This window comes from Lycium barbarum, chromosome 10 (genome assembly GCF_019175385.1).
Source record: "Lycium barbarum isolate Lr01 chromosome 10, ASM1917538v2, whole genome shotgun sequence".
NCBI lineage: Eukaryota > Viridiplantae > Streptophyta > Magnoliopsida > Solanales > Solanaceae > Lycium > Lycium barbarum.
The window spans coordinates 56,460,891-56,532,979 of record NC_083346.1 but is presented as its reverse complement, the minus strand read 5'-3'; the positions used below and the strand labels follow the sequence as shown (position 1 = coordinate 56,532,979).

Below are 72,089 nucleotides of genomic sequence, written 5' to 3'. Positions count from 1 at the left end.
CAAGATCAGAGAGAAGATGGGTTCCACGGCCGATTATACGGTCCGTATAATGGTCCGCAGAATTGTCACAGTGAAGTCCCTCACATGTGAGATTATACGGTCACTTATACGGACCGTATAAATTTATACGGCCCGTATAATGGGCACAGAATCGAGTAGTTAAAGGGGCGATTTCGCGGTCACTTATACGGACCGTATAAGTGTCCATATAATTTCCAGACATATTAGATTTTCACGATATTAAAAAGGGACCAAGTCATTATTTCATTTCATTTTTCATCCAACACTTCAAGAACTCTCTAGAAACCCTCTCCACTCTTCATCCATAAGAACACAAGAGAAATTTATGATCAACTTCATCAAACAAGGCAAACCAAGTGTAAGAAACTCATTAAAGATCATCCAAGCCAAGAAATTTCAGTGGAGATGAACTAGGATTTTGGCTCAAGTGAAGTATTTACATCCAAAGCTTATTCCTACAACATCTAAGGTAAGTTTTATGATCTTTCCATGTTATTTAAGGTATTGAGAAGTTGAAACACTTGGATTGTAGAAGGAGATAGAAAATGGGTCATGAATGTGGGAATAGTGTCATTTTTTAGTAATAGCTTGGGTTGAGTAATGATTCTTGATATGTTATGAATATAATCATGTTATAAATGATATTGAGAATATGGGATAGACATTGTATATGAGCGAAGTTAATAGTGTGCTATGACCATGGATATGGATGACTTGAAGTGAATTGAGGAATATGGATAATGTAGTTAAATAAAGACTATTGTTATGATATTGTGAATGTTGTTATTGATGTTTGGGAGTTGACATATGATATGGAGGAAGCCGTATAAATAAAAAATATGCTATCCAATTTTCTCTAGCTTTAGTCATGTATGCTAGCTATCGACTTTCTAATAATAATATAACTTTAATGAAGGTAGAAACGTGAGCATTAAAGGAGAACGTGCAAGTGATAGAATAGTTGAACGGAAAGGTATACAAGGCTAACCCTTCTTTGATAAGGCATGGTTCTTTGGCAAAATATCTAATCTTATATATGCCCATGATGTCCTCCAAATGATGCTATCTTCAAAAGCTACGAAGCTCATGATTCTTGATATGTTACGATTGTACTAAATTCCCATAAGATGAGTAATCCTATAAGGATAGATGTAATGAACGACGATAATAGTGATACAACAATGATGACAACGATAATGATGATGATGATAATGAAGACGATGATAATAGTGATGACGCTAAAGATGTTTATGGGCTCTTATGTATATGCGCCTAAGTATGGCTATTATGGAACCTCGAGCTTATATGGCCGGGTAGAAAATATAATATATATATATATATATATATATATATATATAATACGCGCGCACCACTGCAGTTGGGTACGGATAACCCTGAGCCTTGGTAGGGCTAGGTATGTGTAACCTTGAGCCTTAGTAGGGCCAGATAAATATAATCACCGAGCCTAGACATGGTCGGGTACGCGAAACACCAAACCTTCTTGGTCGGTTTTGCTATGTAAATGATATAAATATGAATATGTATATGAATATGACTATGTATACGATATGTGAATGAGTACGATTATGAATACGGATACGGATATGGATGTATGTACACAATTACGCATTATAAATGGAAAGTCCCTATGAGAAGCAAGTAAGTGCTTATGACGATGATACTACTATCTCTCATCCTATGCTATTTATATGTTGTCTACTATGCTTTCATAATGATATTGATCATGCTTTACATACTCAGTACATTCTTCGTACTAACGTCCTTTTATTTGTGGGTGTTGCGTCATGCCCGCAGGTGGCCAGGGAGAAAGACTTGATCCATAACCTTATTACTCAGGGACTACATGGCGGAGCTCCATTTCCTTCGGAACTAAAGCTTTTGGTTCTTATTCTTTTGTGTATATATTTATGGGCATAGCGGGGTCCTGTCCCGCCTATATGATATGACAAACTCTCCTTAGAGGCTCGTAGACATGTGTATATGGTTAGATGTGTTTGGCCTTGTCATCCTATATTGTTGATGTCATTTTGTTAGCCACGTCGGCTTATGTACTTCTATACAGGCATTGTTATTAATAAAGATATATATGTATTGTTGCCCAATGGAATTAGTATGAATAATGGATGAAAGTATGATTTAGCTATGTGGCTCACCTAGATGTAAATGTGATAGTATGATAAGAGGTGCCCAGGTGGGTTAGCACCGGGTGCCCGTCGCGGCCCTCCGGTGGGGTCGTGACAAAAGTGGTATCAGAGTCAGGTTCTGTCCTAGGGCGTGTCGACGAGCCGTGTCCAGTAGAGTCTTGGTTATTGGTGTGTTGCGCGTCACTTATAAACAAGAGGTTGCGGGAATTTTAGGAATGAAATACCTTCTTTCTTCATAAGATCGTGCGATAGAGCTATGGCATAAGAACGTCTTTCTCCTTAACCGTGTATTATGTATTTCAAAGATGTTTGTAGAGAGAAAGGCAACGGCAGCCCAAAAGGGCAAGACAGAGACAGAAATGTGGGCTGAAAGAGCACCGCCAACAGTTGTAGAGGAAAGTGAGTCCCAGAATGCGGCTCAATCTCAGTCCTCCCAGTCAGTGCCTATTTCTGAGGAGCATGAGGGAGCCTCAGCCCCAGCTCTAGCACCTCCGGCTCCTCCACCGGATGCTTCAGGCCAAGATGTAAAAGAGGCCATTCATTTGCATACTTAATTAGTTGCTACCCAGACTCAGCGGAAAAGAACAGGGCAAGGTGATAGGGCTGTTAGTGCAAGGGTCCGTGATTTCATTAGCTTGAACCCTCCGAAATTCTTTGGATCAAAGCCGGATGAAGACCCTCAGAATTTTATTGATGGAATGTTAAGGACGCTTCGTTTGATACATGTTTCGTACACTGAATCGGTGGAGTTAGCATCCTATAGATTGAGGGATGTCGTGATCCATTGGTACACGATTTGGATGGATTCACGGGGAGCCAATGCGCCTCCCCCGGTATGGCAAGAATTTGTAGATGCTTTCCTCCGACATTATTTTCCTCCAGAAGTTCAGAGAGCTAGAGCCGATAAGTTGTTCAATTTGAGGCAAGGAAGAATGAGTGCTTTAGAGTATAGTCTCCGCTTCAATTCTTTGGCTAGGTATGCTTCTTCCATGGTAGCAGATATGGGTGACCGAGTTCACCGATTTGTGAAAGGCCTAAGGCCACATTTGATAGATAGGTGCTTGACTGCGTCCTTTCAGGACAATATGGATATTTCGCGCATTCAGGCCCACGCTCAAAATTTAGAAGAAAGCCTACAACAACAAAGAAGTGCACGTGAGCATGATAGAGGGTATAAAAAGAGGGCTAGATCTTCGGGTCCGATGAGTGAGTATAAAGGAGGGCACAGACAGCAGTTCTCGAGGCATTCAGGACATTCTATGACTAGTGTGCCTCCACGGTTTCCAAGCCAGATATTTGATAGATCTACTCATTCCGGGCCGAGTCAGAGTTTTTTCGGTTCGCAGTTCAGGGGTGATTCGGGTCAGGTGAGGCACCCGTGGCATGATGTTCCCAGTGCGGGAAGTTACATTGGGGTCAGTGCCGATTGGGTTCAGAGGCTTGCTATTCACGTGGTCGTCCAGGCCATATTATGCGTGATTGCCCCTCGGTTGGTGGCAGAGGTAGGACCCAGCCTTCAGGGTCGGTAGTCGGGTCTTCATCATCTATACACCCTATGGGGCTAGGTTCACATGCGCCAGTCAGCCATGGTAGAGGCAGTGGGAGAGTCCCCAGTTCTAGCGGTCCTCAGTACCGTATTTATGCTTTGGCTGGACGCCAAGATCTTGAGTCTTCTCCTAATGTTGTCACAGGTATATTATCGGTATTTTCTCATAATTCATATGCTTTGATAGATTCGGCTCCACATTGTCATATGTTACTCCGTATATTGCAGGTCGGTTTAGAGTCAAACCGGAGTCGATCAAACCTTTTGAGGTGTCTACACCCGTTGGGGAATCGGTAATAGCTAGCCGAGTATATAGAAACTGTATAGTTGTGATTTGTGACCGTCGTACTATGATTGACTTGCATGAGTTAAAAATGGTGGATTTTGATGTTATTATGGGCATGGATTGGTTGGCTTCTTGCTATGCCAATGTTAATTGTAGAATGAAAATGGTTCGTTTCTAATTTCCGGGAGAACCAGTCTTGGAATGGAAAGGGAATACTGCGTCACCAAAAGGTAGGTTTATTTCCTATCTAAAGGCAAGGAAAATGATCACAAAAGGTTGTATTTATCATCTAGTTCGGGTTCAAGATGTAGAAGCTGAACCGCCGACTCTTCAGTCAGTTCCTGTAGTGAATGAGTTTCCGGATGTATTCCCGGAAGAGCTTCCAGGCCTCCCTCCTGAGCGGGAGATTGATTTTGCTATTGCTGTGTTGCCAGACACCAAGCCTATATCTATTCCTCCCTATAGAATGGCTCCCGCAGAAGTGAAAGAGTTGAAGGAGCAATTAAAAGACTTGCTTGAGAAAGGCTTTATTAGGCCTAGTTCATCCCCGTGGAGAGCACCCGTATTGTTTGTCCGAAAGAAAGATGGCACCTTGCGAATGTGCATTGACTATCGACAATTGAATAAAGTGGCGATTAAGAATAAAAATTCTCTTTCGAGGATTGATGACTTGTTTGATCAATTACAAGGTGCCAAATGGTTTTCAAAGATAGATTTGAGGTCCGGGTATTATCAAGTGAGAGTTAGGGAGAAAGATATCCCTAAGACAGCCTTCAGAACAAGGTATGGCCATATTGAGTTCCGGGTAATGTCATTTGGGCTAACTAGCAGTATTTATGGATTTGATGAACAATGTGTTCAGGCCCTTCCTAGATCTATTTGTGATTGTATTCATCGACGATATCTTGGTGTATTCTAGATCCAAGGTAGAACATGCGGATCATTTTCGTACTGTCCTTAGAGTTCTTGAAACTCGAGAGTTGTTTGCCAAATTTTCTAAGTGTGAGTTTTGGTTGAACTCGGTGACATTTTTGGGGTACATTGTTGCAGCCGATGGTATTCGGGTAGTTAGCCAAAAGATTGAGGTCGTGAAAACTTGGCCAAGGCCCACAACTCCTACAGAGGTTCGTAGCTTTCTGGGTTTAGCAGGTTATTACAGGAGATTTATTGAAGGTTTTTCTTCTATTTCTGTACCACTCACAAAGCTGGCCCAGAAATTAGCAAAGTTTCAATGGGCAGATGCTTGTGAACATAGTTTCTAAGAGCTGAAAGATAGGTTGACTTCTGCCCCAGTCCTGACACTTCCATAGGGATTAGAAGGTTATGTTGTTTATTGCGATGCTTCAGGCATTGGGCTAGGCTGTGTGTTGATGCAACATGGTAAGGTGATTGCGTATGCTTCAAGACAATTACGGAAACATGAGAAGAATTATCCAACCCATGATCTAGAATTGGCTTCAGTGATTCGTGCATTAAAGATGTGGAGACATTATTTATATGGTGCCCATGTGGATATTTATATAGATCATAAGAGCCTTCAGTATATCTTCAAGCAGAAAGAGTTGAATTTGTGGAAACGACGATGGTTGGAATTGCTAAAAGATTATGATGTTGGTATCCTATATCACCCTGGAAAGGCAAATGTTGTGGCTGATGCTCTTAGCCGTAGATCCATGGGAAGTTTGTGTGATGTACGAACAGAGAAAAGAGAAATGGCTCATGAGCTCCAGCAGTTAGCTAGCCTAGGAGTTCGAGTAGTGGACTCAGGTAGCAGGGGAACTACCATTCAGAATTCAGCAGTCTCGTCGCTAATAGTGGAAGTGAAAGAGCGACAATACGAAGATCCCATGCTAATTCATTACAGAGATACACTCCCTCAGAAGGAGAAGTCATCATTTGAGATTTCTGGAGATGGAGTTCTCTGATGCCGAGGTAGGTTATGTGTTCCTGATGTTGTAGGATTACGCCACAAAATATTGACAGAAGCCCATTGTTCCCGTTATTCTGTTCACCGAGGAGCAACGAAAATGTACCATGATCTTAAATCTATATGTTGGTGGAATGGGATGAAGAAAGATATAGCGGAATTCGTAGCTCGATGTCCCAACTGTCAAAAAGTGAAAATTGAGCACCAAAAGTCGGGCAGATTGTTGCAAGCTATAGAAATTCCAATTTGGAAGTGGGAAGTAATTAACATGGACTTCATTACAGGCTTACCCCGTTCTCGACGTAAGTATGAATCTATATGGGTGATTGTGGATAGACTCACAAAGTCAACTCATTTCTTACCAGTCAGAACTACATATATGGCAGAAGATTATGCAAAGCTTTATGTTGCGACTCCATGGTATTCCAGTATCTATTATCTCTGATAGAGGAACTTAGTTTACAGCTAATTTTTGGAGGTCCTTCCAAGAGGGATTGGGGACTCAAGTGAGCCTTAGCACGGCATTTCACCCGCAAACTGATGGACAAGTTGAACGTACCATTCAGACTCTCGAGGATATGTTACGGGCATGTATGATAGATTTCGGAGGTAATTGGGATGATCACTTGCCACTCATTGAATTTGCCTATAACAATAGTTATCATTCTAGCATCCAAATGGCACCGTATAAGGCTTTATATGGGTGAAAGTGTAGATCCCCAATTGGGTGGTTCGAGGTAGGGGAGACTAAATTGATAGGGCCAGACTTGGTCCAGCAAGCCATAGAGAAAGTTAAGCTCATACAAGATCGGTTATTAGCAGCCCAAAGTCATCAAAATTCCTATGCGGATAATTGTCGAAGGGACTTAGAGTTCCAAGTGAAAGATTGGGTATTCTTAAAAGTGTCACCAATGAAGGGTGTAATGAGATTTGGCAAAAAGGGGAAGCTTAGTCCCCAGTACATTGGGCCTTATGAGATTATGCGCAAGGTAGGAAAAGTGGCTTATGAATTAGATCTACCTCCTGAATTAGAGTCAGTTCACCCAGTTTTCCATGTCTCGATGCTTCGTAAATGTGTCGGAGATCCTACGAGGATCGTGCCTGTAAATGAGGTTCAAGTGACAGAAAAGTTGACTTATGAGGAGGTACCCATTGCCATATTAGATAGGCAAGTACGGAGGCTTAGAAACAAAGAAATGGCCTCAGTTAAGGTTTTATAAAGAAACAATAACTGAGAAGAAATGACATGGGAAGCGGAAGAAAATATGAAATCCAAGTACCCGCACTTATTTCAGCCCTAGAAGAGATCCAAGATGAGACAACAAGATCATAAGGTATGTATGTTTTCCTTTTTTATGCATTTGGGTCGTGTGTGGCCAAACTCTATTGCTATTATGTTATGGCCCTGTGAGGCATTGTTATTATGGGATGTTGTGACAGGAAGGTAGTTCCATATTACAGAGGAAACTCTAGCGAAATATTTATAGAATTCCCGAGAACATAACATTCGAGGACGAATGTTCTTAAGGGGGGAAGAATGTTACACCTCGAAAAATTCCCCGTCGATGCACAATGAATAGACTAATGAGGAGCACGAGTATACGGTATTTCAATAAGTAAGAAATGACATTTGATGACCCTAGTTAAGATTTCAAAGACATTCGGAGTAAGAGGAGGAAGTTTGCCAAGAGAGGGCAAGGCATACGATGTGTATCGAAAAGGATTTACGAGTAATAAGTTAATGATGATTTACTAGAATCTTGGAGAAGAATTATAATCTCCCTTAGATCGTTAATGAGGCGTTAAACAAGTATCAAGAAGGTTTCGTAAGGATTGGAGATCAAACCAAGTGACAAGAACAAGATCAGAGAGAAGATGGGTTCCACGGCCGATTATACGGTCCGTATAATGTTATACGGTCCGTATAATGGTCCGCAGAATTGTCACAATGAAGTCCCTCACTGGTGAGATTATACGGTCACTTATACGGACCGTATAAAGTTATACAGCCCGTATAATGTGTCGTATAATGGGAACAGAATCGAGTGGTTAAAGGGGCGATTTCACGATCACTTATACGGACCGTATAAGTTTATACGGGCCGCATAAGTGCCCGTATAATTTCCCGACAGATCAGATTTTAACGATATTAAAAAGGGACCAAGTCATTATTTCATTTCATTTTTCATCCAACACTTCAAGAACTCTTTAGAAACCCTCTCCTCTCTTCATCCATAAGAACACAAGAGAAATTTATGATCAACTTCATCAAACTAAGCAAACCAAGTGTAAGAAACTCATTAAAGATCATCCAAGCCATGAAATTTCATTGGAGATGAACTAAGGTTTTGGCTCAAGTGAAGTATTTCCATCCAAAGCTTATTCCTACAACATCTAAGGTAAGTTTTATGATCTTTCCATGTTATTTAAGGTATTGAGAAGTTGAAACACTTGGATTGTAGAAGGAGATAGAAAATGGGTCATGAATGTGGGAATAGTGTCATTTTTGAGTAATAACTTGGGTTGAGTAATGATTCTTGATATGTTATGAATATAATCATGTTATAAATGATATTGAGAATATGGGATAGACATTGTATATGAGCGAAGGTAATAGTATGCTATGACCATGGATATGGATGACTTGAAATGAATTGAGGAATATGGATAATATAGTTAAATAAAGACTATTGTTATGATATTGTGAATGTTGTTATTGATGTTTGGGAGTTGATATATGATATGGAGGAAGTCGTATAAATAAAGGAGATGCTGTCCAATTTTCTCTAGCTTTAGTCATGTATGCTAGCTATCGATCTTTCTAATAATAGTATAACTCTAATGAAGGTAGAAACGTGAGCATTGAAGGAGAACGTGCAAGTGATAGAATAGTTGAACGGAAAGGTATGTAAAGCTAACCCTTCTTTCATAAGGCATGGTTCTTTGGCCAAATATCTAATCTTCTATAAGCCCATGATGTCCTCCAAATGATGCTATCTTCAAAAGCTACTAAGCTCATGATTCTTGATATGTTACGATTGTACTAAATTCCCATATGACGAGTAATCCTATAAGGATAGATGTAATGAACGACGATAATAGTGATACGACAATGATGACAACGATAATGGTGATGATGATAATGAATAAGATGATAATAGTGATGACGCTAAAGATGTTTATGGGCTCTTATGTATATGTGCCTAAGTATGGCTATTATGGAACCCCGAGCTTATATGACCGGGTAAAAAATATAATATATATATATATATATATATAATGCGCGCGCACCACTGCAGTTGGGTACGGATAACCCTGAGCCTTGGTAGGGCCAGGTATGTGTAACCCTGAGCCTTGGTAGGGCCAGATATATATAATCACCGAGCCTAGCCATGGTCGGGTACGCGAAACACCAAACCTTCGTGGTCGGGTACGCTATGTAAATGATATAAATATGAATATGTATATGAATATGACTATGGATATGATATGTGAATGAGTACGATTATGAATACGGATACGAATATGGATGTATGTACACAATTACGCGTTAGAAATGGAAAGTCCCTTTGAGAAGCAAGTAAGTGCTTATGACGATGATACTACTATCTCTCATCCTATGCTATTTCTATGTTGTCTATTATGCTTTCATAATGATATTGATCATGCTTTACATACTCAGTACATTCTTCATACTGACGTCCTTTTGTTTGTGGACGCTGCGTCATGCCCGCAGGTGGCCAGGGAGACAGACTTGATCCATAGCCGTATTACTCAGGGACTACATAGCGGAGCTCCATTTCCTTCGGAGCTAAAGCTTTTCGTACTTATTCTTTTGTGTATATATTTATGGGCATAGCGAGGTCCTGTCCCGCCTATATGATATGACATACTCTCCTTAGAGGCTCGTAGACATGTGTATATGATTAGATGTGTTTGGCCTTGTCGGCCTATATGTTGGATATCATTTTGTTATCCTCGTTGGCTTATGTACTCCTATACATGCATTGTTATTAATGAAGATATATATGTATTGTTGCCCAATGGAATTAGTATGAATAATGGATGAAAGTATGATTTAGCTATGTGGCTCACCTAGATGTAAATGTGATAGTATGATAAGAGGTGCCCGGGTGGGTTAGCACCGGGTGCCCGTCGCGGCCCTCCGGTGGGGTCGTGACATAAGCAAAACCAAAAGTACACAAGTGTTAAGAACTGCCATTATTGTGTACTTGTTGAATGTAAAATCTGTCGGAATAGGCAGAACTTCTGTTTATAAACGGACAAAATATGCCGGTGGAGGCAAACTTTCTTTTTCGAACGAAAACAAAACAATAGGGTGAAGGACGTGGGTGTACAGTTTTAAAATGAGAGGGGCGTATGTATAGTGGGAGTAGTAACTGACAAATTTATTATTGTATAAGATTTGACTAGAAATGGACAAACTTCAAACTCTACCTGGTAAGGTAAACATACACTAGAGGGTTTGAGGCATAACTTGAATCATGTGCACGCACTTCTATATGCGCATACAAATACACTAGGGGGTTTGGGAAAATTATGCCTTAAACGTGGATAGAAAACAAAATCCAAGCTCTACCGGTTAAGGCAAACTACAATAGAGAAATTTTGAAAAAGTTATGCCTTAAGGCATAGGTTGAATCACCTGCTTGAAACTTCATTATATGTATAGAAATGAAAAACCAATATACATCATTGGAAAAGGGGAAAACATAATAACATAACACTTGCCTTAATAAAAAAACACAAATAGGTGTGCAATATTATGGTATTTATAACACAAAAAATCAAAAAAACAACAAACAAAAAAACAATTCACTTTCCTAACTCTTCTGCAGTACAGTATATATCAGTCCCAGAACTCAACCGTTTCTCAACTGGAGTATCTTCCGGAGTAATCAAATTCCAACAAGGAAAACCATCATCATCTTTGTTTCCATCTTCGCATCTCTGACGTTTTCTAGAAACTTCACCAGCTGCTGCTACTTCATTTAGATTTTTTGATGCTTCATTAGAACTAGGTGTCTTCACCATATACTGTTACACCTCGTAAATTTTCCCGTGAACGTACAACGAATAAACTAACGAAGAATACGAGTATATGGTGTTTTAATAAGAAGGGAACGACGTTTGATGACCCTCAGTAAGATTTCAAAGGTAATTGCAATAAGAGATAAGGTTATGCTCCACAATGACTAATTATAGGTTCCGAAGACGTGAAAGTTGCAGATTTGCACTTTGGCCCAGTCGGTCGTAAAATGAAATACGTACCGTAAAGTAGTATACGGCCTGTAAACCACCATGTCGTAGTCTAACTTACAAAACTTCAACTTTCTATCAAATGTTCAAATGGTTAAATACGACTTGGAATACGGACCGTAAATTGAAATACGGCCCGTAAACCGTGATCGTAAATCACCATGATACTCAACATACCTTTCTGGTTTTGACATGCTTAAATACGACCACGAAATACGGTCCGTAAACTAGAATACGGACCGTAAACTGGGTTTACGACCACTGTGCATTTCAACTACTGTTCATTCCAGGTCAGATTTTAAGTCATTAAAAGGAGACCCAAGCTCATTAAATTCATTTCATCTTCATGATATTTCTCTCTAGAAACCTCTAGAATACTCTCCATTCTCCACTACAAGAAAATCAAAGGAAATCCATGATCAATAACACCAAATCCATGACACAAAGTGTATGAAACCTAGCTAAAGTTCATCTCTCTCAAGAAAACCCAAAGGAAGTAAAGTAGGGTTTTGATGCTAGAGGAGTAATTCCATTCAAGGCTTGTTCAACCATCATCTAAGGTAAGTTTCATGACTAAACCATGTTGTTTAAGGTATTGTAAGGTTAAGATACTTGAAATGTAAAAAGACATAGGAAATGGGTCATTCATGAGTGAATAGTGTTATGGTTGGATAGTAGTTGGGTGGAATTATGAATGTTGGAGTGTTGCGATTATGAATACGTTATAAATGACATTTAGACCATGAAATAAGTATTATATATGAGGAAACGCGATAGTAAGCTATAACCATAAATATGGGGAAATTGAAGAGAAATGGTGGATTGTGGTCAATGCATATGAATGATGATTGTTAATTGCGATATTGTGAATGTTGTTGTGAGCATTTGGGAGTTGATATAGACTATGGGAAAAGTAGTATAAACAAAGGAAGTGCTGCCCAATTTTCCCTAGCTTTAGAAAGCCTGTTCTTATAATTGCTTAGCTAATGACGATATAAATTCTCTTGAAGGTAGAACGTGTGCATTAAGGGAGAACACGCAAGCGATAGCTTAGTTAAACGTCAAAGGTATGTAAGGCTTGTCCCTTCCTTCAAAGGCATGAATCTTTCAAGCTTTCCATGACCCTCCTATATGATGGAACTTATGAGTCCTTAAATATACCAAATTACATACGAGTATAATAATGATGATAATACGTTAAAGTATAGAGATTCGATAGTTCATGATATAATGATCCCATAACGCTGATGATGTCATTATTGCTAACACTCACCTTATGCACTATTTCCTTCAAGGTGAGGCAAAGTACTCATAAATGTTCATAATATAATCAGGGGTTTACGACCTTACGTCACCCTGACATAGCCATGGTTTTCTTCAAATGTCTAATGTATGCTCCTAATACTAAATGTGGAATAATGCTAAGTCATGATATGTCTACAAGATGTTTAATGATGCTAGCTTATAATATGCCTATGTTATGTATGAAAAGGCCAAGCTATGATAAGATTGTGATACGTTCATGAAATGTGCAATAGTGATGGGTAATGATTGATTATGTGATGGTGAGATTCCACCGCGCCAGAATGGCCGGGCATGACACCGCTAAGGCGGGCTGCATATGGTTCCACCGAGCCTAGATTGTCGGGTATGTCACCGCTAAGGCAGGCTGCGATGTTAACATCGAGCCTAGAAGGCCGGGCATGATCACCACTAGTGGGCGGCATATGATGGTTACCCGGATGCGGGTTAACGATGAGGATTGCGATGTGACGCGATATGTGATGTGATGACATATGTACTATGGTTGTGTAAAATATTATATATGTACGAGATGTATTTGCCTATGACATTCTTGCAGGTTATATCTTTCTCTTATGGTTCGCGGTCCTCCTATAATATTTATTTCATTCTTGCCTTACGTACTCAGTACAATATTCGTACTGACGTCCGTTTTCTTTGGACGCTGTGTTCATGCCCACAGGTAGACAGAGAGGCGAGCTTGAGCCAGACTCGTAGGAGCTGTTAGCCGACTGGAAGCACTCCTTTGTTCCGGAGGTGCTTGATTATTCTTTTATGTATATTTGTATATGTTGGGCTCGACGGGGTCCTGTCCCGTCTATGTGTTTTGTACTTCAGTAGAGGCTCGTAGATACACAGTGTGGGTTATGTGGTCTGATAAGGTCACTATGGTATAATTGTATATATTATTTTGATAGCCTAAAGGGCTTATGTATATGAAACTATTTATGTTTACAAATGAAACATGACTTTCTTATGATTTGAGTATAAAATCGATAAAAGAGAAGTTAATGAGCATGATGAGTAGTGGGACGAGCGGTGCTCGGTGGTTAGCCCCGGGTACCCGTCGCGGCCCCTAGCTGGGTCGTGACACATACTCTCCGCGTCTAAAATCCTCACTCCATTCTTCATGAACTAATGCGTCACGTGCTTCGTGCTCTTCCTTTTCTTTCGCAATTTGCATTTCAACCAGAGAAAGTGTTTGAGTTTTACCAGAAAATTGACTTGATGTAGAAACAGCAGCATCACAAAGCATACCCAACATGGGGGCAGTCTCATTTGTCGTAGAACTTGCTTTACAAAGCGTATTCTCCGGATATTGCTGCAAATATTTTTGAAGATGTGCATCTAACTTGACCTCATCATTCACTGGATCACCTAAATCAGATTGTCTTTTAGTAAACCTATAAGCTACACATGTTTTGTTTTCACGATGGGGTCGAACTAAACTTTCAATATTATTGATCACAGAAACAAATATACTTTCCAAACTGTCAATTCTACTTTCTAAACAAGTCCTTTTGACACTTTCAGAAGTTGCTACACATGACTTGGTTTCATCGTGTACACGAACTAAGCTATCAACAACATTAATCACGCCAAGAAATTTTTGCTATCCAAAGACTACAAAAAAAGAAGAAAAAAAAGAGAAGAAAGAAAATAAGAATAAACAAAGAACAACAATACAAGTATACAGATAATGATAACAAAGTAAAAAAAAAACGAAATCATACCGTGACTTGATTGACAATAGTAGATCATTCATCATCTAGTTGCTTCTTCACATTGGACAAAACACCCTATATAATATATAAAATAAAACAACACATTACTTTTGACTTGATGGCAAAGCTTTGAAATACTTTTGAACAAGTATGCCGGAAGGGGCAGAACTTAAGTTTGAAAAAGGGAAAAGTATGCCGGAAGGGGCAGAACTTAAGTTTGAAATGGGGAAAAGTATGCCGAAAGGGGCAGAACTTAAGTTTGCAAAACGAAAAAGTATGCCGCAAAGGGCATAATTTCATTTCCATAACCAAAACAAAAAAAAGTGCACAAGTGTTAACTACTAGATCAGTCTGCCGAAAGGAAAACATTCTGAATTTTAGATTCAAAGTTAGTCAAGTTAGGCCTTAAGGTATAAATTTAAAATGCAAACACACATGCATAGAAAAAACAACACACACTTCGGGTTTGTAGGAATACAATAGGAACTTTTGAACAAGGCCGTACTCAGAATTCACTCCAAAAAACTAAAAAAAAAACACAAAAGAAAAAGTAAGACTTACATCAACTATGTGATCAATAAGTTGAGATGGAAAAATCGCACTTGAAGAACAAGAACCTGAATATTCAGGAAATTGAAGTGCAACTGGATAATGCTGCCTCTCTTGTTCCGTAGCAACAACAATGTGGACATTAAATTTCTTGAATCTCTATGACACAATACAAAACACACATGACACATACAAAACACAAAAAATAACAAAAAAGCACCAAGAAACAAACAGCAACAAAAAGAAAAACAAACATTTTCAGCATGGAAGATATTCTCAGTAATAACTTTATAAAAAGTTTGCTTTGAAGGACCCCAAGACAACATACGAGGAAACTTCGCACCATGGTATCTTGAAAACCCTGGAAAAATAGGGAAAACCTCCAACGCCCACACAATTAAAGCATAAGGGAAACCACTAATCATATAACTCGTAGATGGCATGGTCTTGAAAGCGCTCAAGCAATCATGAAGTGACCGTACCAACCAATTAAAACTAAGAGTTCCCCATGGACAAGACACCCGAAGACTATCATCATCAATTATTATCATGACCCGACTAGGGGCCGTGATGGGTACCCGGGGCTAACCACCGAGCACCACTCATTCTATCACTCATCATACTCAAGTCATAAGAAAATAGTTTTTCATTTGGGAATATAATCACTTTGATATACATAAGCCCTTTGGCTATCAAAATAATATAAATATATACAATAGTAACATTGTGAGACCGTACTACCCACACGTGCACATCTACGAGCCTCTACTAGAGTGCTATACATAAGGACGGGACAGGACCCCGTCGTGCCCAAAATATACCTATGTACACAAAAGAATAATCAAAGGCACCTCCGGAACAATGGAGTGCTCTCAAGTCAGCTAATAGCTCCTACGAGTCTGGATCAAGATCACCTCCCTGTCTACCTGTGGGCATGAACACAGTATCCAAAGAAAACGGACGTCAGTACGAACATTGTACTGAGTATGAGAGGCATAAGTAATAATAATACGTCAATGAGATAAAGGAAGCATCAAATAAGGAGCAACTATATCTGACTGTCACTTATAAAAGAAATAATGCATGTTGGCTTACTTCATAATCATCATCATATCATGTATGCATAAATGTATAAGCTGCCCGTCCATATAGGTATGGTGTGATAATCATTAGCCTGTGTCCAGGCCTCCCGCGTCCGGGGTACCATCTCATGTCGCCCACTAGTGGTGCTGCCCGTGCCATATAGACACGATGTAATCATCCATAAGCCGCCCGCCTTAGCGGTGCTGGCCGGCCATATAGGTGCAGTGTAATGTCATCAACATGTACTCATCATAATGCATGCATAGAAACTCAAAGACAGCTATACTTTATTGAGGTGACATAAGGTCGTGAATACCCGATTCCATTATGGAGCATTTATAAGTATTCTGCCTCACCTTGAAAGAAATAGTATATAAGGTGAGTGTATACAATAAACGACATCATTAACTTTATAGGTACATCATATCATGAACTCTAGAATCTTTACACTTAAGTTCATCATCATCATTATTGGGCTCATAATGTATCAATTATCTCATGTGGCTATTCATGAATATAGACTCTTAGCTTTCTGGGATGTAGAAGATTCATGGAGAAGAAGGAAAAATCATGACATAGGATTCATGCCATAGAAAGAAAGGACTAGCCTCACATACCTTTTTCGTTTAACTAATCTAGACTCTTAGCTTTCTGCCAATCCCAGAAAACCACGGACTTCTGTAGGCGTCGTAGGCCTTGGCCAAGTCTTCACAGCTTCGATTTTCTGAGTATCAACTCGAATACCATTGTCTGAAATAACATGACCCAAAAATGTCACAGAATTCAACCAAAACTCGCACTTTGAAAATTTTGCATATAATTCTCGGGTTCGAAGAATTCAAAGAACAATACGTAAATGATCTGCATGTTCTGATTCTGTGCGAGAGTATACCAAAATATCATCAATGAACACTATTACGAATAGATCCAAGAGTGTCCTGAATACATTATTCATCAAACTCATGAACACTGCCGGAGCATTAGTCAACCCAAACGATATCACCCGGAATTCATAATGACCATATCTCGTTCTGAAGGCTGTTTTGGTAATATCTTCTTCTCTAACTCTCACTTGATGATAACCCGACCTCAAGTCTATTTTAGAAAACCACTTGGCACCTTGTAGTTGATCAAACAAATCATCTATCCTTGGGAGAGGATATTTGTTCTTTATCGTCACCTTGTTCAACTGCCTATAATCGATGCACAATCGTGGGGAACCATCTTTCTTTCTCACGAACAAGACTGGTGCTCCCCACGGTGATGAACTGGGTCTAATAAACCCCTTCTCGAGCAAATCCTTCAACTGTGCCTTTAGCTCTTTCAATTCTGCCGGAGCCATTCGATAAGGAGGAATAGAAATAGGCTTGGTGTCCGGCAACACATCAATGGCGAAATCAATCTCTCTTTCTGGAGGAAGACCTGGAAGTTCATCTGGAAATACATCCGGAAATTCATTCACCACCGGAACGGACTGGAAAGTTGGCGACTCTGCTTTGGTATCATGAACTCGGACTAGGTGATAAATATAGCCTTTAGCTATCATCTTTCTTGCTTTAAGGTAGGAAATAAACCTACCTTTTGGAGATGTTGTATTACCCTTCCATTCAAGCACAGGCTCTCCCGGAAATTGAAATCGAACCACTTTCATTCGGCAATCAACATTAGCATAACAGGAAGCCAACCAATCCACACCCATAATTACATCGAAATCTAACATTTCCAGCTCAATTAAATCAGCTTTGGTCTGGCGGTCACATATCACAATTATACAATTTTTATACACTTGTCTAGCTATCATGGGATCACCAACCGGAGTAGATACCTCAAAAGGTTTTATTGGCTCAGGTTTCACCCCAATACGACCAGCAACATACGGAGTAATATAAGACAAGGTAGAACCCGGATCTATCAATTCATATACATCGTGAGAAAATATGGGGTAATGTACCTGTAACCACATCCGGGGAGGACTCAAGATCCTGTCGTCCGGCTAAAGCATACACACGGGGCTGAGTGGCACCTGAAGTAGATGCTCCCTCTCTGCCTCTACCTCGACCTGTTGACATCTGGGGAGTCTTCCCTACCGGGCACACTGAAGATGAACCAGCCACTGATCCTGTGGGCTGAACCCCAACTCTACCACTCATCGACGGGAAATCTCACATCATATGCCCAACCTGGCCGCCGGCATAGCAAGCATCTGAACCCTGGCGACACTGTCCGGAATGTATTCTACCGCACTGCCTGCATCGCGGTACTGGGGGTCTCCTCTGGCTATAATCTCCCCCAAGTTGAGAATCTGAGGCCCTAGAACTATGACCCTGTCCTGAACGAAAGGAGCGATCAAATCTCCTGCCTGCAAACCGTGGAGGTGCACTAGTCACCGACTGGCCTGAGTATCTAGAATGTGTCTGCCTTGATCCCCCTCTATAGTCACTTCCTGCCCCTATAAATCTGGCCTCTTGCTTTGCCTTCTATCGATATCACGATCACCCCTCTGCGGAGGTTGTTGTCCTTCTAAATTCTGGGCATGGGCTTGTATTCGGGAAATATCCATCCCATCTTGCAACGAAGCCGTCAAACAATTCTTGAACAAATGTGGCCCTAAGCCACTCACAAACCTATGTACCCTATCTCTCATATCGACTACCATAGTCGGGGCATATCTAGCCAATGAATTAAATTGAAGACTATACTCTCGGGCACTCATATTTCCTTGTTTTAGATTTAAGAACCTATCTGCTCTAGCTCGGCGGACCTCGGGTGGCAAATAGTGGCGGATGAAAGCATCTACAAATTCTTGCCACACGGGAGGAGGAGCATTTTCTTTCTTGATGCTGGCCAATTATTGTACCACAATACCGCCACATCTCGGAGTCTAAAAGATGCCAACTCCACAGATTCAGTTTCGAAGGCATGAATAATCCTCAATGTTCTCAGCATCTCATCAATAGAACCTTGCGGGTCTTCATCCGGCTTTGACCCGAAAAACTCTAGAGGATTCAAACTCATAAAATCACGGGCTCTGGTACTAGCTGCCCGATCACTTGAACTCACATTCTGCCGCTGTGCCTGGGCGGCAACTAACTGTGTCAATAGATGAATGGCCTCGATCACTTGTTGACCTGAAGCGACCGGTGGAGGAACTGGAGCTAAAACTCCTCCTTGTTCTTCTACATTAGGGGGGTGGAGGAAGTATCAGATAGAGCCTCATTATGTGACTCGCCCTCTTCTACATTCATTGGAGGCTCTCTTTCTACCCGCCTTTTCATGGTAGTCTTGCCCTTCTGGGCGGCTGTAGCTTTTCCCTTTAGCGGCATTTCTGAAATCATAGCACACTATTAGGGAGGAGAAAATCTTATAATACAGCTCTATCGCACGATCTCTTAAGATGAAAGATGGTCATTTTTCCTAAATGCCCTATAGCCTCTTGTTTATTGATGTGGCGCGCAACACACCATAAACAAGACTCTACTAGACACGGCTCGTAGACACTTCCTAGTACTGAACTGCTCTAATACCACTTTTGTCACGACCCGACTAGGGGCCGTGACGGATACCCGGGGCTAACCACCGAGCACCACTCATTCTATCACTCATCATACTCAAGTCATAAGAAAATCATTTTTCATTTGGAAATATAATCACTTTGACATACATAAGCCCTTCGGCTATCAAAATAATGTAAACATATACAATAGTAACATTGTGAGACCATACTACCCACACGTGCGCATCTACGAGCCTCTACTGGAGTGCTATACATAAGGACGAGACAGGACCCCGTCGTGCCTAAAATATACATATGTACACAAAAGAATAATCAAAGGCACCTTCGGAACAATGGAGTGCTCTCAAGTCAGCTAATAGCTCCTACGAGTCTGGATCAAGATCACCTCCCTGTCTACCTGTGGGCATGAACACAACGTCCAAAGAAAACGGACGTCAGTACGAACATTGTACTAAGTATGAGAGGCATAAGTAATAATAATACGTCAATGAGATAAATGAAGCATCAAATAAGGAGCAATTGTATCTGACTGTCACTTATAAAAAAAATAATGCATGTTGGCTTACTTCATAATCATCATCATATCATGTATGCATAAATGTATAAGTTGCCCGTCCATATAGGTACGGTGTGATAATCATTAGCCTGCGTCCAGGCCTCCCGCGTCCGGGGTACCATCTCATGCCGCCCACTAGTGGTGCTGCCCGTGCCATATAGACACGATGTAATCATCCATAAGCCGCCCGCCTTAGCGGTGCTGTCCGGCCATATAGGCGTGGTGTAATATCATCAACATGTACTCATCATAATGCATGCATAGAAACTCAAAGACAGCTATACTTTTTTGAGGTGACATAAGGTCGTGAATCCCCGATTCCATTATGGAGCATTTATAAGTATTCTGCCTCACCTTGAAAGAAATAGTATATAAGGTGAGTGTATACAATAAACGACATCATTAACTTTATAGGTACATCATATCATGAACTCTAGAATCTTTACACTTAAGTTCATCATCATCATTATTGGGCTCATAATGTATCAATTATCTCATGTGGCTATTCATGAATATAGACTCTTAGCTTTCTGGGATGTAGAAGATTCATGGAGAAGAAGGAAAAATCATGACATAGGATTCATGCCATAGAAAGAAAGGACTAGCCTCACATACCTTTTTCGTTTAACTAATCTATCGCTTGCTTGTTCTCCTTCAATGTCCATATTTTTACCTTCAAGAGAATTCGCATTAACATTAGCTAATCAATTACTTAAACGTGCTTACTAAAGCTAAAGAAAATAGGGCAGCATTTTCTTTGTTTATACAACTTTCTCCATATTGTATATCAACTCCCAAACATCGATAATGACATTCACAATATCACAAGCAACAATCATCCTTCATCTACATTACCCACATTTCGCAATTTCACTCCAATTTCTCCATGATCATAGTCATAGTTCATTATTGCATTTTCTCACATAGAATACTTATTCCATGTTCTAAATGTCGTTCATAACATACTTACAATCACAACATATCGATAATCATGACTCAATCCAAGCCTTTCCCCAACAACGACACTATTCCCACATTTATGACCCATTTTCTATATCTTTTTACAATCCAAGTGTTTTTAACTTTCAACACTTTAAACAACAAGGAATGATCATAAAACTCACCTTAGATAATGGAAGAACAAGCCTTGAGTGGGAATTCCCTTCTTGCCCAAAAACCCTAGCTCACTTCCTTTGGGATTTCTTGGCTTAGATGAACTTTAATATGTTTTCTACACTTGATTTTATGGGTTTGATGTAGTTGATCATAGATTTCTCTTGGTTTCTTGTGGATGGAGAGTGGAGAGAAAAGAGGTTTCTTGAAGTGTGGAGAGTGTAAAATGAAATGAATTAAATGAGAGAGAGGTCCTTATATCAACTTAAAATCTGTCCTGACCAGATTCTACGGACCAACATACGGTCCGTATAATTTATACTGACCGTATGTCTGGCCGTAGATCTGGTCCAGTGAAGACCCTCATTCTGGGCAGGACATACGGCCTGTATGTTTTGTACGGCCTGTATGTTTTGTACGGCCAGTATGTTTGGCCGTATAATGCCCAGCTCTCCAAAACTCATTCTCGTCGACTCGTTTGATCTCCAATCCTTATGGAACCTTTTTGACACTTGATTAACACCTCAATACCAATCTAAGGGACATTATCACTCTTCTCCAAGACATCATTACACCATCATTAACTTGTTGCTCGTAATTTTTACCCGACACGGAACATATCCTTTGCTTTCCTTGACAACCTTCTTCCCTTGCGTCAAATGTCTTTGAATCTCGATTAGGATCATCAAATGCTATTTCTTACTTATCAAAACATTGTATACGTCGTGCCCTTCGCTAGCTTATTCACTGTAGGTTAATGGGGAATTTTCCAAGGTGTAACAATTATATTCATTAGATGATCTTTAACAACACATTTCTCATCACGACCCAATAACACCCTCTCCAATATATAGACCTCAGCAAGCCTAACAGGATCACTATATCTTGCCGAAAAATCACCAGCTTGATTATTTGACCGAATCTGTAAGAAACTCTTGAGATCAGACAACCATATTCTATCCTGATTTGGGAAATAGCGTCTCAACAATCTGTTTGGTCTGTTAGACACAATATTAAAATCACCAGCACAAGAATCCAAACCAGTAATAAGACGGAAACACTTGCAATTAAATACACACTCATGACCAAAAACCTTAAACTTTAACATACTATTAGTACTAGAGGAAAGTTGGGATGAGACCAAGCAATGGAAAATATTATCAAACAAGTGGACATCACCAACCTCCATAAAATGTCCAAAAACAACCTTTTTCAACAAGTCTAACTGAGAGACACTCAAAAAGGACATAATCAAATCCTTAAATTGAAAATCACCACTCCACATACCACATCCTTCAACCAAGTGTTCAAACTTAACCAATAATTTACATAAGAATAAACCAAAATGAAAGGAAAACAATTAACATGTACCATAACACAAATTCAGTTACTAGACTGTTACACAAACAAATATCACCTCCATCATAGAAAAAAGAACTTCATTGATAAAGTATGCCAGAGTAGCCGAAAGTTCAGTTTCATAAACCACATAATATACATGGAAACCAGCATTATTAACAAAACAACACAAAAAACCCAAAATACATACAAAATAAATTAATTCATGAAGTTACGCCGGAATAGGCATAACTTCAGGTTTAGAAAATAAAAACCTCTGCCTGACCAGGCATATGTTGCCTCAGACAAACACACTCTGCATTAAAACAAGATTATTAAACAAAAAACAACACCAAAAACCTAAAATTGGTGTTCACAAGCAAAATTAAAAAGATTCAACATGTTGAAACCCAAAACACATATAAAATAACTTGATTCATGAAGTATGCCAAAATAGTCATAACTTCAGTTTCAGAAACAAAAACCTATGCTCAGGAAAACACATAATATACATGAAAACCAACATTATTAACTAAACAACACCAAAAACCCAAAACACATACAAAATAACTTAATTAATGAAGTTATGTTGGAATAGGCATAACTTCAGTTTCAGAAAACAAAAACCTCTGCCAGTCCAGGCATATGTTGCCTCAGACAAACACACTCTTCATAAAAACAAGATTATTAAACAAAAACAACACCAAAAATCTAAAAATGGTGTTCACAGGTAAAACTTACAAGATTCAACACATAGAAACAGAAAACACATATCAAATTCCACAAAAACATAGCAACAACATAATACAAAATTCAAAAAACCAACATAACATGAGAAAACGAACTAACAGTCAAAAAATCATACAGAAATTTTGACAAAACACGTAAAAAGGTAGTTTAAAATCAAAAGGGATCAATTAAATACAAATAACTACGAAGACAAAAAAATCAATTCAACAAACAATAATATTAACAACTACGAATATTGAAACGAGCAAAAGATCCAAATTCGTACCTAAATTTTCGTACAGATAAGAGAGAACAAAGAGAGAAGAAACTAAGACAAAAAAAAAACTGAAAATAACGAAATAGAAAGGGTTTTAATGAGGTAAGGGTAATTTCATCAGAAAATTTTCATTAAAACTCGCGGCAGGGGAAAAACTTAAAGACAGCATAAACAAGGGGCAAATATTAAAGACCGGCGCGTTAGAAGGGCACTCCACGCAAAAAAAAAAAAAAACACTTATTTTACAGGGCAATTTGCACGATTGCCTTATTTGGGGGTGGTCTTTAATTTTTTTCCGCTCAAATTGCTGGTCTTTAATTTTTGCCCTTCGCATAAAGCTCTTGGCTTTCGGGTTCGAACCCACATTCAGTCAAAAATTTAAAAAAAAAAAAAAAAAAAGCAAGGCAGAGTTTACCTTATCAGGTAGAGTCTCAAACTTTACCTTAAGGCAGAGTTTGACTGCAAACTCTACTTAAGGCAGAGTGTTGCCTTCAAAAGCATAAAGCAAACTCTACCTTAAGGCAGAGTTTTGCCTTCAGGTATAAGGCAAAACTCTACCTTAAGGTAGAGGTTTGCATTAAGGAAAAAAAAATTCTTACTCAGCTAGAATTTTGCAAAGCTCTGGCTTGCGAAGTTTTTTTTTTTTTTTTTTTTGACTGAACCGGTGTTTGAACCCCAAATCTCGAGGTATTAGACGAAGGACAAAAATTAAAGGGCAATCCGCGCAAAAAAATGTATTTTACATTGTAGGCCTCTTATAAACAAAGGTTTATATTAATATCATAATTTTTGGATTATTTTAATACTAGCATATTTTATAACAAATGTAGTATAGTTAAACAAAATAGTAAATAGTATCTCTTTTATTCTACCTTTTTTTTTCGAAAAAAGTAAGGATTACATTTACATTCCTATTATTATTATTTTCTCTTTCTCTCTCATTTCATAAATCATATATTTTCTTCCCATTAAAGAACCTTGACGATTTTCAAAGATAATATATGATTGAAGGGGTACTAATTCGAAAGAAAAAAACAAGAATTTTAAAATAAAGTAGAAAATTGCAAAGTGAAAGAAAAAAAAAACGCAATTTAAAAAAAAAATCGATGGAGCAAGGAAAAAGTAGAAAAAGAATATTAAAATAGGCATGAGTTAAACTTTAGAGGGTTAAGATTAATCCTGCCTCTGAATAGCTCCACAAAATACAATGTAGTATGGACGGAAATATATGTTCTACGATTTCTTTATTTTGTTATAATCTTCTAAGCTCGATTCATTGACGTTACAATGGTATCTCTATCTCATTTCTTTCAACCTAATTCTTCCGTCCAATCTAATTTTTTGTTTCTCCAATATTCATTGAACGTCCCTGCTTCTTTTGACATTTCACTGGAATCACATATAAATTCTTTCTTTTTTTCCATTTATAATGAGAAAACCTCTATGTTGTGAGCCAATCAGTCAATTATATCTCCACTTACATGAATAAAACAACTTTAATTAGAGATATATTTCAATGAGCCGTACATTTGGTAAATGTAAAGGAAAGATATTTATATAAAAAATACCACTACTATTATGGCAGAATGTTAAGGAGGTGTGCAACTTCTTCATCACAACTACAAGCATAACAACAAAAATCCGCATCATCATCGTCTTCATCATCAAAAGAAGGCCATTGACGCCACTTATTCTTGTAAGAGCGCTTATAATGAAGTGAGCAACAAGGTGGATTTTGTCCTAAAACCATAGGATTAAGTACCCAAATACTTCTCAATATGTGAGCCAAGTTTTTTCTGCACTCTCCTAACGCTCTCCTCAATGGCTTGGTTGCTTTCATTGTGCCAATTGAAGCAATGGCCTTTTGCTTTAATTCTTCATCTCCCATGATGACTTGTATTAGACTTATTATGTATTGTGCTCCAAGGTGTCCTGTCTCTGCAGCTTTGACAAGATATTTCATTGCATATTCTGGCCTTTCTTTCCTAAAGAAATCAACCTGAAATGACCGATTTTTTTTTTTTATATATATACTTAAAAATATTCAAAAGAAGAATATATATGTTATCACAATAATGTATATCGGCACTAGTTGTGTGAGGCTCCTTTGGTTTCACATCTTACCCTTTTGGGTCCACAAATTTTAAGTCCAGTTTTTGTTTCACAGAAAGGAGTCTCATACAACTAATTTAAGATAAATATGTATTTTATAACTAAAAAGCCCTTTTAATTGGAAATCGAATTTAAGGAGATGACTGTAAGGCACAACGAGTATGAAACTTCTTGGGTGCAGTGCATATACTTTTTTTCCCTTCGCAAATAAATGGAGCAGGAAAAATTAGTACAATAATGTCATGAACTTGAGTACACGGCAGTTTTGCATGTTAAATTCTGATCTACTCTGGATATAAAGAAAAAAGAGGAATTAGATCATGACTTCTCTTCTAATTTTAATTTCTTTGCATGCATCGGCACCAACTTCTTACAAGTCAGGTAACAATTTTATCCCTCTCTGGCTCGGTCTGTTTTCTTTTTTCACTAGGAGACGAACCATATGTGCCATGCGAAACTCAACGTAAAAATACAAGCATTCATTCACCATGACTATTGGACCAAAGAAATTAAAAGAACTTGAATGAATTATTATTTCCGTCTCAATTTATGTATCAGTGTTTGACTGGACACATAGTGTAAAGAAAGAAAAATCTTAGTCTAAGAAAGAAAGAATTCTTTTTAAACTTAATCTTAAATAAGTCATAGACATTATTTGTATAATTATAAATCATCTCATGATAAAACAAAATTAAAAACTAATTAGAAATTCTTATTTAAAGAGATTAAACTAAAAAAAAAATGACACTAAATTGAGAGAGATAATATGAAGAGAATACTTACCACGCCTTTTTGGTATAAGGCTTCTGCATTCCCGCACTCCCCACATGTCCTCATGAACAAAGAAAGTTTATTTTCTCTCTCTTCATTGTCTCTCTTCCATGAAGATCCTCCTGTTGGGAATTCCTCTAATGATATGTGACGATAAACATATCGATCGTCCGAAACTCCATTGAAGATTTTACAACTAAAACAAATCAATGCATATACGTCAAAACAAATTATAAATTAATAAGAAAATAAAAAGATATAATGCAACATGCATGCATCAATAATATGAAGAAATACAAACCTAAGCTTGGCATTGATATAATCCATAAAAGAAGAGGAAGCAACCCTTGCAACAACTTCAGAGAGCAACTCATTCGGAAGAGATGTGATGGAGGAATTGAGAACATTATTTTTTAATTTTTTGTTATAATTTATTCTTCTTCTTTTCATCATTATTGTTCAGATGAATGACAGCGCCATTATGATGGTTAATTATTTTTTATTTTATTTTTTTAGAAAAAAAGGACTCCCACCAAATTTTTATAGTAGCTCAATTTCTTTGTTTGGGTAGGATTCGGTTATAGACAAAAGAACACAAAGAAAAGAAAAAATATATATATTGTACCGTTTAATCTCTTGAACTTTTCCGTTGTGATCATATGGTGACGAAAATTTTAAAACAGTAATTAGCACCGCTTGTCCACTCTTTTCCTATGCATACTTGGACGACTACGTTTCTTTCCATGCAGTACTTAAATTGAAACAATCTGTCCATTTCGAAAGAATCATGAAAATAATGGATTATTAATTAAGAAACTTTTTTTAATTATACGTGTTTCTATAGAACATAACGTATACCTTACATTTTTGGTTTAATTAAGAAAAGTAAAAAGAGGTTTTGTATCTCCTATCCAAAGGAAGGGGACATAATGTATACCTAGTGTATTGGTAAAAAATTGACACGGAAAAAGGCTATTTGACTGAATACGTGGCGAGTCAAGAGAGGGATAGTCAAACACTTTTTGTTCAAGGTTCTAGTAAATATAACGAAGCTTACAACCAGATACGACCTGCCGTCTTAGGGTAAGTAAGCGCTAAGATGATTTGTTCAGAAGCGTCTGGCCTTGGTGAGAATGAAGCGTGTGTAACTGAGACACCTCGTTTGAGGGATCACAACAGATCTTATTAGGATTTCACGATCTCCATGCTAATAAAGGTTGAAACGTGCGTCGGGTTGTCAGTTGATGGAGTCTATCTTGTATTAATCTCATTATCCCCTGATTGTATTCCATCTTATTTTTGCATGAATACTAATTACTCTCTACTATGCTCTCCAAAACACAATTATTCGAACTTTGTTCATCAAGCCATTTTTATCATTGTTTCTAGGAAATCGAATAAGAATCACTTTCCCTTTTTATTATTCAGTTCTTCTATTATTGTCAATTATTCTATTCATTGTTTCAATCACTCAATCAAATATTTTTATTATTTGAATTAATTACGTTTCTAAAGGCCTCTTTCAAATCAACAAATGCAACTGATTTCCCTAATAAACAAATTTTTAGCTACTTTTGGAATAATATAACAATGAGGTATAGTCTAGGTTCTTACCTAAAGGTGAGGATGCAATGAATGTCTTAAGACTCCTTAATTATGTAACGGAGACAATTGGATCTGAACATTGCGTTGACTTAATAGAGACTTGGTAAACCTACACTATAAAGTACTACTGAAGAAAGACTTAACAAACTGAGCCATATGATCATGAAAAGATCCATTTTTCATCATTTAAAAAATGTGATAAAAGGATAATGACTACACAATTAGTCACTTGAGTGGCATAAGATAGAAATTCGTAGAAATTGATAAAGATAAGATATAGCTATTGGTTCCTTATCTATCATACGATATGATTTTATAGGACGAGTTCATGACTATATCACGAAATTAGTTAACGTTGTCCCAAGCTAAATAACATAGGTGCAATCAGTTTCAATGATTTTCTGGTTCATCAAACCCAAAGATCTAACAACATAAAATGCACAAAAGGATAAGTAGAATATCATGCCTCAAAACTGGAGTGACTAACCAACATCGATGCCTTCAACTTACCACTGAGCGAACCAACTTAACATTACTTGCTAATTAACTATAATATAATACATGATTATGAACCATGAGACATTTACATTTCCAAGAATGCATAAATTGCAAAAACGAAATATTATTATAACTGAAAAAATGGTTATTCTTACATGTCATATGAGACTTCAACAGAAATGCAGAAAGGACATAATTACACCCACAAGGTCTATGGAGACTATAACATGAGGAATACAAGAATTTCGGTGATAAAGTCCTAGCTATACCCAAAATGTAACAATAGTCGATAAAAGAAAGGACGCCCCGGCCCCCGAGTACAATATAGGGCTCACCAATCGAACTGGAATAGTGAGGGAGAGTCTAGTGGGTTACCACATCGTACCACAACAGAGATGCAACATCTCCAAGAAGGGACATAAGTACAATACAATATGCATATACTCTCTCTCACACATAGGACAGCGCAAGATATTTAAGACACATATGTACAATTTTAACTCAAGAAACATGTCATCAAAGAAACATAAAGCATTTGAAGTCTTCAAATATAATCATAATCATAAAATTCAACGTGTGTACCTCATTGTTAGACGTACCTCAAACATAAAGGACCATTTTTATCTGGCTTAGGTCCTCATGTTTCTTCGTTGCGGCACAACCAAACATAAGAGTGTGTTAAACGAAAGTTTCGACTCATGCCTGGATGGCATGTCTTTAGACACTCCACATGGAAGACAGGGTGAACCTTTAGCTTGGAAAGACGCTGAAATTTTTAGGCAACCTCTACTTCTTAAAAAAAAAAAAAAAAAAATCCTTCTTTATCTTATTTACCCTACATTATTCTTTCTTCAAAAATAAAAGGCTATACACAACATGGCTCCAACTGTCCCCAAAACTACTCTCAGGAATCGCGTAAAACTGAGCTATGAAATTCAACATGGATGATAACATACGCAGTTAACATGGCAAATTACTAGCTCGCTCAATACGTGCTGCATGTCTGTGTCAATGAGTAGAGCGGCGGTCTCTTCACTCCCAAATTTGAGAAAGAGAACAAAGAGGCAGAAATGAACAGGTAAAGAGTATCTATAGCATTTTGGATGACCTTTCCAAAAATATGACAACACCCAAACTATTTTTACAACGAATACCTTGCAGCGAATGATTGTACGTCGTGTAGTTGAACAAATTTTACTGTGGTTTACCAGATTCTCAATGCTTTACCAGATTTTCAATGCTGAATAACAGACGAACTAAAAACATAAAAGCTTGTGCAACCCGACCCAAACACAATAATAAGTTCTTTACTGCATAATACTATGAATTTTCCAGTTAGAATCCAGATTACATGTTGCAGATCCCATGTCGAATGATCCTATTTCCTGTTGAGAGACTTCATTATCTCTCGGCTAAAAGAATCAAATTAAAGAATGTAAAGGAAAACCAAACATTGAACACAGCCTGCATCAGGAAGACAGCTTTCCCTTGCACCGGTCATCAGTATGTATAGCTTGTGGGTGATCCACCACTCAACAGCAAGAAGCATGAGCCAATATGTAGTTGATGAAAATGATTTCTACATCAATAACACTTTCCATATCTTTCTCATATACACGACCAGGGACCATACAGCAAGCCACGCTGATATATATAGCAAGATCACACCGGAACCCACAAGAGTGACAGCCCCAGATAAACTAAACAGAAAACAATTACATGGTCAAAGCATTATTAGATTTCTATCAGAATTTCTTGTTCCTCCAAACTCATACAGGAAACTGAAAGCAAAAGTTACCTGCTGTCTCTGGTTAGCAGGAGGATGGTCAATGCAATCATCTGAGTGGCTGTTTTCCACTTCCCCAGGTTATTCACAGCTACAGCCTGAAAATTTTAGCAGTTACAAATGCAATGCACAAAGCAGGAAGGAATTACTCTCTATAAATACAATGGCAGGTAGGTCTTGAACCTCTGAAAGTTTACCACCCTGAGAAGCTGCCCATTCTCGAACTGCAGACATAGTTATCTACAAACAAACAAAAAAAAAAAAAAAATATTGCAAAATGAGTTGAAAACCATTATTCACCAATTATCCACCAAATCTGACAAACCGAAGATGCAAAGATTGTTTTAGTCAGTAAGACGCAAAGAGCTTTTAGAGGCACAAGATACATATATAGAAGGAAAAAAACAAAAACGTATCCCCAATTGGAACATTTGTTTAGCATATCATCCATTGAGTTAAGCAACTTCCATGTTAAATTTGAAAAGGCATATCACCAAAGTAACAGAAGTGTGTGCTAAGGAAAAAAAATACTGTTGACCTAAAATTCAAATGGCAAGGTATTGGTGAACATTTCAACTGAAGTGTTAATGAAGTTTGTGAAAATATACAATAGAATTTGCACCATATTCCATTGATGACTTACCAGAACATGAACAGTTCTAAACTTCATTTCCATTTAAGGCTACAACATCACTTTAGCTAAAAATAGTACTCCTTTTGTTTCAGCTTCTAATACTTCCCATCTTGGGATTTTTATAAAACATTCGCAATTCTCCAAAATTTAAATTCATAAATATGTTTAAGTTTTAAAATCTGATTTAATGCTTTTCTATCAACCTAACTTTTCAACGATTATTTTTATATATATTCTTCCACTATCACTAATATGACATATAAGACCAATTATCATCTTAAAACTTACTTTCCAGCAAAAACCATGATATACAACAGTATAGAGGGACTACTAACAAGGCTAGTCAAATTGACAAACGGTTAAAAAAAAAGTCGATTCCAATGTGCAAGCAATAACCTAGATATATCAAAAACGATGCTACAATTTTTATTCTTTTCTCACGAATAAATCATAAATCTTCCGCTTTATAATTTCAAAAAAAAAAAAAAAAAGCCTTCCACTTTTTTACCAGTGGAAATATAAGAGATTGGCATTTGGCAGGGGGGCACAAAAATCAGTTCCTCTTCGGCACCAAAAACCCCATTTTTTTTTTTAACTAAATTTCTACTTAAATTTCCGCAGAGAGGTCATGTAGAGTGCTAATGATATCAAAATTCTTCAGAGGAACACTCACATTTTCTACTTTACAAAAGGCTTGTATATCTTAAATTTAACAGGCAGGAATATAGCGACTTACTTCGAAACGTTTAAAAAAAAAAAAAAAAAAAAAAGAAAAAGAAAACAATGAATCATAAAGAACTTATTTTCCCAAATCTTTATTTAAACGCTAGAAGTGAAAGATGCAAGTCCATTGTGAAAGAAATTTATGTCAATCTGAAGTCATGCAATTCTAATCTAGTGACTATAAAGTATCATAAAACTAACCGAAAGTAACTAAAGTAGGTTAAAGGAAATACTATTACAGGGGCTTCTACAGCTTATTACTCACCTCCCTGCCTATTATGGCAATTGAAGGGACAGTTAATAGCCATGGCAACTGTCCAAACACACTGGATTCCAAAGGTTTGGTGCACAACAAGACCAAGGTAGCAGCAACCATCAGCTGTTGCAGTTGAGCAGACAGTTTTATCAAAAATTCAAACATCATACTTAGAAGCAAATATTCCCCACATCTCATGCTTATCACCGACAATTTTGCTAGTACACTAACCAAAATAGCAGGCAATAAGCATGATGAAATTGAAACAGAACGATGGAGAATACCTTGTCAGCCACTGGATCTAAAAACGCACCAAAGGCAGTTCCCAAGTTCATCTGGCCATGTCAAACCATCTAAAATTGTGATATTGCAAATATGGAATATAAGAATTCCAGAAGAGACGATAATATGTAATTCAAAATAGCAGAAATGAGAACCTTGCGAGCAAGGTATCCGTCAAGCCAGTCCGTAACTGCTGCTGCAATAAATACAGCCGTTGTAGCAGTTGGCCCCCACCAGCTATCAACATAGAATGCTAGATTATCCAGAATACAAGATCAGTTTTCTTTAAACAGATTACCATTTCCAAACAACATATAAAATCACGTATCCGGCTGAGGTTCTGCCATAAATCAAAGAATCCTAAGCACAATTAAAACAGAACTTATATTTTTATTGCCTTTCTTCAGAAAAAGATAAACAGATTTTCCATTTGATCAACATTTGCAAGATGACCAGATAACACAAAGAACTTGTGCAAGGGATTGTCCATCAGTAAACATTCCAATGAGCTACTGATGCATGAAGCCACTAGACACACTATATTGCCACTGTCACCTTTGACCTATGGAACTCACACCTATATTAGCTTCACGCGTAACCAGTCCTAAACACAGATACAGAGGAGGCTTGTGATAGGTTGATGGTCAGCATATAAAACGTCTTAACTATGACTGGATCTTTTATTGAAGTGACTAAACATAGTGAAACATGACTTATACCCATAGGCCATAAATTCTAAAAACTATCAAAATTACCCAACCATACTAAACAAACACACATGCTAATTCCAAATTAAGCAGAACCTTCATTGTTACCGTTCCTTATCATTATCAGAAACCATAATTCTATTTACAGATAAGTTTGCACAAAATTATCATTTTTATAATGAACTAGATAATACATTATCCTAAAATCATAACACGACATTTTAATAGAAACTGCTAGTAACACAATTACTAGCTACTACAATTTGTTCATTTATAGAGAAGATATGCTTTTAATGGAGAAAAGGGTAGAGAGGGATTAGTTGGGATCGAAAATAGATGAGGGCTTTTTTATAAAATACGGCAAGTTCAAAATTTTAAAATAGGCCAACGGTTATGCTCCTGTTTGGCCATAGATTTTGGATGCAGTTTCTCAAAATATTTTTTCGAATATCTGTTTGGCCTTAAAATTGTTGGAGATTTTGAAAACCAAATCCCAAAATCTGCTCCAAAACTATTTTTTGGCCCAAGATACAACCGTTGGCCCTTTTTAAAATTTTAAACTTACCCCAAAAATTTGTATTTTGTAAAAATCAGTCCCCCATTTATGACCCCAACTACTCCCTATCTACCCTTTTCTCCCCATTAAAGGCACCTCTTCTCTATAAACCGAAAGAGAGCTCAGTGAAATGCTCCTTAATTCTTTATTCTCTAATTATTTTAGTTATACTTTGTTGTGGTGTAGACATGACTGTAATTTGCGTAATGACTTCCTATGTGTTATATAACTTTCTCTTTAATGAATGAGTTTCCAGGGAAAGTCAGATTAAAATTTGCTATCTACTATGAATATGCAGTTTTAATTTTTTTAATAGCTCCTTAATTCTTGATCATCTTTAGTGATGTATACCTTTTGTCTTTTGTATATCTTTTCATGTATAATCTTGCGTTCATCTTGTCAGTCATTTGATCTGAAAATGCATGCTCAGTGTGGAGATTGTCCGTACAATGTGAGAAGATTATATTAAAGAATAGCCAGTTAGGACAATTGCTTTTTTTTTTCTTGCACAGATGGATCTTTGGAGATAATTTTTTTTTTTGAAACTGGTAACTTTGTATTCCTCAGCATTAAGGGTATGCTGGCTGCCTGGCCACCTCAAAAAATTTACACTTTACTGAAAGAGAAATACTTACAGTAATCCTAAAAAGTCCACTAACTGAACTTCCTCTTCTACATATTGTTCTTTACACCAAAAACTTAATGAAGTAAAGACCTTCAATTGGATCTTCTGTAATGAACTTTCTCTGCCTTAAAAATTCTGTCGTTTCTTTCCTTCCAAATGTTCCACCAGATGCCGGCAGGAACTATTTTCCACCAAATCTTCTAACTCTTGCTCCCTCCCCTTCTTATCCAACAGCTTAGAAGGTCTGCACTGGCATAGTCCTGTTCACCTTAGCCAAATTAATGAACAATGCCCAGACTTGTGCCGTAACTTTACAATGAAGAAAAGGTGATTGTTTGTCTCCAAGGCCTCCTTGCATAATGTGCATCTTGAAGCAATGTTTATTCCTCTTTTTTGCAGTGCTTCATGAGTCAAGCAGGCTCTCCAAGCTACCAACCAGCTGAAACACTTCACCTTAGTTGGTGCCACACTCTTCCAAATGGATTTCCAAGGTCCTGGTGTCCTCTCTGAAATTTTAGTCAAACCCTTGTTGTACAATCTGTTCACAGAGAACAGTCCATCTTGATTATGCTTCCACGTCATTTATCTGGCTCAAAATTAGTTCCTTGAAATCCACCAATTACTGTCAGTAGTTCTGCTACCCATGCTATTTCCCAATCATTTAGAAGTCTTCTGAAAATTAAATTCCAGCCTTGGGGAGACCACATCTCCTCTATTGTACTATCTGGATTTGTGCTTATAGAAAATAAGCTAGGAAACAGTAGTTGTAATGTCCCCTGTCCACTCCAATTTTCCTTCCAGAAAAGAATCTTGTCACCCCTACCCACCTTGTAGTTAACATTTGCCTTCAGAGCCCACCAGAAAGCTCTAATGGTCCTCCATACCCCCCCCCCCCCCCCCACACCCACACACCATAGGTATTTGTCACCTCATTTGTACACCATTTCCCATTTGGGCTATACTTATCTTTGGAGATAATTGTAACTTGACGAATTGTAGTAGCTAGTAATTGTGTTAGTAGCTGTTGTTATTAAAATATCTTGTTATGATTTTAGATAATGTATTATCTAGTTCATTATAAGAAAATTAATTTTGTGCCAAACTTATCTGTATATAGGATTATGGTCTGTAATAATGACAATGAAGGCCTATATGGGAAACTAGAGGACAAAGGCTGGGATAAGAAGTTGTTCAGGCTAGCCAAGGCGAGGGAGAGGAAGGCACGTCATCCGGATCAAGTGAAATGCATCAAGGACGAGGATGACAAAATTTAGGTGGAGGAAGTTCTCATTAAACGGAGATGGCAGTCATACTTCCATAAACTCTTGAACGAAGAAGGTGACAGAGACATTGTGTTGGGAGATCTGGAGTACTCTGAGAGGCATCGTGAATTTGGGTATTGTAGGAGTATAAAGGTTGAGGAGGTTAAGGGTATTGTTCGTAGGATGCGCTGGGGAAGAGCGACCGGGCCTGACGAGATCCTTGGGGAATTTTGAATAAGTACAGGAAGGGCAGGTTTGGAGTGGCTGACTGGGTTGTTTCATGTAATTTTTAAGGCGGCAAAGATGCCCGAGGGGTGGAGATGGAGTACAATGATCCCTTTTTACAAGAACAAGGGCGACATTCAGAGTTGCAACAACTATAGAGGTATCAAGTTGCTACGTCACACTATGGAAGGGTAGGAAAGGGTGGTGGAGATGAGGGTGAGGAGAGGCGTGTCTATTTCAGAGAACCAGTTCAGTTTCATGCCGGGGCGTTTGACTACAGTAGCCATTCACCTTGTAAGGAGATTGGTAAGCAGTATAGGGAGCGAAAGAGGGATTTACACATGGTATTCATCGGCCTAGAAAAAGCTTATGACAAAGTGTCAAGGGAGGTTCTGTGGAGATGCTTGGAGGCTAGAGGTGTACATGTGGCGTATATTAGGGCGATCAAGGCTATGTATGAGCAAGCCAAGATCAGGGTAAGGAAAGTGGGCAGAGACTCAGAGCACTTCCCAGTTGTGATGGGGTTGCACTACGGATTAGCTCTTAGCCTATTTTTATTTGCCTTGGTGATGGATGATTTGACGCGGTAAATTCAAGGTAAGGTGTCATGGAGTATGTTATTTCCGGATGACATAATTTTGATTAACGAGACTCGCAGCGGAGTCAATGCTAAGCTGGAGGATTGGAGACAAACTCTGGAGTTTAAAGGGTTCAAGTTGAGTAGATCCAAGACAGATTACTTAGAGTGCAAGTTCAGTTATGCGCCACATAAGCCTGACATGGAAGTGAAGCTTGGTACCCAACCAATCCAAAAGAAAGGAAGTTACAAGCATTTGGGGTCTATTGTACAAGGAAATGGGGATATTGATGATGATATCACACATCGTATTGGTGTAGGGTGGATGAAATGGAAGCTCGCTTCAGGAGTATTGTGTGATAAGAAGGTGCCACTAAAACTTAAAGGCAAGTTCTATAAAGTGGTGGTGAGACCGACTTTATTGTATGGGGCGGAGTGTTGACCAGTCACGAACTCTCACGTTCAGAAGATGAAAGTTGCGAAAATGAGAATGCTACGATGGATATGTGGACACACTAGGAGAGATAGGATTAGAAGAAATCTTGTATAAAGTGAGGGTGGCATCGATAGAGGACAAGATGCTGGAAGCGAGGCTGAGATGGTTTGGGCATGTGAAGAGGAGGGACACAGATGCCCCACTGCGGAGGTGTTGAAGGTTGGCTATAGACGGTTTCAGAAGAGGTAGAGGTAGGCTGAAGAAGTATTGGGGGGAGATGATTAGATGGAACTTGGCGCAAAAGGGGTCCTATCAACTTGTTCCGACCTAGGATAATAAGCTCATGAGCTTGGTCTTACTTCACCGTCGAGAAAGGAAAGAAGACCCAAAATACCCAACAAGCATTAGCTCTCCCTGAAAAGGAGGAGATCCAGCCGCACCTTCCAGTACGGCTACCTTGTTACGACTTCACTCCAGTCAGTTCCAGCTTACCAAGGACATGACCTTAGATAGGAGGTTATGAAGGACTGAGACTAGGGTAGAAGGTAGTCCCGCTTATCCCTTCGTACTAGTAGACGCAGTTTTGCGCTATAGGTTATTGTCCTTCGATTCCTACTACTATCTGTTGTTTCTTATATTTTGATTATCTTATTTATTGTGTACAATAGACCCTTGTGGTCCGGCCCTTCCTCGGACCCCACGCATAGCGGGAGCTTAGTGCACCGGGTTGCCCTTTATTTATCTATGGTAGATACTGCCTTCTTTTCAGATTGCTTTATCATGGTTTTTTTCGCTTTTGTTAGTTTTTTCATACTGCTTTGATCAGCTTGTCCTTATCTGACCTTTTTCCGCCATGTTTTCTCTTGAGCCGAGGGTCTTTCGAGAGGTAGGGATAAGGTCTGCGTACACTTCCTCCCCAGACCCCACATAGTGGGATTTAATTGGTATGTTGTTGTTGTTGTTGTTGTTGTTGTTATAATAATAACAATGAAGGTTCTACATAATTTGAGGTTAGCAAGTATGTTTGTTTGGTATAGTTGGGCATTCTTGATAATTTTTAGAACTTCTAGGTATATGTGGCGTTTCATTTTTTTTTTATTTTTTTTTGTGAAATATGTTTTGAAAAGTTATGGCCAAACACATCTCCAAAGTTCGAGAAACTTCACCCAAATCAGGTTTTCCAAAAAAAAAAAATATGGAATCTATGGCCAAACGCTAGCTATATCTTGGGTCAAAAAGAGGTCTAAAGCAGATTTTGGGATTTGAAGATTTGGTTTTCAAGAAAAAAAATATTTTGAAATAATGCTTCCAAAAATCTATGGTCAAGTAGGAGCTAAACATGATGAAATTGATTACAGAATTCTTATGGCTAGCCTAACTAGTTTGGGGCTGAGGCTTGAATGATCAATTGACTTGTGACCTAACAAGACCAAGTCTAGTAAAATTTTCCCAAAAGGAACTTATATAGCTATACCAAATCAGACAGAACTACGAAAGTAGAAAAAAACAATAAAGGAATGGAAGTGCCCACAAACCCATACTTACATGCACTACTATGGTTGGATAAAGATCAGGTTAAACCAAGAAATCCTCTAACTAGGTGGACTTATATGCTTCCAAGTCCATAGCCAATATACTTTATTAACGCTATGCTTTGTTGCGTAATGGAAAAGTTGTGTAACAACTCAGAAGCGAAGCTGTACTTGGGGAAAAATATGGTCAAAATAATTCAATAGCCATTACACTTTAGTGTATGAGACTGAAGTGTTAATACAAGAGACGTGAATGGTCTCGTCGCATTGTAACTTTGACCTAAACGTTTTGTAGACCTAGTTTGACTTTTCTTAACTTAACTCTTTTGAAAAGTACGATTTTAGTGGTTATAAAAAAAGTAAGATTTTATTGATACAAAGCAGCACAAAAGAGGTGCTGCAGTATGTAGCTAGTTTTACCGTACAAAACTCAATATGTTAGTTAATGATTCGACGAATTAAGTTAGGCTATAGGAGTATCAACCACATTTACACCACAAAGCTAACAAAGAGCGCACCTGTATATTAGCCTGATTATATTGTTAATTATGCCATCCACAAGACTTAGTTTCCTTTCCTAAGTGCTATTATCTTATTTTTATTTTATTTTGAGATGTAACAGACTTGTATTTTTTGATAAGGTAATAACATTCCATCAACGAAGGGCATAAAAGCCCATATACAAGTAGTATACCAAAAAGTAGAGACCTCACAAAAAATTATCGCAGGCCAACCAATCATCTATGCTTAAGGGTAACTCATGGGTGCAGAAGTGGACCCAGGATTTTGATGCAGAGGCGGCACCAATGACCACTACATTAATATAAATATGTCACTTGTTATGTGAAAGTTTCGCGTGCAACTCTTTGAAAACTTAATAATTATGCTAAGTTATTGGTAAATTAGTAGCATAAAGTATAAACTTCAAAATTGGAAGAAACGAAAATAGGTTTAGAACGGAAACAAAACAAACTCAACAAAAATAGAAATAAAGGTGCTGCAAGCGAGACTCGAACCTAGGTGTCATATAAGGACCTAAGGGCCACACAAACCAAATGCACCAAAGCAATGGATTTCTCTCAGGGGTCATTTTAAATACATATACATTTTTTAAGGTATATACACCATATATGTACAGGGTATTCCCGAGGTTAGGGGGGACACGTGAGCCCCCTCCTAATAGAGTGGGTCCGCCCCTGCATGGGTGCACCAAAACAGAGTAAGGGAAAAGAGGCTACTCCTTAAATGTACAAAGCTCTCCTATTTCTCTCTCTCCAGATAATCCACATAAATGCAAGTGGAGCGACATCCCAAGCCCTACGTCTTCTTCTCCTTTTTTTCCAAGTCAAACTAAATGTTTGCTTCTTTAACCATTCCTGGCATCACCTACTGTAGGCCAAACCACCCATAACCTCTCCCCACCATCGAGATGCAATCTAGTTGTGAATTAGAAGATGACTTACACCTTCCCCCGAGCATTTACGCATGAAGCACCACCTTACACATGTAATTCTCCTCTTCCTCAAATTTTCAGCTGTTAGAATTGCCCCCCTTGTTGCTAACCATGTAAACAAACACACCTTTCTCGATACACTAGGGATCCATACTGAAAGATAAGGAAAGACTGCCTCCTCTCTACACAGAAGCTTCCCGTTAATCACAAAAGGCTGTGAGGGCCAAATTTACAGGGATATGTAGCAAAATTCTAGGCTAGACAAAATATCTACTACTTTGTCCAATTCTCTTCAGCTCCAGCAGTGTTGTAATTCTGTTGAGTCCTTTGGCATGGCTCATTTCAGCTAAAGTAGTGGAGAAACATACTTGCAGTGTGGAAATAGGTGACCAGCATCCTAAGGCTCCCTTTCACACTGGAGGCCTCTGTTGCAGAGAGAGAACCATCTTCTTATGCAGGTTATGCCAAGCAATCAGACCTCATGCGCAATATAAGGACTAAGGAGCTTTAGGAGAGAGTTAGTGATATTCAAGTTATAAACGTTTTTTACTGGAATATCGCCGATTCCTGAAAAATTCTGTGAACAAGCTCTAATAACCCAAACTAAGAGGGGACGCAATCGTCATTAGCCCAAAAAGAATCAGGAAATTGTGGGCTGGACACCACCAAATAAGAAACCATTTGTAAAGGGGATTTAAAGGGTTATTCAGACTTAAGCTTTATTGAACATAAAGCAGAAGCAGAAGCTTTCTAACATGAAACCAGAAATAGAGAGGAAGGGGAAAGAGAAGGAGGAGAGAAAAATCAAGGTCAGACTATAAAAGAATTATTTTTATAGTAAGGTATGGATATTTTTTCTTATTTTTATTTAATTAACATTATGTAAAATTATAGTTGGAAGTTTTTTAATAACCGTAGTGTCCAGGCTAGCATGTGCGCATCTCAATTAATTCCACGAGGTACTTGCCACCTCCCAACAGCAACAAGTTCCGGTGGGGTTGAGATATGATATTAATGGGGCTGACTTTAAATAGTGATATTAGCATTTGGAAGAGGTGATACTCTACTAGGATTGATTGGGTTCATATACTCAAGATTGTATACATATCTATGTATTGTATTTGCCTTGAGATTAAAGATTTAAACATAGAAATTCACCGGTTTATCCTTAACTCCAAAATAGAGAAGTATTAGGTTAAGTCTAGTCTAATGGAGCTAATGGCTAGTAAATGAAGGAGGGACTGAAAGTTATGGATAACCATAGAATTTGAATAGGCTTATGGGCTTGACCGAGGGTTGACTTTGACTTTCACCGAAACCTTTGGGAAATGAGATATATTGTGGGTAGATTGAAAACATTTGACAGTCTGAGCCTTGTAGAAGGGGCACATAGCTCCAAGCTGAGGTAAGTGGAGAACTAAACCTCTGACAGTTGTTTTCGCTAAACAAGCATGTGAATTGATTTTGATTGGTCATGAATAGTTTGAGAATATGTTTTAATTGCCCTGTATATGTAAAGAGTAGTGCGTGCTTGGTGGTAAGAATGTTTGAAAATTCACATCCAAGGGTGTGGCCTAATGGTCAATGAAGTGGCATGAGAACCTTGAAGTCACAGGTTCAAATCCGAGTGGAGGCAAAAACACTAGATGGCTTCTTCGTATTTGTCCAAGCCCTCGTGAACAAGGTTATCCCGCACCTATGCTGTGGGAGGTAGCAGGTACCCATGGAAGAATTAGTCGAAGTGCGCTAGCAGGTACCCCATGAAAATAGTTGAGGTGCACACGAGCTGGTCGAACACCATGGTTATAAAAATGTGTTTTGGGAATCCTGCTAAGATTACTACTAGTTTTATATTTTGTTATGATGATTTATGACTTGATTCAGTTTCAGCATCTCACTTCTAATTTTACTATACCCTCTTCTATATAAGCCCTCCTTATCTAATGTCTTGTTCTCCTAAACTATTATAAAATCCAAGAATAACACAATGCATTAGCTACTTACATATAATTGTCAACTTTTATTGGACAACAAATTGCTATATTAGCCTGAACAATCAAAGGTAGGAGTAAGGTCTGCGTACATCCTACCCTCCCCAGACCTCACTTTGTGAGACTACACTGTGTATGTTGTTGTTGTTGTTAGCCTCAATAACCAATCGTACAGTTGATTGGAAATTAAGTCCTCCAAAGGACGCATCTGCATTACCTAGTGCATAGATATCATCAATTTGTGGAAGCCGATGGAGTTTGCTATTTGCTACTGAACTTGAATCAAAATTTACAAAGGGGTAAGCTTCTAGAGTCTTAGACGGTGTGCGACGGCAACTTCAAATATTTATTCCAACTTACTCCCTCTGTTTCAATTTAAGTGTCTTATTTTCCTTTTAGGTTTGTCCCAAAAAAGAATGTCTCTTTCTATATTTAGTAAGTTTTCCAATTCCAACCTCCTACATGGCAGGTTTAAGACCACAAGATTTAAAGGACTAAACACATCTTTAATTTAAGACCACAAGATTCAAAATTCTCCCTTTATTTCTTAAACTCCGTGCCCAGTCAAACTAAAACCCTTAAATTGGGACGAAGAGAGTACCTGCCACTGAACCTAAACCAAAATTTGCAAAGGGGTAGGGCTCCTCAGTGACATAGACGGTGTGCAACCGTACTACAGTAAACTTCGAATATTTATTCCAAAATTACTACTGCATTTTTTCCCGACATGAACACAATTCATGATTTTCGAGGGACTAGCAAATCACGATAATACTGAGATAATTTTGTCGCTCAATATCATTCTCACATAACGAAACTTAGAGGTCATCAAACAACAACCAACATACCCAGTGTAATCCACAAGTGGGGTCATCAGGGAGCATACATTAGTCAATTAGGTTAGGCAAAACATGAGTAACAAAGGGATCAACCTCAAATATCAGATCAATTGTTACTTACTGCTTACAAGTAGCGGAACAGCAGCCACGCGCCCAATTGTTAAAATCGTGGGCAACGTCAGCAACTTCTCCGACTTTGACGGTGGCGATTGCGACAGAGATTGTTTTTCACGGCGGAGATCATCCTCTTTGTGATCAGGTGTGAGTCCCATCTGAGTAGTATTAGTAGTAGAAGAAGAAGAAATACTTCTCACACCAAAATTAGCATATCCTCCCTTACGGAAATCACCGGACACCGGAACAGATGTCCTCCACCACCAACAGCGGCGGCGCCTGTGAGTGGAGACACTAACGGCGGTGGAGTTAGAGGTGGTGGTGGTGGTACCGGTGAAAGAGGTAAAAGAGCGGAACAATTTGTAGGGCTTTCTGTTGTGAGAATAATAAATAGAGGAAATAGCGTTCAGTTTGAGTGTAGCACAAGGCATGTTGTTGTAATACGTACGCAATACAGCTGCTTAGGTTACTAGTTAGTAGGTGACAGGAGAATAAGGCTTTTTCTAGCAGTAAAGTTAAAACGTTGGGATGTCAATAACAACATCTAAACTAAACATCGAATTGAGGAATGGGGTGGGGACAGGACTGAGGGGATATCCTGCTTCAGCACCTCTGCTTTTCCACTGATATTTCTAACAAAAAGGATACCTCCAAAATTTGTCTATTACTCATTTCTATACCCTCTTTTCGTGAAATACTAAATTACAACAAATTTTGATCTAAAATGTACTCCTTTTTCCTTAATTTAAATTTGTGTGGTACTTTTCAAATTTTGAGATTCAAATAAATCTTTCTTTGACTGTAATTTTTTTTTAAAATTGAATTATTAATTATTGTGACTTATAGTACTTTTTACATAGTTATCAACTATTTTTTTTATTTCAATAAACTTAAAGATTCATGGACGAATTCGCAGTAAAAAATTAAACTGTTCGACTCTCTAAATTCGTACTGCGCCACATAAATTGAGACAGCGGAAGTAATATATTTGTTTTTCTTTAACAGCATTAGTGTTCAAACCAATTTGCATGCTATTATCCACCAAAATTTAGAAAAAATAGAAAATCATATTTTTTGTATTTGCTGAAACTCACATTGTGGTTCTCGTTAGGCCAAATCCTTAGATAATGTAAATGATAAAAATTGTGTAGAGATGCACAAATTTATACATCGTGATATTTTGGTATAGTGCAACCACTTAGAGTTAGATGCAAGAGCAAGTTTAAAATATTTTTTACTCCTAATTTATGGGTAATATATTGGTCAAAATGCTCCGAGCTGTTAGATAGATACACGTGGCAGAAAAGGGTAATATCAAGACATATAGAGGGGTTTGAGAACTACGCCTGAAGAGTTGGAGTGACATGTGAACGAGCTTCAGGGTAATTTGTGCCTTGCATACACAACGCATCACGAGTTAAATAGTCATCATATGCGTCCGGAAGACGGCAGTTGAGGATAATCCCTCATCCATATATTCAAGGGATCAGTCCATGATCTTCACGCAAATAACTGCTAGTACGTGTATAGGGTTAGGGAGTTAGTTAGCTGGGTCAAACCTATATGTACCCCCTGAATCCTTGATTTGTATCCCATTGAATTTCACACCTGAATAAAATTTTACTTGATGTTGTTCACTATGAATTTACGATTGTTTATGAGCATTCACTTCATCACTCTAGCAATATGTTTAACGCTTTAAGAGATTGAATCAGATTTTATCTCCCCTTTAATTCAAGTATTTCAATTATTCGTTATTGCTTCGCCTAGTCTCTAAGTGTTATTCGTTGCTTCAAACCTAACATTAAAGATTTACAGAATAACTGGATTAATTTTGTTGCTATAGACCCATTTTAGACAAATTCATCTACTTTTCCTAATAAACGAATTGTAGGTTAAATAGTTTGTTGCCCACAGTGGGCCTAAGCAATATTAATTAGTCCAAGTTTTTTTTTTCCTTCATTGATTTTGTGTTTGCAAGCAAACCTATAGTTGACGAACAGTATTTGGCCGCTGCTAAGGCACATGATGCTACTGAACTACTAAACCCTAATGAGACCTTCAATGAGGACAACCATGTGAACATAAATGGAGTCTCTGATGGCGATGGGGAATAGGAGAAAAGCGAGGACCAGAGCCAATTTGAGCTTCGTGGTAGCCGAGAACCCCTCATTGAGCAACATGTCAGGGAAGTTCGACGGCTAAGCCATGCAAAAAAGAGTAAGGGAAACGCGCAGCCTGCAAATGAGGAATTCGTGTTCTGGAAACAGGCTATGAATGTGAAACTAGACAATATGTGATCCTCTTTGGCTGACAACATGGGATCGTTTTCGCAACCAAGGACAACTCCGGCCACAGGAATATCAAACCTCATTTTGGGGAGTTCTGGGTTAGCAGACATTTTCGGTAATTCAGGAGCCCCAGGGCTCGAGAGGATAAATCTAGCAAACCAGTATAATCTGCGTCGAACCGCATCATTCTAGGGGATTAGAAGAAAAGAGGATCCAGGATGAATCAACCTAGCACCTGGCCCAAAGGAAAATACTGAGCCAACCTAACCACTTAGAGGGGTAAGACCTATGGGGGTACCTGAGCAATGCTTTGTGATTTCAACAACCAAGCTGGTTGAGGAAATGAAAATTTTGGGTGACAATGTTAAATGGCCGAAAGAAATGAGATTAGGACTCGGGAAGAGAAATTATCAATAGTGGTGTGACTACCATAGCGACTACGGATACATTACTAAAAATTGTTGAGGATTGTAATTGGAAATTGCCCATCTTTTGAAATTGGGTTACATCCGAGAGTTCCTCAGCGACAAAGAAAATGTCACACCCTAATCTCCCTAGGGTGTGATGGGCACCCGACCCCACATCCGGAGCCGAGCGAACCCACAGACTCTTAATACATACATAATCTGTTCGGACTTTGAAATCAAATAAAAGTAAAATACATAGTAAGCTTTCAAATCTTTCTTTTATCGTTCTCGAATCAAACCAAATTTGTAGTCTTATGAAATCCATAACATAATACATAAAGACACATCGGCTGATGGAGCCGCTGACAAAACTGACATCCTACACCCACGACTATGTCTGCAAAGTCTCTAGTCTCGAACAAACGTCACAGCACATATACTCTGACTCGGCAACACTCCAGGAACAAATGGAGTTGCCAATCCAGCTGAAGCATCTTCTAACAGTGCCCTGTACTCATCTGGGTGTACCTGCGTGGCATGAAACGTAGCCCCCGAAGAAAGGGGGTCAGTATGGAATATGTACTGAGTATGTAAAGCATGAAATACAGAAAACAGAACCGTAACCGAAACAAACAGTACAAGAGTGAGTACAGTATCCAGATTACCAAAGCACTTACTTTCCAATCACAAATCGTATATGCAGAGATCACATGCCAGAAAAAAATGCAGGTCTAGAATATCAGAATACTTGGCTTCCAGACACAGATCATATATGCCGAAGTCCGATGTCAGAAGGGGTACAGAAGGTACAGAATTGCCAGAAGGTTTACTTTCCAAACAAGATCAAAAATATAGGCTTGCTCTTAACTTCCCGCAAGTATCTTAAATTATCCGAATGCGCAAAATGCGGGATATAACATCCTCCCCCCCTTTAGAACATTCGTCCTCGAATGTTCAACTGATTTTTTGGGGTGTCATAATACTTCGGGAGGGTTCCTTCTCATAGTTATCTTTTCCTTTATACTCATTCCTTATCTTTTACCCTATTTCCTTTATAATTGAACTCCCCGGTCTTTTCATGAGTTCTTATTCTGCATCATGGGTTTTCTAATCCATTGTGCCGACTTATTATCCTTGTCCTTCCCAGATCTTCTATTGACACAAGCATTCTTGTCTTTGATTTCTTTGTATTGGCGCTCGTTTATTTTTCTGTTGTCACTTGAGCTTCGGTACCCTTACTCGATTGATGTCTTCTCTACCGTAGCGCCAGTTGCTGGGACTCACATGTCCACCGTTACGATCATATATGAGATATCATACGCATTCATATATATATATATATATATATATACATATAATTATTATCAGCTAGCCCACAAAATACTGCCAAACACTATTCAAGCCTATCCTGATTTCAGAGCTGGGAGGCACTTTCTGTCTCTTCACCGGTCTAGTCCGCCTCGTCCTGCGCGACCTCTTAAGGTTCCCAACCATCCCGTATACTCTAGTTTCCCTTAGGTTACTCTAACTTCTCACTTGTCTCTTATGTCTGGATATATAGAATTTCTTGCATACTTCCCAGGGGGTCACCCATCCTAAAATTGCTCCCACCTTAGCACGCTTAACCTCGAAACTTTGATGAAATACAGTGCCTTAATGCTGATATAATCGCGTCCGCTTCCTCGCATAACCATTATTACATGATTTGGAGCGAGTCGAGGTCTTACAGATTCCGAGACATTTTCGTAACACGTCCTTTCTTTTACAATTACTGTTTTACCCTTTTCGATCTTCAATATTCACCCTTCACCTGTGAGTATGGTTACCTTTTATCCCCAAATTTCCAGATTCCCGATGGTGGGGAGCATACCTTCGTCGCCATTACTTACAAGTACTCAGATATCAGTCTGTTCGGATTTCCACTCACCGTCCTTACATAATAGTCTACAGCAAAACTGCTTGTCAACTTTCTCTGAATCCTTCAACAGACCTGGTTCCTCTTATACCATTCTTTCCTTTCAAAATCTGTACACAGCAAATATCAACAATGCCTCACAGAACATACTGCTATATATCACATTCTAGCCATTCAGAACTGCCAATTTCAGGTAACAGATCAAATATATCAAGGCTCACGTTCATAACTTCCCATATCATTACTTACCTCCTTCCGTCGTATGTAAGGCTTATATAAGGAATTTCATTTTCCTATGACTTGGCTCTATCACACGATCTATAATAGAAAGAAGGTCAACATTCCCTAGATGCCCCGTAGCCTCCTGTTTATAAATGTGGCGCGCTTCACGCCATAAACAGGACTCTACCGGACACGACTTTGCAGACAACCCCTAGGACAAACCTGCTCTGATACCACTTTGTCACACCCTAATCTCCCTAGGGTGTGATGGGCACCCGACCCCACATCCGGAGCCGAGCGAACCCACAGACTCTTAATACATACATAATCTGTTCGGACTCTGAAATCAAATAAAAGTAAAATACATAGTAAGCTTTCAAATCTTTCTTTTAACATTCTCGAATCAAACCAAATTTGTAGTCTTATGAAATCCATAACATAATACATAAAGACACATCGGCTGATGGAGCCGCTGACAAAACTGACATCCTACACCCACGACTCTGTTTGCAAAGTCTCTAGTCTAGAACAAACGTCACAACACATATACTCTGACTCGGCAACACTCCAGGAACAAATGGAGTTGCCAATCCAGCTGAAGCATCTTTTAACAGTGCCCTGTACTCATCTAGGTGTACCTGCGTGGCATGAAACGCAGCCCCCGAAGAAAGGGGGTCAGTACGGAATATGTAAAGCATGAAATACAGAAAACAGAACCGTAACCGAAACAAACAGTACAAGAGTGAGTACAGTATCCAGATTACCAAAGCACTTACTTTCCAATCACAAATCGTGTATGCAGAGATCACATGCCAGAAAAAAAATGCAGATCCAGAATATCAGAATACTTGGCTTCCAGACACAGATCATATATGCCGAAGTCCGATGTCAGAAGGGGTACAGAAGGTACAGAATTGCTAGAAGGTTTACTTTCCAAACACAGATCATGCATGTCAGAATCATAAATCGTATATGCGTATGACAGATCCCGGCCCTTTAGTGAGGGACGCGGTGAACAGAATCATATAACAGATCCCGGCCCTTTAGTGAGGGACGCGGTGGACAGAATCATATAACACATATGTATGTAACAGAACCCGGCCCTCTAGGGGACGCGGTGAACAGAGTCATCATATGCCAAAATCATGTATCATATATGCATGTAACAGAACCCGACCCTTTAGTGAGGGACGTGGTGAACAGAATTATCAATGCATGTCAGAATCATATACCATATATGCAGATAACAGATCCCGGCCCTCTATTGCGGAACGCGGTGAACAGAATCATCATATGCCATCGTGGCCGCCACCCCATATCATCATATACAGATACACATATAACAGAACCCGACCCGCAAGGGAGAGGGACGCGGTGAACAATGCAGAGGAAGATGCACGATAACAGAACCTGACCCGGGGCGCAGTGAAATACATACTGAGGCTTGCACGAACAGAGTAGTGCGAAACCATATGCACACAAATCCAGACTCGATGGATACGTACACTTACCGACATTTGAAGGCTCGGAAACAAGTCTCGGATCAATCCGATTTAGTATACGGAAGTTATGAGTGTTTGAAGTACAGAACCTTCTATGAACGTTTCAGAAGCCGTTTTTGGAAAATCAAAGCAACAACCATATCAAGTACCCTTCGGATATCATTATGGATCAAATCAAATATAACTTTTGGAACCATATGTACGTGAAAGTTACAGACATTTTTACCACAAAACTTTTACGAACATTTCAAAGCAAATCCGAGATCTTTTACGAAAGTTAGGGACATTAAAACTTACAGACTTCTTTCAGAAACAAAACTTTTTATACTCATCTCATTACTCAATCGTATAACAACTCGATCATATCAGACATACTTATATCAGAAGTGAATCAGAATCATAGGTAGACTCGGATACATATTAAATAGAGCTTCAGAAATCATAGAGACATATCAAAAAGGGGGATACGAATCATAGACAAACTCGGAATCACAGAATAGAGTAACCCCAATGTGCATATCAATATCATACCTTACTTGGCTCTAGGACATGCCAAAGAAAGAAAGGGTAAGCCTTACATACCTGTCCCACGATCTATTGGCTACGCTTATTCGCCCAAACTTGTTAGTCTACATACAAAAGAATCCACATAATCATTAGATTCATTGACATATACTTGTCTTAGTCTCTCAAATGAATTCACTTATATTTTACCGAAATTTTGGCAGCATTTCCCCTGTAAACACATCATCCCCGAGAATCTAACTCGGCAAATTTATCAACAACAATACCAACAGTCATATCTTCCAACTTCAACAATTATTTCAAAATATATTCTAACATTAACAACTCTTGTCACCATTCCATGGCATCTCATTTATATTCAATTCATAATGTTCACATATTCAAATACTAATCCGAAACCATTCAACAATATTCAAGAACATTTCAACAACCCGCACAACATTTCAAACGGCCCAACCAATACATACACTACCCGAAACTTCACAACACAACATAACCAACAACAACACATTCTTTTCTTCCAAATTCATGAACTCCACTAACAATCTATATTAACAACTTCATTCATACAAATATAGGAATTCATGCTATTGTCACATTATTTTCCACAACGATTACAACTTCATTTCAAGCCATTAAATCCTCATTTTACATCATAGAATCTATTACAACAAACATTGAAATACTAAGTAAAGTTAGTTCATCACTTCCACACAATACAAGCACCTACACGGCCACACTTCAACATACATATTTTCATATATTTCATCCATTTCTTCACTCTACAACATATACAAACCATTCATAACATATAAAAAGGAGATGAAACCTTACCTTTTCCACTTGTCTTCTTACTTGGCTAGGGTTGGAATTTGTACAAAGAATGATTTGCTTGCTTCAACAACCACCCCATGTTAATTAGGACCTCTCAATTGCTTGGAATACTAGAAGAAAATAATTTTTCTTGATCAATTCCATGGAACAAATTTTTGCTAGCCATGGCCGAACCATGGCTCTTTTTTCTTTTTTTCTTTCTTGAAGTCTCTTGAATATTCTAAATGGGGAGATGGAGAATATGACTAATTAGTCATATTTATCTACCTATATTATACATTCATATGGGCCAAGGCCCACCATACTACACGGCCCACTTGCCTTTTTATTCAAGACTTTCTTTCTCTTTCTTTTTTTTGTCTTGCAATCCATGTAAAATTAATTTCCCAAATTCCAAATTTGCCCTTAGCCTTCCATCCATATTTCCATGAGTCATCTTGCGTATTTTCCTCTCTACCCCTAGCCTTTCCTAACATTTCCACTTCAAAAATTTTGTGAACCACTTATGTGCCAAACAAGATAAAAAATATAGGCTTGCTCTTAACTTCCCGCAATTATCTTAAATTATCCAAATGCGCAAAATGCGGGATATAACATCCTCCCCCCCTTTAGAACATTCGTCCTCGAATGTTCAACTGATCTTATGGGGTGTCATAATACTTCGGGAGGGTTCCTTCTCATAGTTATCTTTTCCTTCATACTCATTCTTTATCTTTTACCCTATTTCCTTTATAATTGAACTCCCCGGTCTTTTCATGAGTTCTTATTCTGCATCATGGGTTTTCTAATCCATTGTGCCAACTTATTATCCTTGTCCTTCCCAGATCTTCTATTGACACAAGCATACTTGTCTTTGATTTCTTTGTATTGATGCTCGTTTCGTCCGTCGTTATTCTTTGTGCACTTAGCTTGTTGACCGTTCTTGCTCTCTTTGTTACCCTTTAAAACATATCACCGTGTACTTAGGCACGACGCCAGTTTGCCCGATATGAAGGATTCAAATCATGACATAACCATATCATAATTCATGTTGGCATGAAGCATTCTCTTAAGGTGTCTTCCATCCTTTCCCTTCAGGTCGGCCTCACGGTACACTTATTGTCAATCCGTTCTACTTCTTTCATGTATCCTTTTGATGTGCCGATATGTTTTGAACTCTGGTCCCGAGCTAATAAATTTCCTTTTTCCGGCGCTCGAAAATGTTGCAAGTCCTCTTTAAGTCCAATGTAATATGTTCCCCCCCCCCCCCCCCCCTTTTTAAGGGGTTCCTTATACGTCACAATCTTTGAGTACCCTCGTCTTCCTTTCCAACTCTACGCTTAACATATCGAAAACTTCTTATCATAAGTTTTTCTTTCATTTTATGTCTGTATCATCACTCTGTCCACATTTCCATATTCTTGTTATTTGTAGCATCAGCTTTAAAGTTCGTAAAACACTCCTTCAAACTCGCAGACCCGTTCTATTCTTAAGTCATCTTTTCAGAAAGGCACTTCCATACCTGAGGCAACCACATTAATATGGCTATACATTTATTCCTTTATATACCTTTCAAGGGCCGAAATATTCTAACATTGTCACAAGGCTTTATCATTCTTTTTCTTACATCACATCCCTCGTCATAGTCACTATTCCTTTAGCCCCACTTATTGGAATCGGTTCTCGAGCCTCACACGTTCCTCTTTTGTTCTATATTACCACACTTTATCCTTTTTCGCATGCCTATTTTTAAGTTCTTGCCCAAATAGTCTCGTGCTTTGCTGGTATTTTCTCTCGGGGCTTCATTCACTGAGGTTTCTTACCCTTTTACCTTCTTTCGACATTTTGATCTTTTTGCCTTCCATTCATTCACTTTCTTTCTTTTCCCAACATCGTTGTATTAGACTTTCCAATCTTAACCTGTAGTAAAAATAACAACACTTGCACCATTTATTTTGCTGTTGTCACTTGAGCTTCGGTACCCTTACTCGATTGATGTCTTCTCTACCGTAGCGCCAGTTGCTGGGACTCACATGTCCACCGTTACGATCATATATGAGATATCATACGCATTCATATATATATATATACATATAATTATTATCAGCTAGCCCACAAAATACTGCCAACCGCTATTCAAGCCTATCCTGATTTCAGAGCTGGGAGGCACTTTCTGTCTCTTCACCGGTCTAGTCCGCCTCGTCCTGCGCGACCTCTTAAGGTTCCCAACCATCCCGTATACTCTAGTTTCCCTTAGGTTACTCTAACTTCTCACTTGTCTCTTATGTCTGGATATATAGAATTTCTTGCATACTTCCCAGGGGGTCACCCATCCTAAAATTGCTCCCACCTTAGCACGCTTAACCTCGAAACTTTGATGAAATACAGTTCCTTAATGCTGATATAGTCGCGTCCGCTTCCTCGCATAACCATTATTACATGATTTGGAGCGAGTCGAGGTCTTACAGATTCCGAGACATTTTTGGAACACATCCTTTCTTTTACAATTACTATTTTACCCTTTTCGATCTTCAATATTCACCCTTCACCTGTGAGTATGGTTACCTTTTATCCCCAAATTTCCAGATTCCCGATGGTGGGGAGCATACCTTCGTCACCATTACTTACAAGTACTCAGATATCAGTCTGTTCGGATTTCCACTCACCGTCCTTACATAATAGTCTACAGCAAAACTGCTTGTCAACTTTCTCTGAATCCTTCAACAGACCTGGTTCCTCTTATACCATTCTTTCCTTTCAAAATCTGTACACAACAAATATCAACAATGCCTCACAGAACATACTGCTATATATCAAATTCTAGCCATCCAGAACTGCCAATTTCAGGTAACAGATCAAATATATCAAGGCTCACGTTCATAACTTCCCATATCATTACTTACCTCCTTCCGTCGTATGTAAGGCTTATATAAGGAATTTCATTTTCCTATGACTTGGCTCTATCGCACGATCTATGACAGAAAGAAGGTCAACAATCCCTAGATGCCCCGTAGCTTCCTGTTTATAAATGTGGCGCGCTTCACACCATAAACAGGACTCTACCGGACACGACTTTGCAGACAACCCCTAGGACAAACCTGCTCTGATACCACTTGGTCACACCCTAATCTCCCTAGGGTGTGATGGGCACCCGACCCCACATCCGGAGCCGAGCGAACCCACAGACTCTTAATACATACATAATCTGTTCGGACTCTGAAATCAAATAAAAGTAAAATACATAGTAAGCTTTCAAATCTTTCTTTTATCGTTCTCGAATCAAACCAAATCTGATCTATCTGTGAGACCATAACTACCCACGCATATGTATCTACGAGCTTCTACTAGAGTACTGAGACATAAGGATGGGACAGGACCCCATCATGCCCGAATATATATACACAAAAGAATATGACCATAAGTAGTACCTCTGGAGTAATGAAGTGCTCCTGCGAATCCGTTGATAAGATCCTACGGGTCTGCACTGTCTCCCTATCTACCTGTGGGCATGAACACAGGGTTCCAAAAAGAAAAAGACGTCAGTACGAAAAATGTACTGAGTATGTAAGGCATGAATAATACTAGCATAATAAAGAAATAATGAAACATGAGGCGAAGATATAACCTGCTTAACTTTTAAAAGAAAACACATGCTATGCATATCAAATATACCATCATCGTTAACCCTTGTCCGGGTAACTATCGCACGCCACCCACTAGTGGTGTCATGTCCGGCCATCTAGGCACGGTGTTATCTTAAGCCGCCCGCCTTAGCGGTGTCATACCCGGCCCTCTAGGCACGATGTAATCATAAGCCGCCCTCCTTCGCTGTGTCATGCCCGGCTATCTAGGCACGGTGTAGTCTCATCATCATATACTTATCATAAAGCATGCATTAGGAATCAATAAAAAGCTACAACTCTACCGGGGTGACATAAGGTCGAGAACCCCCGATTCCTTTATGGAGTAGTCATGATCGTCATGTCTCACCTTGAAGGAACTAGCATTATAAGGTGAGTCTAGCAACAATGAAGAACATCAAGGAATCATTAGCTTCATAAGAATACTATATCACAAGATTTGGAATCTCTAGACTTAGTGTTACACCCCGGAAAGTTTGCGTCACCAAGACTGTTGGCGGCTTAGTATGAGCTCAAGGGAGAGCAGAGTTATACAAGAATTAGGGATGAAGATTGTATTATCTGCGTATAAGAGTATTCATGTGACATTTGGATATCGTATGGAATAAATTAGTTAACAAGTTACCTGATAATAGCCCTCGTAACCATAAGTTAAGGTGGGGCCCACATGTCGGGATTTTATAAAAGACATATGTAGATATATATGGGTAGTACATGTGAAGTTGAGCAAGTCCTAAGAAGGACCCATAAGCCAAATATGGACATAAGCCCTCCAAAAGGACGATTTAAGGAAACGTTTTCGGATGATCTGACTTGGAGGGGCAAACACGGCATTATAAGTTTGGAATTTGGGAAAACTCCCAGAAATAAAAGTTGTAGATAATTGAAAAATCTTTCCAACCATAGGTCGTGAGACCTCACACGATATCGGGATCAAGAGTTATTACCTTTTTACTGAACGAAGGTCCAGTCAGAAAGTTTAACTCTGCGCGAACGCGCCCAAAGGGGGCGCGAACGCGCTGAAGGATTTTATGTCGGTTCTGGGCAGAACCCAGAACCTTATATAAAAGGGTAAACCCCCCATTTTTCAGCCAAACCCACCCAAAAACACCCCAATTCTCTGGAAAGTTCCCTAACAATTCCACACCCACTTTTTAGCCCAAACCAGGTATAATTTTCAAATTCCAGTCCGAGTAGCGTATAGTTTCGTTGCAAAAATCATATAGCGGCGTGTGGTGGCCTAAACTTAGCGTGGAAAAGTGAATATAAAACAATATTAAAGGGAGAAAGGTATGAATCTTTTTCTATTTGTGTTAATATCGGTTTATTTACGACGAAAGCGTGATTAATTGTATACTGAGTTGATTATTTGTGAAAGTTGGAAAACAGCGTGTGGGCTGTCCTATGGAATATTTTGGAGTTGGAAGTATTATTATTAATGTTGGTATTGTGATTGTGTTGTTGGTTGTTGAATTGAAAATTCGGGCTGGGCATATAAACAGGGGAGATGCTGCCCGATTTTCGGCAGAATATAGAATAGTACAATGTGAAACTTGGTGCAAGTGTGTGATAAAGAGGCTAACGTTAGTGTATATCCTCTTAAATGTAAACTTGCGAGCTTGGACAAATAAGCGTAGCTAATAGGAGGTGGAACAGGTATGTATAGTTGTCCCTTCTTTCTTTTGGCATGTCTTAGATTTAAGTGATGAATGATATGAACTTGGGGTAATTCTATTCATAAGTTCCGAGTGTGATTCATGATTCTTATTCACTTCTTGATGCTAGAACTCTTAAGTGATTGAGTTTCCCTCTTCAGTTTCTTGTACGATGGATAACAATCGATATATATATATATATAAGCCCCTATTTTGTTCCAAAGGGAACACTCATAAGGTGCCAGTTTAGTTGTGTACATGGTTTTACTAATGATTTAGAGGAAATTAGTTTTATACTAAAGGAAACATAAAGTTTGATTTTCAAAACCACTCCCAAGGGGGTGCGAGATTTTACTATTTTATTTCATTTACGATTTATGTTTACATCCCATTATTATTATTAAGCCGAAAGCGGCTTCCCGAAGGGGCCATTATAATTATTAAGCCGGAAGCGGCTGCCCGAAGGGGCCATCATCATTATTAAGCCGGAAGCGGCTGCCCGTAGGGGCCATCATCATTATTAAGCCGGAAGCGGCTACCCGAAGGGGCCATTATTATTATTAAGTCGGAAGCGGCTGCCCGAAGGGGCCATCATCATTATTAAGTCGGAAGCGGCTGCCCGAAGGGGCCATCATCATTATTAAGTCGGAAGCGGCTGCCCGAAGGGGCCATCATCATTATGCCGGAAGCGGCCGTTCGAAGGGACTATTATGTTACTATGCCGGAAGCGGCTATGAGTAGAATATTCTATACTTTATTGTGTATGCTAGAATTTGTGTAAAGGCCACAGGACATGGTTCAAAATGCTGTTTCAGGTTACTTACAGTTTGATTTCTAAACTTGTTTACTGCTGCACTTTCCTTGTGCTATGATTTAGTATTGCTTTACATGCTCGGTACATATTCCGTACTGACCCCCTTTCTTCGGGGGCTGCGTTTCATGCCGCGCAGGTGTATACAGATGAGTAGAGGATATTGCTAGAAGATGTTCCAGCTGAATTGGTGAGCTCCATTTCCTTCCGGAGTGTTGTCGAGTCAGAGTACTTATGTTATGGTATTTCACCTATATTAGAGACTTTGCAGACAGTGTCCCGTGGTACGTTTGTCGAGATGTCGACAGAGTGATGTCAGCTGAACCATTTGTGTACTTTAAAAGAGCATGTATTTTAGATGATTTCTTTTTTTTTTTGAAAAGTTTTATGTTCTTAAAAGTTTGGAAATGACAGGTCTTGATAGAGCGAATGTCTGAGGGTTCGCTCGGCTCTGATGAGAGTCGGGTGCCCGTCATGCCCTACCATTGCTAGGGTGTGACAAAGTGGTATCAGAGCAGTTCGTCCTAGGGGTTGTCTGCAAAGTCGTGCCCAGTAGAGCCCTGTTTATGGTGTGAAGCGCGCCACATTTATAAACAGGAGGCTACGGGGCATCTAGGGTGGTTACTCTTCTTTCACATCTAAGATCGTGCGATAGAGCCAAGTCATAGGAAATGAGATTCCTTATACTAACCTCTGAACACCGAAGGGGCAGTTGTTGACACCTGATTTTTGACCTCCCATAATTTGTTTTGATTACTCGGAGTCCTTGGATAATAAATAAAATAATTGCACACTCACAGAGGGCCTGAATGATTCTTATATTATTATTATTCAGGACAATATTTTACTTCTCTAAATTAATAGAGGAACCTTCAAGGATATATTAATCATTTAGAAATTAACCGACATTTTATAGGATTTTTATAGCATTTTATGAAATACTTTTATAATTCATCAGCAATAGAACAATTTTAAACAATTGTTCATCTAATTAATCAAAATCAAGAAAATTAGACAAGAAGGCAATTTATCTTATTTTATCCAAGGAATTCATGTAATTAAGAGAATTTACCATTGTACCCCTCAAAGCTTTGAATTTTGTATGTTTACGTAACACTTCGAATTTGACAAAATTGTAATTTAGTTTTAATTGTTGTATTCTTGCATAAATGACCACCTCATAATTAACCAAGTCATGGTTTAAGATAGCTGGTGTCATTTTGCAAATTTAGCCCCCTTATAGCTTTAATTGTGATGCCCAATCCATTGGCAAATCAATCGAAGTCATTAACACAAATTAGTTTTAATTGGTTAAATTAGTACCAAAATAAGGCTATATTTGCAACAATTAAATATTGAGATTAGTCAAGGGTATTTTTTTGTAATTAATCATATAAAAGGCTTGATTCAACCCTTATTTAATTTGCGGGTCAATTAAGGCCATGTTTGCAAAAAACAGGTTAATAATCACTTTTTTAAATTAATTACATCTTTATTTGGCTATGTTTTGGTTAATGTCAATTATAATTAGTTATCTTATATACGTACCTATTTTACCAAAATACCTTTCCTACCCCTATGTGTATGTATACACTCGACATACACTCATTTACGCCTTTTGTATACATTAAAGGGACTCTTAGTTTTTTTAAAAAAATAGGACCAGGTCCAGCCCATGAAGGGCTGACCCGGGCCAGCTAACATATAATACTCCTTTAGTTATACAAAACAAGACCTAGGGGGTCATTTGCAAATTTCCATAGAGGGGCTAGGGTTGCCGCCTCACCGCTACCCCTCTCTCCCCACTACGCACAAGTCCCATCACCGGTTTTGGTGACGTCCCCGCCATGACATCGGCAGGTAAGGTACAATATCTGTGTTTTCTAATTTATTACTACCTTTTACAGTTGTAAAGAATAAATTTTAGTCGTTGATGATTGTTTTCCTTTGATTTGAACCCTTCACTGTTGAATCTGGGTTTAAACTCGTAAAACTCAATGTCACACATCGGTGGTTGCAGGTTGAGTGTAAATTTTTGGGGTTCTATTACTTGTCTCAAGAGAGAAGAAAAAAATTCTGAAAAAGCTTTAACTTGATATTTCATTCAAGTATAAAGGTAAACAGTAATAATTTTAGTATTTTCAAGGTTATTGAACCTTTTTCTTAGTCAAAATCTTAAATCTTGCTTTTTGTGGTGGAGGATTTGAGATTGGAAGCAAAAGGAGGTTTCCACATCCATTCTCGACATCGGCTGCGGCTAAAAAAGGTAATTCCTTATCATTTAATTGCTTTATTTTAGTTTTCCTGTCTAATTTTTAGTTAGCCTGCTTTATTTGGTGTTTTAAGTAGTTTAGCTAGTTAGTTCTTCCTGGTTTTAATATGTGATTAGGCCTGAGTTTTGATAATTCAAGCCCTGTAGCCTATTGTAATGTTTTGCCTGGCTGCTTTTTATGCTTTAAGTTTAAGCTTTGGTTTTGGTTAGTTTGCTAGGCTGCTAATGTGTTTTCAGTCTGGATTATGATAGCTTAGTTGTATTAGTTCATTATAGTGCTCTCTTATCTATGTGGATTTGTTACACCTCGGAAAATCTTCCGTTGGTACGCAAGTGAATGAACTAGTGAGGAGTATGAGTACACGATGTCTTCGTGAGCGAGCGATGACATTCGGTGATTCTAGATGAGGGTTCAAAGATGTTAGAGATGGGGGAAGAGGGTTGCCAAGAGAAGGCAAAGTATTTGATAAGTAACGGAAAGGAAATACGAGTAACGAGTTAGCGAGAACTTAATGATGTCTTGGAGAAGAGTGATAACGTCCCTTGGATTGGTATTGAAGTGTTGAACAAGTGTTAAGAAGGTCCCATAAGGATTGGAGGTCAAAAGAATCGACGGAACAAACTTCGGAATCACTGGGGATTATACGGCCAAACATACTGGCCGTATAATTTATACGGTCCGTATGTTTGGGACCGTATAATCAACCCAGATTGTCCAAACTCTATGGACCAAACATACGGCCAGAACATATGGTCAGTAGATTTTATACGGACCGTATGTTGGTCCGTATAATTGGTCGGGACAGATTTTGCTCAATAAATGTAAGGGACCAAGGTTATTTCATTTCATTTCTACATCACACCCCTTCTCTCTAAAACATCTCTCTACATTTATTATACAAGTTTTCAAGGATTATTAGTCATCAACAACACTAATCAAGTGAATCAAGTGTAAGAAAACCCATTAAGGATCATCCAAGTCAAGAAATCCAAATGGAGGAAAATTAGGATTTTGCTCAAAGTGGAGTGTTATCAACTAGAGCTTGTTCCTACAATATCTAAGGTAAGATTCATGATATTTATATGTTGTTTAAGGTATTTGAGAGTTGAAATGCTTGGTCATTAGAAGAGTGTAGCAAAATGGGTCATGAATGATGAATAGTGACATTTTGAGAAATATTTTGAATTGAATCATGATTGTTGTTGTGTTGTGAGATGAATGTGTTATAAACGACGTTAAGATCATGAAATAAACATTGTATATGAATGGACGAGGTCGGGAGTTATGACCATGAATATGGGTGAATTAGGAGCAAATTGAGAAATCTAGATAATGTGGATAATGTGGACGACTAATGGATATTGTTATGATATTATGAATGTATTGTTGACGTTTGGGAGTTGAATTATTATATGTACAAATGTTGTATAAATAAAGGAGATGCTATCCGATTTTCTCTGGCTTTAGCCATGTGTGCTAGTTATCTATTCTAATGATAGTATGACCTTAATGAAGGTAGAAACGTGAGCATCGGAGGAGTACGTGCAAGTGTAGAATAGTTCAGCGAAAAGGTATGTAAGGCCAACCCTTCTTTCATAAGGCATGGTTCTTTGGCCAAGCGTCTAAACCTTCCTTAAGACTATGATTCCTTTAAATGATTTGATCCTCCGAGCTAGTAAGCTCATGATGCTTGATAATGCTACGATTGTACCAAGTCCCTCATGTGACGAGTAGGCCCATAAGGTAGATGGTATCATAATGACGATGATAGTGATAATGATAGTAATAATGATGAGAATGATATGATGCTAAAGATGCTTATGAGCTATTATACTATATGTATGTGTGCCTATGAAGGGCTATAATAAGACCCCGAGCTTATGATGCCGGGTAAGAATATATGTATATGAATATGTATAGAGTATGTATATGATTACGTAATGCGCGCCCACCTCTGCAGAAGGTACGAATAACCCTGATGCCTTGGTAGGGCCAGGTATGTATGACCTTGAGCCTTGACTGGCCAAGTATGTATGAAACACCAAACCTTCATGGTCGGGCATGCTATATATATATATATATATATATATGTATGTATGTATATGCTAAGTATATGACATCAATATGAGTACGAGTATGTTATGAATATGAATATGAATGGAAACAATGAATACGAATACGAAAATGAATGTGAAGGTAATTAAGTACGGATATGGATATATGTACACGGATACGCAATAGAAATGGAATGTCCTAGTGGAAAGCAAGTAAGTGCCACGACGACGATATTATTATCTCCCACCTTATGTTGTCTCATATGTTGTATATCATGCTTCTATATTGTTGTTGATCATGCTTTACATACTCAGTACATTCTTCGTACTGATTTCCTTTTGTTTGTGGACACTGCGTCATGCCCGCAGGTGCACAGAGAGACAGACCTGATTTATAGCTCCATTCTCAAGGACTACATAGCAGAGCTCCAGTTCATTCGGAGCCATACCTTTTGGGTACTTATTCTTTTGTGTATATAATTATGGGCATAGCGGGGTCTTGTCCCGCTCATGTGATATGTTATACTCTTCTTAGAGGCTCGTAGACATTTGTATATGGTTAGATATGTCTGGCCTTGTTGGCCTATATTTTGTATATCATTTTGTTGGCCTCGTCGACCCATGTACAGTGATGTGGCATAGATGCCTATGATGATATAAAGATGTTGTTGTCCAACGGGACTAGTATGATGGATGAATAGAAATGTATGTTTACTATGTGGCTCACCTAGATGTCATGTGAAAGTATGTCTAGGGGTGCCCGGGCGGGATAGCACCGGGTACTCGTCGCGGCCTCCTAGTCGGGTCGTGACAGGATTAGTGTGTTTCATCCTATATAAATGCCGAGTGGTTCAATTGAATTATGCAGTATATGTAGTATCTAATTGATAGTTCAGTTCTGATGGTTTGGTTCTATAGATCACTACAATGCTTTCTTGTTTGAATCCTGATCGGCATGCATCATTCATTTTGTTGTGTTGATAGTAGTAGCTGCAGTTGGCCCTAATAGTATGACTGTATGGTTTCCATTTAGCTCTTGTTTCAGCATTATGCAATAAGTAGTGCCTTAACCTGTGCCTATAACATATCTTGGGATGGTATTTGGTACTCTATGAATCTACAAGTTCACGAAACCTACTGCCTACTCATTTTAATAATGTTTTGTATGTTTATGTGCCAAATGGATCAACCAACCTCTATAGGTCTGATATAGGATTGAAACTGACTCTAGAAGCATGGTCTTGATTTTATGTTTCCCTTGTTTTTCCTGCATGTGATCACCTATCTATGTGTTAAGTTATGGAAATCCTCTTAATCTCTATTTTGTTTGTAATGTATTTATTAATCTAGGACATTGTAAGATAATTATAATTTTTATCATGTTGATGCCCTGCATTACAACAGTGTTAAATCCATGGAGTTCATAGTTCACAGGTTTGAGTCCATATCATGCTAGAGCCTATTTGGATGGGCTTAAAAAAGCAGCTTATAAGCTGAAAATAGCTTATAAGTTGCTTTAGATAAGCTAAGCCAAACGGACCCAATTATTTTTTTGAGCTTATTTTAAGCACAAAATGGCTTATAAGCTGGCCAGCCAAACACTCAAAAAAGCTGAAAACAGCTTAACAGCAACTTATAAGCCAATCTAAATGGGCTCCTAGTTGACTATTGCAGCCTGTATGTGTTTAAAATGGGTCTGATATCTTGTTTTTTTTTTAATTTCTAAACTGGGATGATTCCTATCCCAATGAGCAAACGGGGTAACATGTGTTAAAATTTGACTGATTTGATGGAAATTGATTGCAAATGACTCATAATGAATCCTTTGAAAAGAATCAGCATCTATATGTAAGATATTTGTCACTCTAGTCAATGTTGTAACCATGAGGGGGGTTCTCTTCTTTTCCTCTGTCGCTACAAATGAGATACAACTTTCATGGACCAAATATTGATCTTGTATTGTACGTTGTATGTTGTCTCAGTCCTGAAACTTGAACTCTTTGGATCACACACCTTCTCATTCTATTTCACATCATCGGAACCATTGTAAATTATTCTAATTCTATTACTCTATGGGTTGTTTTATTGAGTGCCATGTTCGTTGTACCTCCAGTGACATTGGGCTGCTGTTTCTCCCATTTGTGACTTTGTGCTTTTTTTTCTTCTTCTCCTACACTTAAAAAATAGAAATGCTGAACTGCTTTCTCAAGCTAAGATCTGACTGTACACCATCATCCTTGCTATTTTGAGTAATTTGCTTTGTTTAACACTCATGACCAGACCTGCTTAGGTTGTGGACTCAGTTTTATGCCCAATATATGTGTGCCATTCTAATAGGCCATCTCCTCTTTCCTTTCTGGAAATCCTATATGTTCGGTACTCTTTTGAATGTTTAATGTTTGCTGTTGTCATTTGAAATATCTTGAGTTTCTGAGCTCTGTGCACTCCCTTATCCCATTTTGGACATGTTATTTTGAGATGGACCATGGTAGTTTGGGGTTGTCCAAGCCTTTCCTGGTGTTAGCCATGTCTGGGGTTCTCAGAAACCCCTTGGAACTTGTGCGACATCGGTAATACGGGGCAAGGACCCAATCCCCATGCCATTTGAAGTCTCTAATCAACAAATTATCCAGTTTAAAGACAAGGATGGGATAAGTGCAGGAGTTATATGCTTTATTTTTTATTATGTGTACATGTTTGATTTAATTATTAGTGTGATAAGTGCAGCAATTATAAACTAACCGGGTTCCCTCTTTCTTCTCTTCACTTGCATGACCATCTAGGCAGCCTACCTGTTGGACCAAAGGCCCAAATAAGACTTTTATTTTAAAAAAAAAGGAGACAATCGAGTCAGCGAAGATAAATAGCGAGGCACGCAGAAGACCCAGCTATGGGTGAAAATGGCCAACTAGAGGCTTGATACACCCCTAGTCTACCTCTCTTCTTTTTCTTTTTATGCCCATGATTATTCATTTACTTGATTTGATGTATTTGTAAATGTGTACAAACTCATACTATAGTGGAATCTTTATGATTTGAACTAGCCGTCTTAGGGTAACAGTTCATATGCCATTTAGATGACTTTAGGTCCCCAAACGGATTTTTCAAAACCGCAATCTAATTCAACATTTCAAAACTAAGTATCAAAAAATGGATTTTTACAAATAGTTTTCAAGTACTAACGGGTAAAAAAAAAATGCCTTTTTTAAACCTAAGATAAAAATGGCAGACATGCTGCCTGATCTTTACAAAACTTACATTTTTCAAAGTTCAGAATTCGTCACTCAATTTAGCAATTTACCAGTCTAATTTTCCTTAAAATAAAATTACATAGTTTCAGTCTTGAGAGGAAACTCTGTTCGCAGATTTAAATAAGCAGGATTTTGGGCCAGGGCTCATAAAATTCTTTTTTTTTTCAAATAAATACTTGAGTTCACATCAACACTTGTAAATTTTCAAGTACCCAAAACTTTTAGCTACTCTAAATTCATTTTTGAACTGGAACAGGCATATTTTGAACCAAAAACTGGGTAAATATTTGAGACCAAAAGTAGACTTGGGCTTTATTTTATCAAAATTGGGAGAATAAAAGACCAAAAGAGATGAGTTTCAAATAAAAAAAATATACACCCTTTTAAGTATAAAAACGCCCTTTGTAAAAGTTAAACCTTCGTAATATACAAAGTTCCGGATGAGACCGAGACATACTAAAGCAGACTAACCCGAACCAAAATATGAGTATGGCATGAACAAACGTGAAAATCAAAAGTGTTTTCCCTATACTATATTTATAAACAAAATATACTCCTTATACATAAAGGGGGGATTACTTATACTCGGATATTATAAATCCAAAAACTACGATACCCTACATATAAAGGAGATATATTCAAACTTTTTCTTAAATGATATGCAAACCTACCAAAATGACCGTTTTCTAAAATGCGGGAAAATAAATACTAAATAAGCAGTTCATGCAAATACTCATACATTGGAATTCGAAGGTCAACCGTATAGTACGGATCCTTAATACTGGGGTGCCTAACACCTTTTCCAGGGGATCATTAGAACCCTTACCTAGAACTTTAGATTACGAAGGTTTTTTTACTGTATTTGAATAAACCCTTCACCCCCGATTTTCCTAATTTCCTAACAATTAGGTGGCGAATCTTTTCAAAAACAAAGTTCGAAAGAGCATCAACGAGCTCGTAGTAGCTTTTATTCCTTAACCCGAGTAAAAAGCGAACCGTTACAGCTACAGTACCCCAAGTTCCTCCACATGATGCATCAGGTTTGGAGATGCAAGATGCTCTTCGGTTATTGACTCAGTTAGTGACCGCTTAGGCTCAACTACTGGGTATGGGTACTGGTTATGTTGACAGGGCTGTTCGTGCCGGGGTTTGAGATTTTATTAATTTGGATCCTCCAGTATTCTTTGGATCAAAACTAGATGAGGACCCATATAATTTTATAGATTGGATTATGAGGATATTGAGGGTAATACATTCTTCTGACACTGAGTCAGTAGAGTTAGCTTCTTACCGTTTGCGAGATGCTGCTGTCCAGACATATGAGACCTGAGAGTTGTCTAGAGGGGCAAATGCACCTCCAGCGGAGGCCCGACGAGCTTGTGTTGATAGATTTCTGAATTTACGCCAGGGGAATATGAGTGTGCGGGAGTACATTCTTCTCTTTAACTCACTAGCCAGGTATGCTTCCACGATTATAGTTGAGATGGAGGATCAGGTGCACCGATTTGTGATTGGACTTGGGCTGTTACGTCCCGTACTTTATGTTAGATTGTGTCTATAATACCCCATACTTTCGGGCTATGGTTTGAGCCGCTCGACATATATTAGTAGACCTGAGCCCGGAGAATTAAGTAGCTATGGATTAGTGCTATAACACAAGATTATGAAAATGAGTGAATGAAATGTGTTTAAAAATAATAATTGTTTTTGTATGTAAACAATTTGAGATCAAGAATAAATTAAAGTGGGAGAAATATGATCTAATTGTTGAATTAGTGGGGGGACAAATGCTTTAATTGCTTATTACACGTGTGGTCATGAAACTGAGCCAACTTATGACTCATGTTAATGCTATATGCATCAACTGTGGCTTATCTATAGCCAAGCTTGGTTTTTAATAATAAAAAAAAGTGGTGAATACGTGAGACCACAATCAATCAATTAAGTCATAATGAGATTTCTTTTTAGATAAGTTTAACAAATATAGGCAGCAACTTTTCTTAGATAAGTGAAGATGTTTTGGCACTTGATCAACAAGTCTTTTGGTTGAGCAAGCAAAACAAACGTTAGATGCAACATATACTTTGGATGCTCACATTTCTGAGAACGTTACCAGCAACAACGTACTCAAAACGGATCTCTTTCTCTCTCAAAGACTAAGTTTCTTGTTTCTTGAAAGCTCAGATAGAGCGGGCTGATTCCCGTTTGTATAAGATTAAGGTGGCATGCCAGTTGAGCTTCTTGTTGTTGTTGAGCAACGTGATGGAAGGTATGTTAAGGCTATCTATTTCATTTTAAACACGATCTAGTTCTAGCGCAAGTTTTCCAGAAAGAAGCTACTGAAGAAAAATGATAATGGAAAGTGTCCTATCGTATTCATGTCCCTATTATAGAGTTGAGTCTTGGCTGTCCCTCGTCTGGAGCATTTTCTACCCTTCTTTGTTTACTGGTTGTTGTTTGTTAAGTAAGAAGAGAGGATAGACACGAGCTTATAACTCTTTCTCTCTCCTTTTCTATATATATATATTGAATTACACTATGCCTATATGGCCGGGCAGATAGTTACACTGTGCCTTCATTGCCGGGCAGATATTGACACTGTGCCTTCATGGCAGGGTAGACATTCACACCGAGCCTTATGTGGCCGGGCAGTTACAATAATGTATTGCATTATATTATCATACAAGAAAGAGCAAGACTAGATAAGTATCTTCAGAGCTTATAGTTTCTATTCAGTTTCAGTTTTCACTTGTTTAGCTGCCTTACATTCTGGGTACATTATCTCATACTGACGTCCCTTTGCTTGGGGACGTTGTGTTTCATGTTACTTGACAGGCAGGCTAATAGACCCTAGGAGTAGTTGCCAAGTAACAGCTGAGTTGGTTAGCTCCACTTCCTTTAGAGTAGCCGTCATCCCGACCAAAGTACAACCCCATCGTAGGGGCTTGTAGACTCATTTTGTTATGTACAGATGATAGTTAGAGGCCTTGCCGGCCCCTATGTATGTATGTCTTTTGGGAGTGATTTCATTACAAATTATGTAGAGTTTGGCCTTCTTTTCCTTGTTGGTATTTTCTAAGTTTCAAGTTGGCCTTACAGGCCTACATATGCTTAATTTCATCCAGGAGTTGAGTTACAATTGGTTCGCTCGATCAAGTAAGGCACCGGGTGCCCGTCCCACCCCTCTAGAGCTGGGGTGTGACAAACTTGGTATCAGAGTAGGTCTGTCCTAGAAAGTCTACAAACCGTGTCTAGTAGAGTCTTATTTGTAAGTGTATTGTGCATCACATTTTATAAGCTGGAAGCTACAAGGCATTTAAGAGTTAGTTACCTTTATGTTTGATCTAAATCGTGCTAGATGAGTTATAAGTGTTAGAGTCAACTTGCATTTTGATGTGGGTACAGAGATGCCGGAACCAAAGAAATCTATTGCTGACGGAAAGACCAAGATTGTGGGGTACGAGGGTGCGAGTAGAGGGTTACATGATTGTAAGGGCCATTCTAAGGCCCAAGGAGAGACACCCTCACCCACATCTATGACTCCTCCACCTCCAGAGGATCCTCAGGGTGATGCATCACCACCAGTCCCTTCTCTAGTTCCATCTGACCAGGACCTCAGGAGTGCGGTACATATACTGAAACAAATAGTTACCACCCATCGTCGAGTAGGAGCAGGAGCAGGAGCTTGGGGTATTGAGGGTCTAGGAAGCTCAAGAATTAGAGAGTTTGTGGCTTTAAGACCTCCAATGTTTACGGAGTCTAGCTCAGATGAGGATACGAGAACTTCATAGACTAAGAATTCGAGGTCTCATGAACTACTACTAAAAACCTACTTTGTTTTTGTTTTGTTTGTGGACAAACGTCTAGCTGCAGTGTATCTTTACTGTTATGCATGCCACAAAGGTAGAAATGGTAGAGCTGGCAGTCTTCAGGCTGTATGACACAGCGATTTTCATAGAAGAGATCCAGGGGGTTGAATGCAACTCCACCAGATTGGGAAAAGTTTTCTACAACCTTTTTTTAGCATTACTTGCCATTGGAGATCCGAGGCTAGGGTAGATTAGTTTCTGAACCTCAGGCAAGGAAATATGAGCGTGAGAGAGTACAACATTCGCTTTGATTCTCTGACAAGATATGCGCCTACCATAGTTGACACCATGAGATCCAGGGTGCACCGGTTTGTAGAAGGGTTGGATTCGCGCCTAGTTGGAGCTTCTACTACCGCGTCCTTGCTAGATAATATGGCTATTGCCCGGACCCAGGCTTTCGTATAGAATCTCGACAAGCGTAAAAGGTTGCAAAGGGCTACTTTGAGGGTTGAGGGAGGCCAGCAACATAAGAGGGCAAGGTCTTAGCAGCAGAGAAAGTTCCAGAGGGATTCTCACCCATGATATTCAGGACGGCCACCTAGGCTGCTGATGTGCCGTGAAATTATGGCACATTCGTTGCGTTTTGGCTATAAGTTTTACTTGTTTTTGAGCGAGTCTTGGTCTTTTTGATGTGTTTGTGATATGTTGCAGGTATTTAACGTATTTTGGGAGCAAGTTGTGGAAATGGGTTAAAAGGATGTTAAAGAAAGAAAAATAACTGAAGCTTGATTTTTACGGAGCAAAATACGGACCGTATAATACTTACGGTCCGTCAATTCAACCGTAGATCCCGGACAGAAAGGTCTCAGACATGAAGGAGGAAGTCAAGGCAAAAGCATGGACCGTACATTATTTACAGTCCGTAAATCCCACCGTAGATTGGTTCTAGCAAAGTCTCAAAGGAAAGAAGATTGTACGGACCATATAATATTTACGGTCCCTAAAATTGGAACGTATATATGGGCGACAGAAGAAGATTGTATGGAGACTATTTCAGATTTTACGGACCGTACATTGGTCCGTCGGGGGCAATTTTGTCAAGCGTATTTTGCACAATTTAGACTTTTATAAATACCTGATGTAGGTTTCTTGTAGGCTACTATTCACCAGATTTCAGTTTTATTTCTTTAAGCATTGAATACTCATAGTTTTTGAAGTCTTTTGGGATTACAAACAATTGTAATTAGTTCTCTTCAATTCCAATCAATCATTCGTAAGCGTTATGATCGCAATTCTTTATTATTATTGTTGTTGTTGTTCTTCTTCTATAAGTAGCTAAATTTCCTTACTAGGGTTGTGAACCCAAATGATGGGTGTTTTGTGATTGGGGTTTGTGATTGATATACACAAAATGGATTGTTAGGGTTTATTTATTCTTCATTCTTCATTCATAATTAATGGTTGCAAACATTGATTAAAGACATAGACCTTGATTTATTTGGGAAAATATTTAGGGTTGGTAAGAGTAAATAACAAGGACTTAAAGCTTTAAATTTTGTTTAATAAATTCACTTAGTGTCACGACCCAGCTAGGGGCCGTGACGGGTACCTGGGGCTGACCACCGAGCACCGCTCGTTCTACTACTCATCATACTCATTAAGCCTCCTTTTTCGTTCATAAACTCATAATCATAAGAAAATCATTTTCATTGAAGAACATAAATACTTTTATATACATAAGCCCTATGGCTATCAAAAGATAATTTACACATATCTACATATATACAATAGTGACCTTCTGTCACGACCCGGCTGGGGGCCGCGACGGGTACCCGAGGCTGACCACCGAGCACCCCTTATTCCCTCACTTATCATAGTCATTTACGCTTCTTTATCATTCACAAATTCATAATCGCATGACAATCATTTTTCGGTGGAAAGCACAATTAGTCTACATATATATATATATATATATATATATATATATATATATATATATATATATATGCCTCAGTAGACTATCAAAATAATATATGTAATATATTTATGCATACCGTAGTAGACTTATGAGACCATCTAACCCACACTACGCATCTACGAGCATCTACTGACATACTATACATGTAGACGGAACAAGACTCCGTCATGCCCAAAATATACATATGTACCAAAAGAATAATCATAAGCACCTCCGAACAATAGAGTGCTTTCAATCAGCTGACAGCTCCTAAGAATCTGGATCGAGCTCACCTCCCTGTCTACCTGTGGGCATAAACACATCGTCCAAAGACAACGGACGTCAGTACGAATGTTGTACTGTGTATGAGAGGCGTGAACAATAACAACACATCAAGAAAATAAGGGAGCATCAAGTATGGAGCAACTGTACCTGGCTAGGAATCGTATGAAAAGTAATGCATGCTGACTTACTTTTATGCTTATCATCATCTCATGTATGCATATCATATATATATATATATATATAGGTGCGGTGTGATAATCAGTAACATTAGCCCGCGTCCAGGCCTCCCGCGTCCGGGGTACCATCTCATGCCGCCCACTAGTGGTGTCTGCCTATGCCAACTGGCCATGGTGTATCGTATAGCTGCCCGCTTTCGCGGTGACTGCCCGGCCAACTAGGCCCTGTGTAATATGATTATGACATGCTCATTATGAAATGCTTATAATAATATGCTTATCAAAATATGCTCACCATTGTGCATGCATAGGGACTCTAGAACAAGTGTATTTTATCGAGGTGACGTAAGGTCGTGAACCCTCGATTCCATTATGGGCATTCATGAACATTATGCCTCACCTTGAAGGGATTAGTATGTGAGGTGAGTGTATAAAATGGACGACATCATTTACTTTATAGGAACGTCATATCATATCTCTTGACTCATATAGCTATTCATGATCTCAAGCTCTTAGCTTTCCTGAATATAGGAGAATCATGGAGAGGAAGAAGAATCATATCATGGAATTCATGCCATAGAAAGAAAAGGATTAGCCTCACATACCTTTGTCGCTTAGTTAAGCTATCGTTCACTTGTTCTCCTTCAATATCATGTTGCTACCTTCACGAGAGAATACGCATTATAGTTAGTCAATCGACCATAAGAACGCATCGTTATTTCTAGAGAAAATTTGGCAGCGTTTCCTTTGTTTCTACTACTTTTCTCATGTTCTATTTCAACTCCCAAACATTTACAACAACACTCACAATATCGTATCAACATTCATCACTTATCTATATTTAGCAAAATCCACCATTTTTATCCAATTTCTCCACATTTAATGGTTTTAGCTCATCATCATAATTTTTGCTTACTTCATACCTATTCCATGGTCTATACGCCACTTATAACTTATTCATCATCACAACATATCAACGTTCATGATTCCATTCAACTATCATTCAATTGTGACACTATTCACTCAGTAATGGCCCATTTTCTATGTTCTTCTACATTTCAAGCATCTTAGCTTTCTAATACCTTAAATAACATGATAAAGTCATGAAACATACCTTAGATGATGATGGAACAAGCCTAGAGTGGAATCACTCCTTTAGCACCACAACCCTTCTTCACCTCTTTTGGAATTTCTTGAAGGAGATGACTTCCAATTAGGTTTCATACACTTTGTTTCATAGATTTGGTGTTGATGATCATTGATTTCCTTGGTATTCTTGTGGTTGAAGTGTTTGGAGTGTTCTAGAGATTTCTAGGGAGAAATTTCGTGAAGATGAAATGAGAAAATGAACTTGGGTCCCTCATTTTTAATAGCTAAAATCTGATTTTTATGAACAGTAGTCGAAATGCACAGTGGTCGTAAACCCCACTTTACGGGCCGTATACTGGTTTACGGTCCGTCCCCCACGGCCGTATTTAAGCATATCAGAAACAGAAAGGTTGGCTGAAGATCATGGCGGTTTACGACTCAGTTTACGGGCCGTATTTCAATTTACGGTCCGTATTCCAAGTCGTTTTTAACCATTCGAAGCATTTGACAGAAAGTTGAGATTTTTAAAATGTTGAAGGACGATGGCACTTTACGATCCGTAAATCACTTTACGGGCCGCATTCCATTTTACGACCACTGGCTGAAATGAAATTCTGCAACTTTCTTAATTCCAAAGTTCATAAATAGTCATTCCCTACTTAGTAAAACATCGCACACTCATGCCCTTCGTTGTTCTATTCATTGTTGGCTCACGAAATTTTTTCGAGGTGTAACACCTTGTCAGACCATATAACCCACACATACGTATCTACGAGCCTCTACTAGAGTACTAGACATATGGACGGGACAAGACCCCGTCGTGCCCAAAATATTTATACATATGTATATACACAAAAGTATAAGCCCGATTAGTACCTCCAGAATAATGGAGTGCTTCTGCAAATCTACTGATAGCTCCTAAAGGTCTGCACCGTCTCCTTGTCTACCTGTGGGCATGAACATAGCATCCAAAGAAAACGGACGTCAGTACGAATATTGTACCGAGTATGTAAGGCATG

The 72,089-nt window shown here is 38.6% G+C and overlaps 2 protein-coding genes across 2 annotated transcripts; both read right to left on the bottom strand.

Moving 5' to 3' along the window:
- Positions 1 to 24,902: 24,902 nt before the first annotated feature.
- On the bottom strand, positions 24,903 to 26,746 carry LOC132613003 (F-box protein At2g35280-like). The gene is made up of 3 exons (XM_060327066.1): positions 26,595 to 26,746; positions 26,306 to 26,489; positions 24,903 to 25,409 (listed from the first exon to the last, which is right to left on the bottom strand). The coding sequence occupies exons 1-3, from the start codon at positions 26,744 to 26,746 to the stop codon at positions 24,987 to 24,989; spliced, it is 759 nt and encodes a 252-aa protein (XP_060183049.1). The 3' UTR covers positions 24,903 to 24,986.
- Positions 26,747 to 29,685: 2,939 nt separating this feature from the next.
- Positions 29,686 to 43,003, bottom strand: LOC132613629 (CDP-diacylglycerol--glycerol-3-phosphate 3-phosphatidyltransferase 2-like). Its single transcript, XM_060327735.1, has 7 exons — positions 42,402 to 43,003; positions 32,233 to 32,330; positions 32,080 to 32,130; positions 31,805 to 31,918; positions 30,366 to 30,422; positions 30,195 to 30,280; positions 29,686 to 30,096 (listed from the first exon to the last, which is right to left on the bottom strand). The coding sequence occupies exons 1-7, from the start codon at positions 42,823 to 42,825 to the stop codon at positions 29,976 to 29,978; spliced, it is 951 nt and encodes a 316-aa protein (XP_060183718.1). The 5' UTR covers positions 42,826 to 43,003; the 3' UTR covers positions 29,686 to 29,975.
- Between the last annotated feature and the right edge of the window lie 29,086 nt (positions 43,004 to 72,089).

Coding starts and splice junctions, on each gene's coding strand:
- LOC132613003 (XM_060327066.1), bottom strand. CDS start 26,746: ATGATGAAAAGAAGAAGAATAAATTATAACAAAAAATTAAAAAATAAT. Junction 26,490..26,594: donor TATATCAATGCCAAGCTTAG/GTTTGTATTTCT, acceptor GATTTGTTTTAG/TTGTAAAATCTTCAATGGAG. Junction 25,410..26,305: donor CCTTATACCAAAAAGGCGTG/GTAAGTATTCTC, acceptor CGGTCATTTCAG/GTTGATTTCTTTAGGAAAGA.
- LOC132613629 (XM_060327735.1), bottom strand. CDS start 42,825: ATGCCTTGTGCTACACTCAAACTGAACGCTATTTCCTCTATTTATTAT. Junction 32,131..32,232: donor ACGGATACCTTGCTCGCAAG/GTTCTCATTTCT, acceptor TGACATGGCCAG/ATGAACTTGGGAACTGCCTT. Junction 30,281..30,365: donor AGGGTGGTAAACTTTCAGAG/GTTCAAGACCTA, acceptor TAAAATTTTCAG/GCTGTAGCTGTGAATAACCT.